Source organism: Pyrus communis, chromosome 1 (genome assembly GCF_963583255.1).
Source record: "Pyrus communis chromosome 1, drPyrComm1.1, whole genome shotgun sequence".
In the NCBI taxonomy this organism is placed as follows: Eukaryota; Viridiplantae; Streptophyta; class Magnoliopsida; order Rosales; family Rosaceae; genus Pyrus; species Pyrus communis.
This window is the reverse complement of record NC_084803.1, coordinates 27,626,178-27,698,266: the sequence shown is the minus strand read 5'-3', so window position 1 is coordinate 27,698,266 and position 72,089 is coordinate 27,626,178. Positions and strand designations below refer to the sequence as shown.

Sequence of the window (72,089 nt, the reverse complement as noted above, 5' to 3'; positions counted from 1 at the left end):
ATTCTAGCATCAAATTCAAGCATGCAAATTAAGTGTGCACCCTTAATCAACAAACAAGAATAAGTTCTCAATCAAACGGTTCAGTAAACTGCATTCACAATTTATGAAATCACAACTGGAATTAATCAATTCATATCACAAATATAATCATGGTTTCAAAGCCTCCCCTAGCTAAAACAAGTTTAGCCTTTCATGTTCACAGCAAAATAAAGAAAATATAAATTAAACATTAAAACTAAGATAGATTACACCCAGAAACGCTCCAATAATCCAAGCTTGAATGGCCAAAACGTCCAAGGCTTCTCCTCTCTTCTTTATTCTTCTTCGTTGCGGCACAAGGGTGTTTGAATATGAATTATGGTGATGGATGGATAGGTTGGATGGTGGTAGGGGGTGGATAATGGCTGAATGAATGGAGAGAATGAATATGGATGTCTAGGATCCCTAATATGTGCGGCAGAATATGTATTATATTGGAAGAAAGGGTAAAGTATTAATTAAATGTTTTGAGGAAAGAATTGGGCTCCAAATCCTCAAGGAAAAAGGGTAACAAATCAGAATCCCAATAGAAAAGGGAAGGAAAAGGTGCGGCATTGACTAGGAGAAAAGGGAAAAGAAGATATGTGACAGATTTTGGAAGAAAAGGGTAAGAAGGGTGCGACTCCATCTTGGACTAGGATTAGGGCTTTTAGAACATATATTTAAGTGTCCCAAATCAATTAGGAACCCTCCTTGCAGTTAGGAATTAAGTAGGAAAATATTAGGATTGACTAAGTCAAAATAAGGAAGTTTGACTCAATTTTCCTTCTTTGTGATTGATTCCTTTTCTTCCAAGTCTTGAATTAATTTCTTCCATCTCCTTAGCAGATTCCTAGCCTCATTTGGACTTCAATTTCGTCCATCCATCTTGCTCCAAGCACATGCTATCCAATCTAAGCCCAAAACTGCTCCAAAATGCACTTTCTTGCCACTTTAGTCAATTGGACCTACAAATACACGAAAATAGCTTAAAATACTAAAATAACTAAGAACTAACTAAGTAAATGCAAGGAATTAAACTAACAAAGTCGCATAAATATGCTCATATCATACTATAAAGTAACCTCAATCCTAGAGCCTCCTGAAATGCCACCCATAACTTAAAAGTAAACCTGGGATCATGATCCAAGACAATACTAACAGGAACTCCATGGTACTTCACAATCTTCGATATGAATAATTCAGCTAATCAGCTTAAAGAATACTTCTCCCCCACTAGAATAAAATGCGCTGACTTGGTAAGCCGATCAATGATGCGAAAATTATACGCACACAAATTAAACCCTCTTTTTGTCAATTGTAGTATAAGTATAAGTAGGGATCGTTCTAGACCGGGGATTAGGAGGGCTTGCTAAAACCTCTAAATTGACTCAAAAACATAAAAACAAAGTTAAAAACGTTCACAAACACTCAAAGGACTCAAAACAAGTTCAAAAGACTCAAAACTGCCTAAAAACACTAATTAGGCAGTTTCTGACCTTAAACCCAATTTTTGACGAATTTAAGATTATGGCTTGATTCAAAACACTTTAAAACATAAATTAAACAGATTCTAAGCACCAAAGAACAAGAAAGTAAAGGGGGGTTTTGATTTGACGAAAATTGAATTAACAAAACAAGTTAATAAACTAGGCAGATTGTATAAACGGATTTGAGAAACAAGATGATGGATGGATTAGTTAGAGGTCTATTCTCCACACATGACACATTTATATATGAATCGATTCTCCAATTGCTTTTCATTAACTATGATGCTCAACACCCCAAGTTAACCGTGATGCACTAATTAACTCTCAAATTTTCCTTATGTTATTGAATTGGATGATGCATGCGACAATTCAAATCATTCTCCAATGGTTCTCAACATGAATGCATAGAAGAGATACAATGAGAGATCATGATGCTCTATGAAAATTATAAGTGTTGACGAGGCAATTGTAACTATGAATGCATGATACTCTTGCCAAGAATTCAATTAACTCGGTTGTGACTAGCAACCTTCACTACTCATGTTTATAAACTTGTGACGATTAGGTGAAACTCGTTTATAAACTAGCATCGAGTTTATGCATGAAGACTAAGTATGCATCCCTAATCAACATACAAAAACAAGTTTTTAATAAACATGATAATTGAATTACAATCACAACTTAACAAATCACAATTGGAAGAAATCAATTCATATTTCAAACATGTTCATGGCTTCAAACTTTCCCCTAACTAATTAGGGGTTTAGCCACTCATGATTACAACAAACTTAGAGAGTAATAACAAAGTAAACATTGAAATCAAGGAAAGGAAGTACACCTAAAAATTCCAACAACTCAAACTTGAATTGTATGAACGTTTAGGCCTCTTCTCCTCCTCTTTGTTGTTGCGGCACAAGGGGTTTTGGTGAGTTTTGGGGGTTATGGATGATGTAGGATGATGTGTTTAGGGTAGGGATGGATGTAGGGGAAGGCAATGAGTGTTTTTGGGCAGAAAATATGAAGAATGGTGAAGTATGGCAGTGTTAGAGAGAGGGAATGAATTCCTAGCGTGAATGAATGTGTATATGAGATGGTTTTCTGAATATATGGAAGAGTTTGTGACTGAAATGTGTATGAATGAGTGTGAATGAATTGTGGCTGAAATGCATGCTTATTTATAGGTAAATAAGAGGGAACATGACAGCTAGGAGGTGGGTGGAAATCTGAAATGGTGATGGGAGATGCATGTGGCTGATTTATGCATGTGATTAAAGGGTGGAATGAATGGAATGCAATCTGAAATGGGAGAGCATGTGGGTGAAATAATGAAGGAATAAGTGCATGTGGCTGAATTGGTGGTGCAAAGTGAATGAATAATGAAATGGGAAAGCATGTGCAAGGTTTTGGTGTGAATGATTGAATGTGCATGTGGCTGATTTATGAAGAGTGAATGCATGTGGCTGCAAGGTGTGAATGATTATGGGCACATGTGGCTGCAATGGATTAGGAATCCTTCAATTTCGTCCATTCCTTTTGCTCCAAACATAAGCTATCCATTCCAAGTCCAATTTTGCTCCAAAATGCTCCAAAATGCATCTTTTTGCTTCCTTAGCCATATGAACCTAAAAACACACGAAAATGGCTTAAACTACTAAAACAACTATGAATTAACAATATAAATGCACGAAAACAAGCTAAGTAAGTTGCCTAAATATGCTCCTATCAATCAACTATCACCCAAATGCTGTCATAACCATTATGTGTACGAGGAAGCTTGTACACAAAATCCATAGTAATGTTTTCCCATTTCCACTGTGGAACGGGAAGTGGCTGCATCAATCCAAAAGGCTTTTTCCTTTCAGCTTTAACTTGCTGACAAATGGCATACCTACTTAGATACTCAGTAATTTCTCTTTTCATACCCAGCCAATAAGAAAATGGTCGAATGGTATGATACATTTTAGTACCTCCAGGATGCATTGTATAAGCCGAACAGTGCGCTTCATCCAAAATTTCTTTCTTTAATTCCACATTATTCGGCACGTACATTCTATTCCCTTGCATAAGCATGCCATCAGTCTCTCGAACTCTAAGATCCTTCTTTTTCCCCTGACTTCTTGCTTCATCTAACTGATGTGAAATATTCTAACACTCAAAATAAAACCCTATGATTATAGTATATGAAAGTAGGGATCGTTTTAGGCCGGGGATTAGAAGGGATGCTAATCTACTCTAAACTGACTTAAAAACACAAAACTAAACTTAAAAACACTTAACTAGACTTATATGACTCAAAACAAATTAAAAAGACTCAAAACAACACAAAACAATCAAATAGACTCAAACTAGACTCTAAAGGGTGATTTGGACGAATTGTAACTTAACTTTGACTCAAAACACTTAAAAACATAAATTTGGACAAATTCTAACTAAAAGACACAACCAAGTAAAGGGGGATTGGATTTTGGACGAAAATAAGGTAAAAACAAGCAGATTGTAAAGACTCTAAACAACTTGGACGAAATTGGGGAAAAATATGGGTGATAAGCTAGCTAGAGGGTCATTCTCCACACATGACACACTTGCATAAAAATTGATTTCCAGTTGCTTTTCCCATAAACCATGAACCTCAACACCCTTGATTAACCGTGAACAGCACTAATTAACCCTCAAATTTTCCTTAAGTCATTGAATTGGATGGAATACGCATCGGCAACCAAATTATTCTTCAATAGTTCCCTACATGAACATCATAATAGAGATACAATCAAAGATCATTAAGCTTTGTGAAAATCATAAGCATTGACAAGGCATTCGTAACTATGAAAAGCATGATACTCTTGCCAGGAATTTACTTAACATGATCATGACTAGCAACCTCCACTACTTATAAATATAAGTTCATAACGATTAGGTGAAACTCCCTTATATTTTAGCATCAAACTCATGCATGCAAACTAAGCGGGCCCTCTTAATCAACACACAAGAATAAGTTCTTAATCAAACAGTTAAGTAAATTGTATTCACGATTTATGAAATCATAACTGAAAGTAATCAATTCATATTACAAATATAATCATAGTTTCAAAGTCTCCTCTAGCTAAAACAAGTTTAGCTCCTCATGTTTGCAAAACAAAAATAATTAAACTTAAACATTAAAAACAAAGATAGAATACACCTAGAAACACTCCAGGTGGCTCCTCCTTCCTTCCTTGCTACGCACAATGGGGATTTGTGTGAATTTAAGCTCTTGAGGTGTGGTAGATGGTGTGGTGTGAAATTGTGGTAGAATGTGGTGGTTTATAAGTGTTGCGGCATCATGTATTTATAGGGTGAAGGCAAGGCACAAAATTGGGCTAAAAATGAGAGGAATTAGGACTCCAAATCACCAAAGAACAAGGACACTTTCAATCAGATTCCAAGGAGGACAAGGAATGGTCCTTGTGGCAGATTCTAGAACTTCTAGAAGGGTTACATGTGGCATAAACTTAGGGCACGAAAATAGGGCTTCTAGAACTTGATATTTAGGTGATTTAATGTGAAAATGAGTCCTCTTTGAAGCTGGAGTTAAGGTAGGAAAATATTAGGATAGGATAAGATAAGATAAGGTTGGATAAGGTTTGGATAAGATAAGAAAATTTGGATAATATTCCTTCTTTGTAGCTAATTCCTTATCTTCCAAGTCTTCAATTTAATTCTTCCAAATGTTAATCACATTTCTAGCCTCTCTTGATCTTCAAATTTGTCCATCCACCTTGCTCTTTGCATATGCAATCCATTCCAAGCCCAAAACTGCTCCAAATTGCACTTTCTTGCCAACTTTGTCATTTAAACCTACAAACACACGAAAAAGCTTAAAACACTATAATAAATAGAAACTAACTTACTAAATGCAAAGAAGCAAGCTAACAAAGTCGCATAAATATGCTCTTATCACTAACTCCTGGATTTCTTCATCATCCATCTGGGCTTCAAGTACACAATCAATTAAAATTGGCCTAACTTGAAAATTAGCAAGTAAGGCTTCCTCCCTATCTTCTACCCCTAACTTCACTCCAGTTGATCTCAAGTTTGCCAGAAGAGGAACATGACAAGCACACAAAGCGTTAAGTCTAACTGGAGTCTTCCTACTAAATGCATCAGCCACCATATTTGCACAACCAGGATGATACTCAATCGTGCAATCATAACCACTTAGCAACTCAATCCACCTCCGCTGCCAAAGATTAAGATCCCTTTGAGTAAAAAGGTATTGAAGACTTTTCTGATTCATATAAATCTCACAGCTCTCACCATAAAGATAATGTCTCCAAATCTTCAAAGCAAAGATAATGGCTGCTAATTCCAAATCATGAGTAGGGTAATTCATCTCATGAGGCTTTAATTTTCGTGAAGCATAAGCAATCATCCTACGATGTTGCATCAACACGCATCCCAAACCATTCAAAGAAGCGTCACTATAGACCTCGAAATTACCGCTATCATCTAGAAGTGCCAAAATAGGTGCATGAGTGAGACAATACTTTAACTGCTAGAAGCTCCACTCACAATTATCATCCCACTCAAATTTAACATCTTTTCTTGTCAATCTTGTCAGTGGTAAAGCAATAACTGAAAAATCTTTAACAAACCGTCAATAATAACCTGTTAGACCAAGGAAACTCTGTACCTCCATGACGGTTCATGGCTATTACCTTTTGAGGATCCACCTGAATACCTTGGGCGGATATAATATGTCCCAAAAATGCCACTTGATCCAACCAAAATTGGCATTTGCTAAACTTAGCATACAATTGGTGTTCCCTCAATCTTTTTAACACCAAAGTAAGATGTCGAACATGCTCTGATTTAGACTTAGAGTATACCAGAATATCATCAATAAAGACAATGACAAACCTGTCTAAATATGGCTGGAATACACGATTCATCAAATCCATAAAAGCTGCTGGTGCATTCGTTAATCCGAATGACATCACCAAAAACTCATAATGACCATAACGAGTCCTAAAAGTCGTCTTAGGAACGTCCTCACTTTTAATCTTCAACTAATAGTAACCAGACCTCAAATCAATCTTATCAAATACGCAAGCGCCTTGAAGCTAATCAAATAAATCATCTATACGCTGCAATGGATAACGGTTTTTAATTGTTACCCGATTCAATTGCCTATAATCGACTATAGGCAACGCATAGCCTCAAAGTCTTGTCTTTCTTCCTCACAAATAACACTAGAGCTCCCCAAGGTGAAGTACTAGGCCGAATAAAACCTTTATCAACTAATTCCTGCAACTGAATTTTGAATTCCCTCAATTCAGTAGGAGTCATTCGATAGGGAGTCAAAAATATAGGATCCGTACCTGGAAGCAAATCAATAGTAAACTCCACATCTCGGTCTGGCGGCAATCAAGGTAAATCATCAGGGAAAATATCAGGAAAATGCCTAACTACTTTCACATCCTCCATACTACTAGGAGCAACATCATTCAACATCACACGAGCTAAATATCCCTGGCAACCTTTCGATAATAACCTTTTTGCTCTCATAGTGGAATTAACGACATGCCTCACCCCACTCTGCTCACCCACAAAAGTAACCACAGGTAATCCAGGATGATGGAAAGTAACTGTTTCCCCATAGCAATCTATATTGGCACGATTATAATGCAACCAATCTGTGCCCAAAATCACATCAAAATCAACAATATCTAACGAGATAAGGTTAGCTGGCATAACTACATCCTCCACCATCACTGGACATCCTGGATAAACACAATCAACATAACATCTCTCTCCTAAAGGCATAGCAAACTCTAAATCATAGAGGTGTAGGATGAGGTTGCGTCACTTGAGCAAATGTATGAAAAATGACAGAATGTGTAGCTCCATAATCAATTAAAACTCTAGCAAAGTGACCAAGAATATTTAACGTACCCATGATCAAGTCAGGATTATTCTGAGCGTCCTGTATCTTGATGTTGTGGATACGCCCCCGGGTTTGCTGTCGTCCCCCACGACCATGACTACCTTGATTACTTTACCCCTGAACACCTCGCCCCTGACTTGGCTAACCAGACTGCCTTGAAGATCCTGCACTACTGGAAGCAATCTCTCCTTGCTGAGGTTATCCTCCCTGGTACCACTGAGATCCACTAGATGGAATGGGAGGATACGGCGTATAACCTCCAAAATATTGAGGATACACACTCTGATAATAAGGATCCTGGGAATAATGATACTGCCATGAAGCATAAGGAACGACGTCACCCTGATAAAGGTAAGCACCACCACGACCCATCTGACCATAACTATTATACCCTGGAACTTGCTGGATCAGCGCTGGTGGTGGCAAGGAAGGCTGCTAGGGCCTCTGCTGATTCTGAGGACAACTTACAGCTCTATGTCCCATCTGTCCACATGTAAAACATCCACTGCTACCCCGCCTACACTCTATAAAATGCCTATTGTTACATCTGCGGCACAACGGATCCCTTCCTCTACTAGCATCCCCCTGTTTCTGGAATCTAGGACCCCCAAAAAAATCTACCACCTCTTCCTTGACCAATGGCACTAAAACCCCCACCGGAAGAACTGGAACTAGCTCCACTTCGCTTAAAGCTCTGAGTCTTGCGAGGTCTTTGAGATGTTTGACCTTTACCCTTATCATCTTTCTTCTGATTGTCATCTTTTCTTCTTCCTCACTATCACTAGGCATATTCTCTGAATCCTCAATCCTCAACAAAATCTCATAGAACTCCTGGTAAGAAGCACAAGGGGTAGTGATCGCTATAGAACGCCTGTTCTTCTTAGTACCCAATCTGAAACGACGAAGCATCTCAACTGAATTATCAACAACATCCAGATGATAACGAGACAAGTCAGTGAATCTCCTGTAATACTCATTCGCCGTCATCTTCCCCTGTTTCAATTAAGTAAATTCTTGCTTCTTGTGATCAATATACTCAGGAGGAATAAACCTTTTTCTGAAACAACCGTTTAAACACTTCCCAATCAGCAATTTCCTCTGGGGTCAAATGATAAACCTCATGTTCCCACTAGGATGCTGGTTCTTGACCTAAGAACCATGTAGTCGTCTCGACCCACTTTTCATGAGGAAGATTCCCTTGACTTTGTACCACTCGGAAAGTTTTTTCAAGATGCTCGAGCCACCGCTCTGCCCCTTCATGTCCTTCATGACCCTTAAACTTATCCAACTTTAAGTTATACATAGTCTCCAAGGGAGTCCTCTGAGGAGGGCGAAGCGAAGACTGAATGGCATGAGCTATAGCTTCCCCCAACTGAGCTATATCGGGGAAACTAGGCTCAGCTGAACGGTGTGGCTCTCTACGAGGCAGCATAGTTTTGACAGAAGACACCAGAATAATTAGAATATTCACCAAATATGCAAGACTGCCAAACTTAGGCTCTGATACCAAACTAGCACACCCCGACCAAAATTAAGGCGTGCTGGCCATCACGTAAGGGTAACGTAGCCATGTGCACAATGTGGAAGCAATAATAACATAAGAAATGTGAATAAATAAAAACTAAACTAACTAGAGCACTAAAAGATAAGGGGCAAGACGAAATAAGTATGAATTCACAATCAGAAAATAAGTAGCCTAAGGGACGAAAACTAATTATACAACACACAAGGGTAACCATACAATGGTGATAATCTGTCAGAGCTACCGTGGATTCCTCGCAAGCCACCAAAAAGCACTCCTAACTAGAACCTGGAGGGGCGCAAAACAAAAAGTGTGAGTGGGCAAAAACAAAGCTTTTCAAAATCACTTCATTTCTCAAAAGTTCTAACCCCTGGGCGTAAAACCTGTATAATTTCCCAGAAAATAGAATACATACATATATCGAAACCATTCTCGAATTAGCAAAATCCACATATATGCCATGTTAAATATCTCAGCATTAAACATGTAAGCCAGGTGATATAAATCAATGTAAAATGATATGACAGCCGGAGTCACCTAACATGACCTATACGGCTCAAATCTACATCTCAACAAATATACTTGCACACGAGTCAGAATCACCTAAAGTGGTCTGTATGACAGGACTGGATGTAAATAAATACGCTCAAGTGCTACGATCACATGAAGACTGTGCGAATAATCGCGGGTCACCTATGAGTTAGAACCACCTATAGTGGTCTGTGCGACAGGAATGTGCACCTAACTTGGATCCAAGGTGAGCGTATGATGCGGAAAGTGAGCATCACGTGAAGGACTATGCCCTAACTCTAGGCGGGAGCACTAACACCAGGGTGCAGGTTTATGAGCTCTCAATACATCTCACATAATCATCAATTCACATAAACAGTCTACAACTCACCAAGTACTTACCTGAGCGTCCACCGAGTCAAATCACAATATGCACATATCATACAAATTTATAGTCTAAACATAAATCAATAGGCATGGCATTTCAACATAATTTCATTCAAATCGATTTTTTGGGAAAAATCTCAAGTACATAGGTATATATGGAAAGTCAAAAGTCCACTCACTGGTATATGGAAGGGTCATAGCCCCCAAGCCTCGATTGACTGCGCTCAACCTCAGGATAGGTCTCACCTATATGCCAAACAACTATATAAACGTTAATTTCAAGCACATACATAAAACTAGCTAATAACTTCTCATACATTGCTCAAATGGGGTGTTTGAATATACCAACGTGATATACTCAACACCACAAACATCCCCATATTTTTAGAAAAATTTTCCGACCACCCACATGCCGCCACGCACAGGTACGTGCCTGGCACACGTACGGAAACCCTAACGGCGTTAGGGAATATTCCGTCCAAAATGAAATATACCGTTAAATATACCTGACGCCGTTAGTATATTCTGTCAGAGTTGACGGAATATTCTTCATCTTCTCCAATGATCCTCGCCGGAGCCGTTGCCGTCCACCATCTGCGTCGCCGAAAACTGGAAAAATATTCAAAGCTTCATATCTCACTCGATTTTCAACCAAAATTCATGAAATTTTCACCAAAATGAAGCTCTCAATGAGTAGAACAAAACTTACCACTTTCAAGCCTTGAAATCCCCGGGATCTCACCGAAGAACCCTCGATAATCTGGCCAAAATTTCGAACTCGCCAAACTCAACTTCCTAACATCCAAAACATTTCGTTTTTCTTCTCCGACCTTCGTGAAGACGTTCTAAAGCTCCCTAGAAGCTTAAAAACTTCTAAAAACTTCACGATCATGATTGCATGAACAGTATCCAAATCGGAGCTCGCGAGAAACTAGGTTTTTTGAAGGTTTTAAGTCCAAACAAAGGTATAGATCAACTCCTAGGCTTGCAAACTAGAGTTTGAATGTTAACTTTAAAACCTCGATCTGTGCCTGAACTGGTTGGTTGAAGGTTTGTCCGTACAGGTTGTATGGAAATGCCAGAAAATCCGCGAGAAATAGGAGAGAGAGAGAGCAGTCTGAGCGTTTGTGTGTATGGTACGTGTGAGTGTGTATGTGTGTGGCCTAGCTTGGTCACCAACCAAAAACCACAAAAAGCTAAGTTCCTAATTTGTTCCAAAATATTAGGGACTTAACATATTGTCCACATCCAAAACTTAAACCACACAGCACCACAAACGTTCAAGGGTAAAATAGACATTTCACACCATCGATACAAATAATTCAGGACGGGCTGTCACAGTGTCGCCCACATGTCAGCCAAGAAAATAGAGCCCAACGACTCTTTTAGCTAATCAAAGGCTGAAATTCAAAAGGGTCGTTGATTAAATGTTTTTGTTTTATATTTATAAATTTATTGAATTCAATTACTGAAATTGAATATGATCAAATCTAATGGTAAAAAAGAAAATTAAAAAAAAAAACCTAATGGTCAAATTTAAATCAAACGGTCCACATTTAATTTAGTTAATGTTTTTGTTGCTTTAATTGCTTTTGTATGTGTTTCATGTGTAGTTTAGTGATTATTCAATATTTGTCAAAATCTAAATGTTTTTAGGTTAAAATGTTCATAAAATTAAATTATGATAGTTTAAATAATTTTTTTAAAGTTAATTAAAAAAAATTAGCCTAAATTTATTCTTCAATAATCTGCGGCTAAAATTTTAACCCATAAAGGTTGGAGCAAAAAAGTTGTTTCTGAGTTAAAACCTAAATTTTCACTAATATTTTTGGGCTAAAAATTTTATGTTTTAGTCTTCCCCTGACCACCATTGTGCGGTTCATCTATGCCAAAAATCGAATTCAGGACGTTTCATGTGGAATACAGGCTTGTAACTCATTCTCAACCACTAGGTCATCTCATGATGGTTTTGAGTGTTTTTTTTCTTTCTATTTAGCTAATAAAAAAGTTAGTGTGTAAATTAAAAGAGTGACTGCTCATTTATTATATTATAGATTTTTATATAATCTATTAAAGGTGTATTTTTTATTTTTAATTTAACTCTTTAAAATAAATGTTTTATTGTTTAGCTTAGTAGAAAAACGACAAAATAATTTACACACTTAAAACATCGAGTCAGGACATAATCCAATCCAACGCCGCGTGAGCAGATCCTAGTACTAATAAGACAGCTGCATGCGCCTGTCTTTAAATTTCTCTCTCTGGAATCTTTACGTCACTCTCACTCCTCCTCCCTGTCCTCCATATTCCTAAAACTTTCCATCAAACTTAAATTCTAATTGGTTCTCCCAAAAATAAATAAATAAATAAAATTCTAATTGTTAACCAATAAAAAACTTCAATTCTAATTTTTTTTGTTTTCTACCTTTTTTCAAATTCCAAATAGACCAAAAGGTCCAAAACTTTGGGTTATCGAGGGCGTGGACTTGTAAAGTCATAAAAAGCAATCCAATATAATAAAAAATAAAAATAAAAAGGAAAATAGAGCTTTAAATTCACAATCAGAAACAAAGAATTTAATCAAAACTCTGGAATTAGAAGAAACAAACAAATAAAAAGGACGCAAATTTTGTTTACTTTTTAATTAGAAAACAGAGTTTTTTTTTTTTTTTTTTTTTTTAACCAGCAAGTGATTCAGTAGTAAAGACATGAACTATGGTTTCTCAATAAACAAAAAATTGTCAGAGGTCTCGCGATTAATATACAAAATTGATGAATCAACTTGACTATGGTTATAAACAATGTGAAATTTTTCATAACCTTCCCGAGCCTAAAAAATGTTTCCCTTCTAGAAAAAGAAAAAAAAAAGTGTTTTTTTGTTGTCAAAATTTCAGTTTTTTTATGCAACGGGGCAAATGTGAAAAACATTTCGCGACAAAGGCAAGATCAATTGGTTGGAACATTCGAAGAGGCGGGAAAGGCAGCGTAAACGAAGCGTGAGGAGGACTGTTAGTGACGTGGCGAAATCTGGCGCTTTAAATCAACTTGGCAAGGAATGAACGGCTGAGAAAGATAGGAGGGGAGGGAAATGGTTGGGGAGACAATCTTTGTCCCTACGGTTTCTTCTCCCTCACCTTCCTTCCTACGCTTCCTGATTTCCCACCTACGTACTCTCTCTGTGTGCGTGTGCGAATAAGAAGAGATAAAGAGAGAAGGTAGGCAGGCGACAGCTGGAATGAATTGACAGACAGTGGACCGGCTGGCAATTCTTTTTTTAAATGCGGGGTTGGGTTTTGGGTTGGGGTGTGAATGGCAAAAGTGGGGGTGCTGTGGGGGGCGGCAGAGTGAGTGAAAGATCGGAGCTTTGAGTGATGGACACAAGAGGAAGACTTGTTGCTGGTTCTCATAACAGGAACGAGTTTGTGCTCATCAATGCAGATGAAAATTCACGGGTACCCCCAATTTCTATTTCTTGTTTTTTCCTTTTTTTTTTTTTTGTGTTAACAAAAGTGGGTTCTGATCAATTACGGTTTTTGTTGGTTGTCCTTCAATTGAAATACTGATTTTGGATTGGGGTTTTTTGGTGGGCAGTTTTATCTTCACTAGTCAGTCTGTCAGCATTCTGAAATCTCCATTTTTTTTATTAATTATTTGTTAGAACTTGTTTACCATTGAGAAAGTAATTTGATCAGGTTATGTATGACACTTGTTGCTCTAAGGAATTTCAATACTTTTTTGCTTCAAGATCTTAGCTTGTTTGAAATTATGAGATTGTAACACAGTCCAGGAGCATGGATATAGGAAAGAAAAAGTGAGCTAGAAAAAATAATCTTATTCTTTATTTCAGAACAAGTTTGCGAGAAACGGTAGCTGATCGAATTAGTGTGTTGGTTGGATGAGCCGGTGCAAATTTGAAATGAAATGTAGGAATGATAGTGTAGTTGAACTTTGTTGAATCATTTTGGAATAACTCATAACATTTGTACCAGTGGCACACTACCTTGTGATTTGTTATTAATTTACTTTGGTTTGACAAGTGGGAAGTTGATCATCCATTACAACGATAGATATACACTTTACGGGCGTATGAAGGGGGTTTGAAAGGTTCTGAAAGCTGTCACTAAAAAATTATAGTGATGATGATAAGATTTTTCTCAGCTGTGTATTCGGCTCATCATCTGTATTATATGTTTGATGCCGCCCTTTTTAACGTCCTTTTGGGTTCTTACAGATACAGCCTGTGCAAGAATTAAGTGGGCAAATATGTCAAATTTGTGGAGATGAGATTGAACTTACAGTTGATGGAGAGCCCTTTGTTGCCTGCAACGAATGTGCTTTCCCTGTGTGCAGACCTTGTTATGAGTATGAGAGAAGAGAAGGAAATCAGGCTTGTCCTCATTGTAAAACCAGATACAAACGCATCAAAGGTGAGTCTGTTCTGCATTTTTCTAAATTCAGTTCAAATTCCCACTAAAGTTTCAAACTTTGTCTTAAGTATCGAAACAACTTGCAGGTAGTCCTAGGGTTGAAGGTGACGAAGAAGAAGATGACATTGATGATTTGGACAATGAGTTCAATTGTGGGAATCTTGATGCCTTGGGCCCTCATCAAGTTGCAGAGTCTGCGCTGTCTGCACGCCTTAACGTTGGCCGCGGTTCCAACTACAATGCCAGAATTCCCACACATTCAGAACATGAATCCTCTCCTTTGGGTTCTGAAATCCCACTCTTGACCTATGGTGAAGAGGTAAATATTCCAGAAATTGCAATGTTGTCCCGTCAATTATGGGTGCATGCTTGTTTCTGTATGCCCCTGTCATTTGATTAGTGCCTTACTGTGATGCATTTCTTGTTTTAGGACACTGAAATTTCTTCCAATCGACATGCTCTTATTGTACCTCCGTATATGGGTCATGGAAACGGAGTCCATCCAATTCATGGAAACAGAGTCCATCCAGTGCCTTTTTCTGATCCCTCTTCTTGTAAGTTATTTTTGTTTTTAAATTGCTTCTTTGTGTTTCCATGCATTCTTGTAATGTTTTTATCCCTCCAGTGGTAATCTTAATACTTTGAATGTCTCAGTGGAACCTAGACCAATGGTCCCTAAGAAAGATATTGCAGCGTATGGGTATGGGAGTGTGGCGTGGAAAGACCAAATGGAGGAGTGGAAGAAAAAGCAGAATGAAAAACTTCAGGTTGTAAAGCATGAAGGAGTTAGCGATGGAGGAAACTGTGGTGGGAATGATGAACTGGATGATTCTGACTTACCCATGTAAGTTACTAATGGATATTAAAAATTAGAAGCAAATGAAATTAATCATAGTTAATTTTGAGAGAACTACACGACTATTAAGAAATATGAAGATTATACAACCACAAACACGCACACGCAAACAGAACATTGTGTTCTGTGGATCAAAGCCCTCGTTGTTCGTAATTGGTAGTTCACCAATGATGTTGGTGGATTGTTTATTCTTTTTCATGATTCTATTATGTAGCTGTCATCTGCTCATTACTTTTTTGTATATTTAGTTATTTACAAGCTTTACTTGATTTACTTTATCAGGATGGATGAAGGCAGGCAGCCACTTTCAAGAAAGTTACCCATCCCTTCAAGCAAGATAAATCCATACAGATTGATAATAATACTCCGCCTTGTAATACTTGGCTTATTCTTTCATTATAGAATCCTCCATCCAGTTAATAATGCATATGGCTTGTGGTTGACATCAGTCATATGTGAAATATGGTTTGCTATATCATGGATTCTGGATCAATTCCCCAAATGGCATCCAATAAAGCGAGAAACATACCTAGATCGACTATCGCTTAGGTAGGGCCAACTTATTTAGCGCTGTGTTGTCCTCATGTTTTGTCAGATTTTATTTTATTTTAACCATTTCCACTTGCTTTTGGGATTCCCACATAAGTTGGAATAAGTTGTCTCATGATTTGCTTCCCATATTCCCAGGTATGAAAAAGAAGGGAAGCCATCTGAATTAGCCAGTGTAGACATATTTGTTAGTACAGTTGACCCTCTGAAAGAACCTCCACTAATCACTGCAAACACAGTTCTGTCCATCCTTGCGGTTGACTATCCAGTTGAGAAAGTTGTGTGCTATGTCTCGGATGATGGTGCTGCCATGCTTACTTTTGAAGCTCTCTCTGAGACATCTGAGTTTGCCAGGAAATGGGTTCCTTTCTGTAAGAAGTTTAGTATTGAGCCCCGAGCCCCAGAATGGTATTTCTGTCAAAAGATTGACTATTTGAAAAATAAAGTTCATCCAGCATTTGTAAGGGAAAGACGTGCAATGAAGGTTTGTGACTATCTTCTTATTCATGCAGTTTCTTGTACAGAATTGAATGCATGGATTTTCAAATAGATTTTCGGTTTTTGCTTCTAGGAGTTTTGGTAAAATACTTAAGATTAAACATGATTTTTTTTTCCTTTCTAATTTATATTTTTTTTTGCAGAGAGAATATGAAGAATTTAAAGTTAGGATCAATGGTTTGGTAGCCTTGGCACAAAAGGTTCCTGAGGATGGCTGGACAATGCAGGATGGGACTCCCTGGCCCGGGAATAATGTACGAGACCATCCTGGCATGATTCAGGTGGGATTATACTTTAAATTTTTGGGAGCAATATTTTAATGATATGATTACAAAAGTACACTCAACAAGATGACGACTTTTTCTTTTACACATTTTCTTTTTGGTAGAATTGTCAGTTCTATAATAATTATTCTTGTGAATGCTATTTCATCACAATCGTTGAGTCATTGGTGCCTCTGGATTGCCGAAGATGCTTATGTATAACTTGTATACATACACACAAGATATCAAGTGCATACACAAATTTGAGCTACTGGCGCATTTTCAGTGTCATGTACATTAGATTAGTTTTTAGCTATTTGGCATTTTTGGTGACCAATTACCTACCTGGAGTTTTTTCTTAGTATTTCTATTCATTTACAGGTCTTTCTGGGTAACAATGGTGTTCGTGATGTTGAAGGATATGAGTTACCTGGTCTAATTTATGTTTCTCGTGAAAAGAGACCAGGGTTTGATCACCATAAAAAGGCCGGTGCAATGAATGCTCTAGTAAGCCTTAAAGTTCTTCCGTTTCATGTTTATGTTGCTTACAGTAGACTACTTTTCCTTATCTTTCCAGCCTCCTCGTTGTTTTTGTAATCCTTTGTCAGTAATATGTTTATGGATCAGTATTGACAAATTTTTTTTTTTTGTTAAATTTATCTAAAGATTCGGGTCTCAGCAATTATCTCAAATGCTCCTTATATTCTGAATGTTGACTGTGATCACTACATCAACAATAGCAAGGCAATCAGAGAAGCTATGTGTTTCATGATGGACCCTACATCAGGGAAGAAAGTTTGCTACGTGCAGTTCCCTCAAAGATTTGATGGGATTGATCTTCATGATAGATACTCAAATCGGAATGTTGTATTCTTTGATGTACGTATATGATTCTTTTTTAATTTGATATTTTTACTTTCTGTTGCTACCAAAAATGCTAATTTCTTATTGAAAACAGATCAACATGAAAGGGTTAGATGGTATACAAGGACCAATATATGTTGGAACTGGGTGTGTTTTCAGAAGGCAAGCGCTTTATGGATACGATGCTCCTGCCAAAAAGAAACCCCCTAGAAAAACCTGCAATTGCTGGCCAAAATGGTGCTGCCTGTGTTGTGGATCTAGAAAGAACAAGAATGCAAAGTCAAAGAAAGAGAAAAAGAAAAAATTGAAACAGAGGGAAGCATCAAAGCAGATACATGCACTTGAAAATATTGAAGAGGGAATTGAAGGTACTGGTTGCACCAAGAAAGTGACTATTTTTTATTGGTGTTTTTTCTTTCTTTTTTTATTTTTTATTTTAAATTTACTGTGAATAACTAAGTTGTGTTGGTATTGCAGAACTAAAAGCCAATAAAACATCCACCATGTCCCAACTGAAATTGGAGAAGAAATTTGGACAGTCTCCAGTTTTTGTAGCCTCTGCAGTTTTGGAAAATGGTGGAATACCTCAGGATGTCAGTCCTGCATCGCTCTTGAAAGAAGCCATCCAAGTGATAAGCTGTGGTTATGAAGACAAAACAGAATGGGGAAAGGAAGTACGTAACTGGGAGATGTTAAAAGTTTTTGAAACTTACAATCTTGGAATCCATATTTTATTCGCTCAATGAATCTAATTTTGATCTCAAATAGGTTGGCTGGATATATGGTTCTGTTACTGAGGATATTCTAACAGGATTTAAGATGCACTGCCATGGATGGCGATCTGTCTACTGCATACCCAAACGTCCAGCATTCAAAGGATCAGCTCCTATTAACCTTTCTGATCGTTTAAATCAAGTTCTTCGGTGGGCCCTTGGATCTGTTGAGATCTTCCTTAGTAGACATTGCCCAATCTGGTATGCATATGGGAGTGGATTGAAATGGTTGGAACGATTTTCGTATATAAACTCAGTTGTATATCCGTGGACCTCCATTCCCTTGATCGTTTATTGTAGTCTACCAGCCATCTGTCTTCTGACTGGGAAATTCATTGTCCCTGAGGTAACTCTAATCTCTTTTTTCTGTTTTATTTGTTGTGTGGGAAAGATGCTTAATTGGAACATAATAGGTCGTATGCTGATTTGAGTTGCATATTTTGGGTTCTCAAGCAACATATTTAGCCGGTTGAATGTGCTATACTTTCATATTATTAGAATCATCAATACTTGTCCTTTAAAATTTGGTGGCCTTATGCTAGAATGTCTTCCACACAGTAAATGACTGGGTAATACAGTACAAACTAGGTTAAACATGAGATTTTTTTTCTGGTCTTCCATCTTTTTAGTGTGATTTGTGTGCAAATGTTACTTGTTGTATGATAATGAAGGTTAGTCTATTAGGTATTAAACCTATTTTCAAACTTCCTCTCGAATATGAAGTGAGCGCAATTTTCTATATTAGGATTAACAGTAAAATCTTGTGAACCAAGTGCGTAGCTCGTACACTTTGGGCAAAGCCTAACATTGTAAAACTGCACATCTCTTTCATACTTTAGTTTTTAATCCAAAAGCTAAATCCTTGATTTGGCTTATATAGCTGGTACATTTGATCATGCCTGTTCTAACTATTGGTTTCTGAACTTGAATGTATAGATAAGCAACTATGCCAGCATTATTTTCATGGCTCTCTTCATATCCATAGCTGCAACTGGTATCCTTGAGATGCAATGGGGTGGCGTCGGGATTGATGACTGGTGGAGAAATGAGCAGTTCTGGGTAATTGGAGGCGCTTCGTCACATCTTTTTGCTCTGTTCCAGGGTCTACTCAAGGTTTTGGCTGGTGTTAACACAAGCTTCACAGTTACATCGAAGGCAGCAGATGATGGAGCATTTTCTGAACTTTACATCTTCAAGTGGACATCATTATTGATCCCTCCTACAACTTTATTAATAATAAACATAGTCGGGGTTGTCGTGGGCATTTCAGACGCCATCAATAACGGGTATGATTCGTGGGGTCCGTTGTTTGGTCGGCTATTTTTTGCCTTCTGGGTCATTGTGCATCTCTACCCCTTCCTCAAGGGATTGCTGGGGAAACAAGATAGGATGCCCACCATCGTTGTGGTTTGGTCCATTCTACTGGCGTCAATATTAACTCTTATGTGGGTTCGAATCAATCCGTTTGTGTCAAAAGATGGCCCCGTATTGGAGGTTTGCGGGTTAAATTGCGATTAGACACATGAATACAGTCGTAGGTTGTTCTCAGTTCCAGCTTATGGTCGTTCTGGAGTTGCAGAAGTATTCGTTCCTCAGGTTAGAAACATTTCATACCGATTTCCACATGAACAAGCGAAATTTTTTTGTGGGGATGAAGTCTAGTTTAGTGCGGTGTCTGCGTAGATAAAGAGGGCTGGGGGATGACACTGTTATTTGTTCTATTAATTCTTTTATTACATCCTGTGGGTTTTAGGGTTTCTTTGTTTCTGGGTGTCCTTCCCAGCACTAGGTCTTGTTTTTTAAAGAGAGCATTGCATTATTACTGTTTTTTTTTTAACGTTGGACGTGCATCTTCCCTGTTCTTTTTCTTTTTTCCAAGACAAAAATCGGACTTATAAATGTGATGCCATGGCGTCTTCAAAAGTTTGGTGTGCGCGCGCGCGCATGTTCACTTCATGGATACTTTCTCCATTGCAAGACCCATAAACGACAGGTTAAGAATTTCGTTGACCACAATTTGTATTCGAATTGGCATATACGCCCCATGAGTTTTCATTACTTGAATTGAATTCTTAGAGCATCTTCGAAGGAAATGTCAAAATGTCCATATCAGCACTAACAATAAAAAAGATAGCAACAATGTTTTCCAATAGAAAACTAAATCTGATATGGCATGATATGGATTGGTAGTCTTTGCCCTTGTTGCTAAAATTTGAACTCTTCATCAAATCTTTTCTTAATTGATTTTTAAATTGTTTTTTATTTAAAACATTTATCATAAGAGTTTAACGTAAGAAAATAATAGTTTAATTTAACATATCAAATGGCAAACAAAAGTTTAAAAATGTCAAAACACATATATTGTCAACTTTCAATTTTATATTTAAAGTTTTTATCTCTTTTAAATTTGCTCTACTCTAAAGTCAATTAGAGGTTTTAAAGCGGCAAAAATTCTTAACGAAAATTAATAGAGGCGGTCTGCTTGCTCCTTGTGGTCATGACAAAAGAAGGTTTGGTGAGTTGAATGGATGTTGATGGTGTGTATGATAATGAGATGATTAATGCATATTAAACATAACACTTTTAAAGGTTAATTTAAGATAACTTTTCTTCTCCAATTGAGGTCAATAAATCAATTTTTTTTTCAAACTATGATCAACACCACTTGAACTGTGGTAGGTAACAATATATTTGAACTAAAAGGTGACATAAATAATTGGTAATGAACTCGTCATTCATGATATTCAAACTTAAAATCTTTCGCTTACAAGTGAAGAAGAATACCAAGTCCTATAAGTGGCAACCGTAGTGTGTGACTTAAAAAAAAATTAGATAGGAAGTATATTGTATATATGATGTTCATTATGTAACATAAAACCGTACTAGTATTATACGTAATGATAGTTCTCTTTAATTGTAAGTAAAAGGTGTTACAAATCCGTTTATATGCCAAAAGACAAATAACCATGAGCAGCCAAAGGCCCCCAAGGGTGGGATGCGCAGATCAAACGATCTCCAACAATTAAGTTAGTAAGCAAGTATATGAGACTCAAGCAATAGGCAAGATAATAAGTGAGCGATAATTGCGTTAGCAGAGATGAACCCTAGAATGGTGTATTTATACCATTGTTCTAAAAATCTCCGCTTAGCACTACTCCGATTAATCCTTAGGCGTTTGAAAATAAACAAAATGGGCATAGACCTGCCTTTAAAATTTAGTGCAGCATAATCATACAAAGTGCGTTAAGATTGGTCGACATTTAATCAAATAGAAGTTGGATGTTGAGATTATTGATTTTCTTTTTTTGACATCTAATGATCAGTTGACAGATGTTTTTGACTAAACCCTTTTTCTAGTAGTATCTCTCAAGTTAGGCATACATGAGCATAATGTCTTTACTCCAAATTGTGACATATTTTGACATTAGAAGCCTTAAAACGGATAAGCGCCAACGGGCTAATAGTTACACGTAGAAGATAAACAAATCTATTAAATTACAAAAACATACCTCAACTATTGGTCGAAACAATGGCATACCTCATCTTTAAAACATTTCAATGTCATGCCCTATTGTACAGATTTATTGTAATGTCAGACCTCCGTTTGTTTGTTCGTCAATTGGTCCGTCAAAAAGCTGACGTGGCATATATTGGGTCCCACTTCATCTTAGATGCAACTCTACGTTATTTTTTGAAACATGTGGATCATCTCAGAGGATGACATGTGTATAATAATTAAAAAAAGTTTTAAAAAAAAAGAAAAAGAAAAAAGTTTCCGAAAATTGTACACTCGATTTGAAACCGGAATCCCCAACCGTGCAATTCATGTTGGTCTATTCCAGTTCCCAAATTGAACAAGAACCCTAACCTTAACTTCCCAAATTACATCACCCGACTCCAAACAACAATCAATTAGATAAGGAAAGTATCGAAAACCCTAATTTCATCTGACTAGCTTCCCTCTGTTCATTCGTGTTGGAAGACACAATTTCATCATGGGTTCCATTGGTTTTGAAGGACTGAAAAATAATTCGAAGGCTTCAAAATGGGGTGGAGTGTGCGTGAGGATCCTGAGGAAACGACACCAACCTACTGTAAGTACATTTTTCACTTCGTTTTGTGGTTTGTTGCTTCCTATCTTTGATTCCTGTTGTTCTGGATTTTGTTGATTCCAAAATATTTGTTGGCGATGGGTGAGATTTGTTCTTTGTTTATTCCAAATACTTACTGATATGTTAGATAATGTGGTCCTTTGAGTGGTTGTTTATTCTAGGATAATATGGTCCTATGTTGGATAATGTGGTCCAGTGGATTTTAGTGCTTTTATATTGTGCTTTGGTGCGAAGTTTAATAAAAAAAATTGGCTCTTTTTTTTTTTTAATGTGAAATTGTGGATAGTGGTGCTTTGTTAGTTTTTCATTCTAGGATTTTGTTGGGCATGCTTTGTTTATTCTAGGGTTTGTTTGGATAATGTGGTCATTTTGGCTCTTTATTAGTTGAATATTGTAATGTTTTGAATTTTGGTGCTTTGTTTGTTCTAGGGCTTGTTGATTGTTTATGGGGTGCTTTGTTTATTCTAGGGTTTGTTTGGATAATGTGGTCATTTTGGCTCTTTGTTAATTGTATGTTGTAATGTTTTGGATTTTGGTGATTTGTTCATTGTAGTTGTTATTAAACTGTTTATGTGGTGCCTTGTTTATTCTATGGTTTTAATTGGGTTGTTTTTTGTGAATTTCAGTTTTTTCAGAGTAATTTTCTATTCGATTGCGTCATGGTGGGGAGATGGCAAATAATTCTACGTTGGGGGGAAAATATCATACATAGATGGTTGTGACAAAGACCTAATGTCACTGCCAGTGGTTGATGATACGGTGGAAGCATTAGGATATAAAGAAATGTTTATAAGCTACTACTATGTGATTCCCAACATGGAGATTTTTAATGGTTTGAGGAAGATTAAGAGTGATGCTGATGTACAAACGATGTGCACCTTTGTTCCTAATGTTCGAGTTATCGAAATGTACATTGAAGAATTGTCCCCAGAATAAGCTATCACTCAACAGCAACAATTTGTTTAGTCTATGGAGCGCATTGGTTTAAGTTCAGTGGTGATAGAGGGATTAAGTGATGAAGAAGATTTTGTTAGGGCAATGACTATGAAACTGGGAGAAAGGAAGAGCTTGCTAGCAATTGAAGGACCAAATGAGGATGTCAGGAAGGAAGTGCTCCAAATGTTGAGGTAGGAAGTGTTGAAGAATGTGCTCAAGAAGATGTACAATTGCTGAAGATGATGGTTTGAATTCTTAACCAATGGAAGCATGTGTGACTCAAGAAGATGTACATGATGAAAATGTGCATGAACATGTTGAAAAAGGCAATCAAGGTGTTGAGGATGATGATGATGCATTCTTTGATGTGCCTATCAATTTTGAAGAAGACAATGAAGATGTTGGATAAGAGTTATTTAGTAGAGAATGAGTATGAGATTGATGGAGATAATTCAAGGTTTGTCAAGTTTAATGGGCATGAGCAAGTAAATGAGGTGCAAGATGAGCAAAAAAAGATAAGGCAATCTAAGAAAAGAAAAAGAAGGCAAACTAAGGAGAGCACTTTAAGAGAAGAAGATAAATGATGGAGAATATCAAATACAAGAAAAGAAAAGGCAAAAAGAGGTTGAATAAGCTGGATATGGGAAAGTGAGTTTGATTCATTGTCCATATTATAATTTAGATGATCTAGAAAGTGTATACTCAGAGAATGAGGAAGGAGGCCAAAAAAAAAAAGCACTATTTAGAGTTTAATGAAAAAAAACATGAAGAATCCACAGCTTCCACTAGGCCTTATTTTCAAGGATAGTCTGCAATTCAAGAGGGCAATGATCATGTACTCTTTGCTAAAAGGATATGAGGAGATTCATTTTTCTAGGAATGAAATGTTGAAGATTATTGCCAAGTGTACAATAGATTGCCCTTGAATGTATGCTGCTGGAAAAATATAGGGATCAAACAACATACAACTCAAGATAATACTTGATCACCACACATGTGGGAGCATTTTGTTGAAACTTGAGGTTTCCTTTACTCACAGATTTGTACTTTGATCGAATAAATCTTGTCGATGAAAATTTCCGCCTTCTTCTTCTTGGACAAAATTGCACATACAAAACAATTAACACCTTAGGTCATGTCTAAGAGCCTCACGTGCCCACGATGAATGGGGGGCGCTTTGGCCGAAGAACCTCCGATGCCAAAGTTAGAATTTAGAGAGAAAAATGTTTGGAGAGTTTTTGGGAGTTTTGCAAGAGTGTGGAACTAGGTTTTTAGAGAAAATGGGTAGTATTTATAGGGCATGGCCAGTACCCTTTGGAGAAAAGGTGGCCGGCCTTTGGGATGCTTTTTGTGTGCATTTTGTGGTTTAATGTGTAAGTTATTTGGCAATTAATGGATTAATTAGCCAATTAACGCATTTTTGGAATGAATATTTTGGAGGTTATGTAATTTATGTGGAATATTTTGTAAGTTATGGAATGATAGCTAATTGATTAGCTAAAAGAGGGAAAAAATGGTAAAAATATATGGAATGAAATAGGTTTTGGGAGTTACCTTGTAGAAGGGATTTGATGAGATGGATTTTGAATTGTTACCTATTTTGGGCACTTTTGACTTGGTTGAATGATGATTGTCCGTTGCTCACGCGTAGGAATCCCGGTATGCCTCAAGGGTATTTTTTGTCCTCTTCTATCCAAAAATCCATGTGTCACCTTGTAATTATTTTTGGCTCTACAAATCTTAATCCTATATGGCATGTGGAATTCTTTTTAGCTACTGTTGAATCAGAGTGGAATCATGGGTGTACAAGGATGAAGGCTTAGGAAGATTAAAATTTTAAATTAAATTTTGTAAACCATATGACATGGTTGCTAATGACTTAAGTATTGATTAACGTACTTATTTCTGATTAATGACACATCATATAGTTTGCAAATTTGATTTAAAATTTTTGTATCATTACTCACATTTGATTTGATACATGCAATTAATGTGATTTGTATAATAAAATATGGTTTTCGTGTAAAAGCCAACTGAGAAAGTGTAACATCCCCCTTCGCCCAAGGGAGTGGATCATGTAAGCCTTATATGTATATTCTCATCTCTACCTAGCACGAGGCCTTTTGGAGATTAACTTCGGGTTCCATCAGAACTCTGAAGTTAAGCGAGTTCAAATGAGAGCATTCCTAGGATGGGTGACCCACTGGGAAGTTCTCATGTGAGTTCCCAGAAACAAAACAGTGAGGGCATGGTCGGGGCCTAAAGTGGACAATATCGTGCTACGGTGGAGTCGACCCCAGGATCTGGTAGGGGCCCGTGTCGGGATGTGACAATTTGGTATCAGAGCCATTCTCTGACCAGAAGTGTGCTGACAAGGACGTCGGGCCCTTAAGGGGGGTGGATTGTAACATCCCACATTGCCTAGGGGAGTGGATCATGTAATCTTTATATGTATATTCTCATCTCTACCTAGTATAAGGCCTTTTGGGGACTCACTGGCTTCGGGTTCCATCAGAACTCTGAAGTTAAGCGAGTTCGGACGAGAGCTTTCCTAGGATGGGTGACCCATTGGGAAGTTCTTGTGTGAGTTCTCAGAAACAAAACCGTAAGGGTGTGGTCGGGGCCCAAAGCGAACAATATCGTGCTACAATGGAGTCGAGCCCGGGATGTCGTGGGGGCCTAGGCCGGGATGTGACAGAAAGAGAAAATGTTGGACCAGAATAATGTCCAGCTAACCAAAACTAATTAACAACAATTCTAATCAGACTAGCAACTCTATTTAACTCAATTGGGATGATGACTAAACTGATAACTTAGACAATGCAACTTGGATACTTGATTGATTTTATTAAGGCTAACCGAGCACTTCGTTAGTGAAACCACTACATCATTAATATTTTAAGGCACCCACAAACACACCCACCTATCTCCTCACCAGCTACCAGCAACGACAACACTACTTATCATAACACCATCCATCAACTCAGCCACTCAACTATCTGTCCCCCTTGAAAACCAAGAATCTAACCCCAAAAGCTTTAGCAGCCTCCTTTACCACCCTTCTTGCTCTTTAAAGGCTTTTGTTTGCCATTGATACTTGTTCTCCAAGTACTATTATGAGTAACGATGCCCACAAAAAGATGGTTTGAGTTGTCAGTTTCTCCTTGGTTTTTATTTTCTATGGCTTGGTGTTTCTATCTGCAAGGTTGAAGTACCCCCTCTACATATGGGATGATTTATCCCTCACCTGGGTCACCTTTTTGGTTTGGAATCCATCAGGACGTTCATCCTATGAAAGATTTCGTTTAGATAGTGGCAGTCATCAACTCCGTTTTAGCAGTCATCCTCTTTGCAAAATCGCTTTTCCACATAGGTGTTTTTCAAGCATGACTGTTTTTGAAGAAAAATGTGTCTTTCTGGGGGTCCAACAAGAGGCTTTCTCAGGTTCCTAGAGAAAGCCAATTTGTGGCTTGCCCAATGCCTTGGTAAGGATTCTTATAATTATTTCTGGAAAATGTTTAGTAAATTTCTTTTTATATTAATGGATTTATTTATTTATTTAAGGTTTTGGGATTTTGCTGAGGAAGTAAGGAGGACTAGCTTTGGAAGCACTATCAAGTTGAAGTTGGATGGGCAAAGGTTCCAAGAATATATGTTTGCTTAGGGGCATGCAATGAAGGCTTTAAGAATGGGTGTAGACCATTGATAGGTTTAGATGGGTGCCACTTGAAGGTTCTACATGGATTACAATTGCTATGTGCAGTTATGATCGATCCAAATGATGAAACATGGGTCATTGCTTATGCAATGGTGGAGATGGAGAATAAGGCTTCTTCTTGTTGGCTCTTAGAGTTGTTGGCTTATGATGTTGGTATTGTAAACCAACATGGGTGGACCTTCATTAGTGACAAGCAAAATGGCCTAATTTCAGCATTTCAAAAGGTTCTCCCCAATTGCCACCACAGATTCTATGAGGCATTTATATACAAATTATAGGAATTTGTTCAAGGAAAAAACATTGAAGGATGCTTTATGGTCAGTTGTCTAAACAACAATGGTTCCACGATTCAAGAAGGTAATGGAAGATGTGAAGAAGCTTGATGAAAATGCCTACAATTGGCTAGTGAAGAAGCCTAGAACTCAGTGGAGCAAGTCACATTTTCAAACTCATCCAAAGTGTGACATGCTGCTCAATAATCTTTGTGAATTCTTCAATGTAATCATACTAGTGCCAAGGCAAAAGCCCATTTGACGAAGAGAATTCAAGTGAGGCAAGATATAATCGATGAAGCTGTAGTTGGAGGAAGCCAAACTCTTAAGTGGCAGGAACATTGCAAATGGTCAGAGGGGCTAAATTCCAAGTGGATGTTGGATGAGGGGGGATCAATATTTGGTTGACTTGGTTTAGAGGAGTTGCTCTTGTAGGAAATATGGCTTGACGGGAATTCCTTGCAGCCATGCAATAGTTGCCATCAATTTCAAGAGGGGAAAACCTGAGGATTATGTGGATTCAAGGGCAAGGTATTTGGAGCTTTATTCCCATTTGATAATGCTAATGAATGGAATGTTTGTGGGAGAAAACTGATAACACACCAATATTGCCTCCATTGTATACAAGGCAATCTAGAAAACCGAGGAAGAAGAGAAACAAAGAAGCTGCTAAATTGGACAAAGATGGTCAACAGACTCCTACAAACCCACTAACTAATCCTGAAGGTTCTCCTCAGCCACTTAAGCTAGGAAGGAAAGGGCAACGTTGTTTGTAGTGCACTATATGCAAGAAAGAAGGTCATAATGCAAGGACCCATCATAGACATCTTCCTCTAATGGACAAACAAGTAAAATTTTGATCCTTTCTAAATCCTTTAATCTTTTAATCTTTTAATCCTTTATTGATTTTGTACTTTCTTCTAGGCATCCACATCTGCACAAGGAAGAGGACAAAGATGTTGGATTTAGTTAGGTTTTTTGAACTAATTTGGGTGGTTGGAAATGTACTGCGGGTGGTTGGAAATGTACTGATTTGCACTAATTTTATTTTGGGTTATGGATGGTAGATGGATTATGTGGGGTTTTTGGGTTATCTTTGAACTAGTGCACTACGAATTTTTGGATACCTAACAATGCTTAATGCAGATTTGGGTGACTATAATCATTTTGGACTTTGCAAATGTTTTTAGTTGTTATTTTCGATGTGAAAATTGTGTTAAAATTTTGTGATCATCATGTGTTTATGTGGAACTTTACATGTTTGAGTTGTATTACCTTTCAATATTGAAGGTTTCAACTTTTTGGCTAGAATATGTAGGATTCACAAATGGAAAATGTCACAATTTTTTTTTAAAATTTTAAAATATTTTTATATGACGTGGACTAATTTAGGCAGGAAAACTTTAAGATTCAAAATTTGAAACCTTTTAAACAAAATTTCAAATTTAAATTTTATAATATTTTTAAAATGACATGGCCAAATTATGACATTATAGTTCGACCAATAGTTGAGGTATGTTTTTGCAATTTACCCAGGACAAAATTAATAACTTGTTAAAACTTTGCAAGTATTTGAATGAAAGGAGGGGAGACTGAATGATGTTCTGTTACAGTTAGCATGGAAAATTCATGTAAAGAATAAAAGAATGTAGTGCTCTATTATTTCTATGAAAGAAAAAAAAAATCATTTTACAACTTTTGTAAGGTGGTGTATAAATACACTTGATTAGTAGCAATAACTACTGAAGTACTCCTACCTCACGACCTACAAAACAAAATTTCAAGCATCACGACAATTGAGAAAACTCGAAAGAAAGCCGGTGCCCATAGATATAAGCAAGCTTCACCAAGACATAAGCAAGCAGAGTAGGCATCCCATATGTCAACTTTTTCAAGTCCACACACATTTGCACTTAACCAAACATCTGCTCAAGCAGCAGGTGCTTGTCCATCCAATCTGGTATTATGACCACGCCCACGGGCCCTTCCTCTACCTCGACCACGCCCTGCCAGACCTTCAAATGGCATCTTTATCAGATTACTTATCGAACTTAACAAACATTCCAACATTCCAACATTCCAATGATGTGAAGCACACAATACTTAGGAAATAATTGATTGTTTGGCAACGCAAAAGTTTTCACTTTCTAAAAGCCTGTTTGATAACCATTTGGTTTTTAGTTCAGTTTTTTTTCATTAGATATAGAGAGAAAGTAGATGGAAGAGTAGATGATGAAGAATGCAGGGAGTATGGTAGGAGGAAGGGGGAAGAAATGCACATGAAGCGACATACAAAATAAAAATCAATTAATAAGAAATTGGTTTTCAGTTTTTGGTTTCATGTTTTGTACCATTCCATGTGCATTTCCCCATTTCCTTCCCACCACCTTCCTCTAGCCTTATTCATCCCCTCCTTTCTTCCTCTTATTTCCTACTTATTTCTGACCAAAAAGCGAAAATTGAAAACTAAAATCTAAATGGTTGACCGTGCTATACTAAATGCATTATGCCAAAACCATCAATATTAGCTTATAATAAAAGCACACTGGTCAAGGATATTAGACCCAAAACATAAAAATTAAAACAAAATAAAAAAACTAAGAAATGAATTTAACAGATCGTACATAATGTCCTTACAACCAGGTTCAAAGAAAAATCTAGTTTTAAAACCATATGAATCTTGTGCTGATAAACTACATTATTAGTGACATGCAGACAAAACGTAAAGCTGCTAATATATATACGTTCAAAGAACTAGACAAACATAAAGCGGCTAACATATATACGTTCAAAGAACTAAGTATAATTGGAGTACGATTAATGGCTTTTTAGCCAAAATGGTCCCTGAGATTGGCATTACCCTCACTTTGGTAGCTGAGATCTGAAATCGATAAAAGTGATCTCTGAGTTTGTCCACCATCAATGATTTTGGTCCTTACATGAAAAATTTACAATAAATAAGGATAAAATGACAAAAATGCCATCAATTGTTTATTAAATAGAAGGTATTTTTGTCATTTTGGTCCTTATTTAACGGAATGACCAAAATGACTGCTGGTAGACATATCAGGAACCACTTTTATTGATATCAAATCTCAGGAAACAAAATGAGAAGTTATGCAATTTCAGGGACTATTTTGGCTAAAAAGCCTTAAAGGAAATAAATTGAATATAATGGTATAGATAATAGAAAAACATACCATGGCCTTGGGCAGGTGCACCTTCAACATAATCATAGTATCCACCTAACTGACCAAAACCTCGTCCACGACCCCTAAAAGAACCACCTCTTGCACGGCCTCTACCTCTGCCACCATAACCACGCCCAGCATCCCAACTATCTCCATTATAATCCCCAAATCCATTGTAGTTTCCTGCACACATAGTAACATGAACCAGAGAAAAACCTGATAAGCAATTTAAATCACTTGTAACGAAAATCTCAGTCAATTATCATGGGTACTGGTATAATGGTGTTTGATATTTTATGAAAAGAAAAATTTTAACTCCATTTCAAGAACTTATAATGACACCGTAAACAAAATGCAGACATAATTTTAGAGCAGAAAGCAATACCTCTACCCCTACCTCTTCTTCGGCCACCACGACCCCTGGCTCGGAATCTAGGCAAACCGTCTGGTTTGCACATAATTAAATCAATATAAATTGACGTGGTTATAGTACAGAAGTAACTTCATACACATGAACAAAGACATATCATATCACCTCCATCATCCTCAAAATTATTCAATTGTTTCACTTGGTCAATCGGAAGAGGGGATTGATATCTGTATCAATTCGAATAAAAGAAAATTAGGGTTTAGGGTTTTATATATATGCATTCAGAAAAATGAAAGATAAGGATAGAATTCCAAATTATCAAACCACATACTTATATAATCACCATGAGTTTTATCACACATTTGTGCACTTTTAGGCTCTAATAAGCATGATAACATAATGGGAAACTGGCTGTTTTAAAACAAATTCAAACAGTCGGTGCTAAAATAAAAGGATAGAAGATCGTTGCTATTATAGAAAGTTTTTGGATATGAAATGACTGGATACCCCTCAACATATCACACTAACCTCCACAATCAACATCTTTCTCTCTCTCACTCACAGCAATGAACATCAGACCAAATATCAAGTACCTATCCAAAAACTCAGATCTAATATTTGTTTTAAAGGTAGTGAAGAAGATGTGGACCAAATCTTTTGCATACCATTTCATATCTAATGATGTCCCCTTGCTCTGAAGCCTTATCAAGTTGTCCCCGAAAATGGAAGCTAGGCATGTATGTTTATTATTTGGGAACCAAACTGAAGTATCAAGCCTTGAGTCAATATGAGTATAGTTTTTATTTTGGTTTGTTGGAGCATGGAGCCAAAACTGAAGCATCTCGGCAATTATTTTCATTATTTGTGTTTTCTGGAATCATGAGCCTTTGTTTATGTAGTTGCTGAAACTAACAAATATCCAATTAAGGTGTCGAAGAGCCTTGATGTAGAAAAAGGAGAGCTTAATATGAACAATATTGTGAACATATTGACAGTATGTCCAATGTATATAGACGACCATAGTAATCCCATAATGACAATTACCTACTGCTATCATCATCAATATCCACAATATCATGAACATATAGATAATATATCTAGTGCATACCAGTAATTTATATATTCATAGGTCACACAAAACAATACGGATATCTTATCCACACTATCTAATTTATGTATCCCATTACATACTGATTGTACCAATAATACCTACACTATCTCAATGTTATATCATCAGTATCTACACTATTTAAATACCATATCTTCACAATGGTGCTTTAGACAATTCACTCTTTCAGCTCCTATCACTCATGTCTATATCATTATCAATCTTTCTAATTAAGCATAACATATTTGTAATATTTCTAGAATAGCTAATTTCCCTAATATAATGGGCATTCTAGGAACCAGCAACTATGTACGGTTTAAATGCCATAAAAGTACCAAATTTATACTGCTTTTCACAACTTATAGAATCCTGACCGAGGCAGCATAGTTCATATATTCATTTTGTATACCAGTTCAGAAAACCATAGTAATAAAAAATAAAACGATCATGATACACCAAAGATAGAATGTCACTACAGCATCCAAACAAAAACCAAGTTCTAAATGATTTACCCTATAGAGGATGTATCAAGCTCCTTCTTCGACAAGCTAATAGTGATCATTGAAACATGCCGAGTACTCTCTACACTGCAACAGAAACAAAGCAAATTATGCCACTATGAAGTGAAACAAGAAAAAAATCACATGTGCATATTCATAGTGTAGCATAGAAGAATATGGTTTCATACGGAAGCAGGCCTTCTTCCAGGGGCTCGTACACGTCTGTAATATTAGTTGATCCAATAGAAGTATTCTGATGAAGACCAACAATCCTTCTCTGGAAGCAGAAAAGCTTTATCAGAAAATAAGTTTATACGCAAACACTCATAGACACACAAAGCACATGCAGTAGAGGTCACAAGTCGTTCACCTTTATTAGCTCAGCAATCATAACAGTTTTATTGATAGCTCTGCCCATTGCCTTAAGAACAATTTCATTAAATCCTTTCTCCTACATAGGATACAATCATTTCAAGGCAAAGCCTCAGAGAAATTAATGCACAATTAGAAAAAATGAAATGGAAAAAAAAAGGAGAAGGAGGAAGGACCTGGAAGAGAGTGGTGGCATAAGTAATATAATTCCTCATTCTACCTTGAGCTGTTATACGAATCTCATTCTCGTTTATCGGCGCAGCCTCCGCCTTGGGCTTCTCCACCCTCTGAAACCTATCCATCTACTGTGCACCCAAATAGCAACACAAACAAACCACCAAACCATGAACAAACCCAACAAAGACATGCATGTATACACATATATAGACAGAAGAAGAGAGGAGACTTTAATTACGGTTTCATTGTACCTTTTAGGAAAGCGAGTTAGAAGGAGGGAATCTGACACAAATTTAGAGCTTCTTCTTTCTAATTTGAAATTACGCCCCAAAAGCCACCCTTAGTAGTAGTACCCCGTCTGTTTTTGCACTTCCCATAATAATATTTAATTTAATAAATAAGAAATTATAATTAAGAAAAACGGAGAGTGAGAGAGAGAGAGAGATTAGGGCTTTTTGGTGACAGTCTTATCGCCTCCTAGACCGCTGACCCCTATTGTCTCGCATTTTATTTTGGGTCTTTTTTCCTACTTTAGGACATGTGCAACCCATGGGTCGTTAAAGCTTTAAACCCATTCAACTATGTTGGGGCTAGAATCAACGTTTCTAAAACTTAGTAAACATCAAGCAATATTTCAACAAACTACAACATTCCGAATGCAATGTCAACGATTCAAACCTTTCTCCTTTTGGATTCCACTAAAAGATGATACTTTGAAAATAGAATTACCGAAAAACCCTTACGGCGATGCCCAATCAAAGCGTAAATGATAATTCGATGGTTAGTATTAGCCACTACAGATTCTGCATTATGGGTATAAGGTTTGGACTTCTGTCCTTTACGAAAGTTGTAGCCCTTGTCCATGCGAGCGTTTTTTTTTTTCACATTTATCCCATTTATGAAATAATTATTTCATTTTTTACAAATTTATTCTTAATCCTAGTGAAAACACTATTTATGACCGTTTCGATCGTTCCAAAAATCCATATTGTCATATGACCATGATCATGACGTAGAGAATGTGATCCCAAGCGTCTCAATATTTTTTTTCAAATTTTTAACAATTTTATTTTTTTATTCACAAAAATTCAATATTCTTAACATACTCCATGTGGTATTATTTGAGCATGCCACATGGATAATTGAGGCGGGAAATGAAAATTTTGGGGGAACCTTTTCCTTCCAAATCCTTCGGTCTCTGCAGAAGACAGTAAAATGAGGATTTTAATCCCAAGTTTTCACCTAAGACCCCCTAATTGCTGTCAACACATTTCATTAACTCTTATCTCCCATCTATCTTTAATTCCCAACTCTCCTTAGATCTTTAATTCACAACTCTCTTTATATCTTTATTTCCCAACTCTCCTTACATATGTGATGAATTAGTAACTCCACTCAATTATGGCAACACCACCCAAATCTCCTCCTCCAACCCTATTAAATACACCAACACCCAAAACTCCTTGCGAAATCCTCTTTAGTAGTACAACAACCATAACTCCTCCTTTAATCATCGTTAATACCCCATCACCCAAAACCAATGTAGTCATATTTGATACTCTCACTCTCACATATGTTTGTCTTACATCCAATTCCAAATCTCAGCAACCAATTACCCCTAGCTAAGAACCAAAGTCTAGCAACAAGCGGCCACACTCAGGGCACAGTGGTGGTAGGCTCATTACAACCGTATGTTTTCAGGTATACATTGCTCAAACCACTATTTTTCTTTTGCAAGAGAAAACATGTTTAGTTGGTTGGGAAATTGAACGTAATTGTCATGAGTTGAGAATTGTTGAAAAAGCAAACCAAGAATTAAAAACGGAGGCAACAGAGATTCTTGCCTCCCTCCACCACATGAAATACGTGAACAAATTCAATCAATAAAGAAATTTTAGGGTTGCACCTATGCTAAGGAGGATGTGAAATTGAGGAAGAAACTTGTTGTGCATGAAGGGGTTAATTCTTTTAAGTTTTATACCCAATTTGTGTTGCCCAATGATTAAGCCATTCATAATGTAATCATACGCAAGGTCCTTGAATTTGGTAATGATTCACCAAGTTAAGTTTCTGTGTGTGGGATTAGTACATGTTTTTTGGTGCTCAATTCTTTGTAGAATGTCTATAAGATTACATGTGGAGTGGGATAAGTACATGTTTCTGGAACACAAATGTACATAGAATGTCTTTAACATTTGATGTAGGGGTTAGATGACAACATTTTTTTTTTGGTTCTCAAATGTTGAAAATTTATTTTGTACTACTAGAAAGACCTAACTGACAAGGCTATAACAGAGTGAACACAAATATTCATAACTACTCATAAACCCACACACAACCAAAACCGTCAAATGTCATACCCCATTAAATGTGACTATATATGAACTGAATAATTCCTAGCAACCACAACACATCCTTAATGTAGTTATAGAAAAAGGTTAAGGATTTGGACGAAATTTTAAACCAACTGGTTGTAAACTGTATACGAACTGAATATACCTACAACAGATTTGGCATGTCCATCCAGATTTTTGTTGGTCTAGATAACTTAATGACATCTAAATTGATCTTCTATAAATACAAGCCAAAGACAATACAAGTCCCAACACTTACTTCGTCCATAACCATGGCAATCACAGATGTCATGTGTGATTCAAGGAGTGATGATGATCCCAATGATCCGACCGATCTAATTGCACAAACGAATATCAAATTCGGAAATTACTCACGGTGTCATTACGTGGCATCATAAGTGCGACGAACAAGAGTTCACATTGGTTGCATTACAACAAAAGTTGAACGAGGCGTCGTACAAATCGGCCAAGTACAAATGCCAAATACATAACTGAAAACGTAAGTATAATGAACTAGTTCTAAAAGAGTAAGAAGATGTACATCATAGGTCAATAACTTTATGGGCGACAAAGCAGCTCCAACAAGAGTTTGACTCCACTTTCTTTAATGGGTTTGAGAAATTTTGTTCGTATCTCCATCGTAACCGCAAGGGATATGTTTAGGACTGCATTTTGCCCTCGCACGTGGAGGACATCATAAGAGATGGTGGTGATTATGAGGAGCACGACTACCAACAAGCGGCTTACAAGCCACGCAATGATACTTAGGGTGAAATTTATCTTTTTATATATTTATGACTCGTTCTTGTGTACATTTTGCGCACTTTTTTAAGTATATCGTAATGTCAAGCTTCTGTAAGTGACTCAAGTGTTATTGTCATAAATGTTCATAATCTGTCACAAATATTTATATACATTCATCATATATCACAGTTTGTGTAGCACAATTTCTAATAGTGGTGTGACACTGAAACTTTCAAAAACAACCATGGCCATAGAAAAATAATAGTTCATCGCCCACCCAATTACACTTCAATGTCTGCCTGCTACAGAACTTCACAACTACAACACAATGTATCACAACCCAGCACAAGTTTAACACCTATATTTCTAAATTCCAAATTCACGATTTCAACCAAGTCCAGTCTAAACCACCCGTCATTATCGATTCAAATCCCTGATTTATAAACCCAATGAAATCAAGCCCTTCACCAGCTTACAAGCTCCTTCTCTCTAGCTCTCTTTTGCCCCAACTACAACCCTCACATATCCCTCTTTCCAATAAAAACACACCCAATGAACAAATAAAAAATTAATTAATTAATTAATTAAAGGTATAGGATTTACCAAGTCCCAATCAATCGACCTGGAATCGAACGATCTCAACCTTCTCCAACTCCCTCTCATTGCCTCTCTTTCCCACCAAAGACAACCCTAATCTCCCCCTCTCTCACCAACAAAACAACCTAATGAACGAAAGCAGTTAAAAGCATAAGATTACTTTCCCCCTTTCTCGCTGACAAAAACACCCCTAGTGAACGAAAAAAAATTTGAAGGTATCAGATTACTGGGTCGCAGTCGCAGTGCAGCTTCAGCCCAACTAAAATCGATCCTCACCCCCGCTCCATGTCTCCGCCTCTCTTTCTTCCCCTCTTCAACGTGCAAACTTTCTCTCTAACAAATGCATATGCATTGAATAAAAAATAAATAAATGTTTTAATTACATTGGGTCACAACAACTTGGTTTTACCCATAAGCTCAGCAAATCAACATCGTTTGATTGCAGTATGCACGCAAGTTGTATTTCTAACGTCCGCACCTTAGAAATGCCCTATACACTAGTGCTAGAAGTTGTTGTCCTTATGGGTCAGTTATTAGGATCCAGATTAAAAACTAAATTGCGAAAGTGTATGAGCACAACAAAGGGTTTATGAATTTATTAACTATTTTTGTTCACTTTTTAAAGCGATGTGAAAATTAACTTGACACACAAATTAAACCCTATTGTTGACAATTGTAGTATATATGCAAGTAGGGATCATTCTAGACCGGGGATTAACTAGGGATGCTAATCAACACAAATAAGACTCAAAAACACTAAACTAGACTCTATAGACTCAAAACTATCTTAAAACACTCAAAACAACAACAAAACAATCAAAAAGACTCAATTCTAGACCTAACAAGTGATTTTGACGAAAATAAAACTTAACTTGACTCAAAAGACTAAAAGAAAACAGAATTTAACTCAAATAACAAGACTTAATGAAAGGGGGAATGTTTTTGATGAATTTAAAACTTAAAACAGAAACTTTGCATAAAACACTTTATAAAAACGAATTTGGTGAATTGATAAGGGTGAAAGGCTAGTTAGAGGGTCCTTCTCCACACACGACATATGCATATAAACCAATTTCCAGTTATTATTCCTTTAGACTATGAACGACAACGCTCCAAGTTAATTGCATCGCACAACCAACCATCATATTTCCCTTATTTCATTGAATTGAATGAATACGCATTACAATCAAATTATCTTTCTCAAGTTCTCTATATGAAATGCATAATAGAGATACATATCAAACATTAAGTTTTATGAAAATCATAAGCATTGACAAGGCATTCATCACTATGAAACGCATGAGACTCCTGCCAAGGATTCTCTTAACACAATCATGACTAGTGACTTCCACTACTTGTGAATATAAGTTCATAACTATTACGTGAAACTCCCTTATACTCTAGCATCAAATTCATGCATGCAAATTAAGTGTTGACCCTCAACCAACATACATAAACAAGTATTGATAACTCAGATAAGCAAATCACATTCAAGACTCAAGAAACAATAACTGGATGTAATCAATTCATATAAAACATATAATCATGGCTTCGAATTCACCTCCAACTATAAAGAAATTAATTCCTCATGTTCATCATAATTGAAAACCAAATTAAAACAAACATTGAACTAAAACTAAGGATAGAAAGAACCCAGAAACGCTCCACACTCCAATGGCATGCACGGCACTCCCTTGGATGGCATATTGCACAAGTCTTCTTCTCCTTCCTTCTTTGCTGCGGCACTAAGGTGAATTAGGGTGTTTTATGGCTGAATGTATGAATGATTGAATGAATGAATGGATGGATCAATATATGCGGCAAAGACATGTATTTATAGGCTAGGGTTTGCACAATTTCTGAAGGGAAAATGATTGCACAATCCTAGGTGAAAAGGACTAGGGTTACACGGCAAAGACCAAGGAGGAATGGGAAAAGGATTGTAGGTTCTAGAGCTTCTAGAAGAGGGAGAGGCGCCACCTTTCTAGGGATTTTAGAAACAATGTGTTTTGTGGCAGAAATTGGGACTTCTAGAAGGGGAAGGGTGCGGCATACATCTAGGAGCAGATAAGGTGTTCTAGAACCATATATCAAGGTGTTCTAATGTTAAATTAAGTCCTCTTTGTAGCTGGAATTAAGGTAGCAAAAGATTAGGATAGGATAAGATAAGGTTGTTTGGATAATGTTCCATATTTCTTACTCTTTCCTTATCTTCTTTGTCTTGAACTTGATTTTCAGATTTGTAGCATATTCCTAGCCTCTTTTGACTTAATTCCGTCCATCCATCTTGCTCCATATGCAAGCTATCCATTCTATGCCTAAAATTGCTCCAAATTGCTCCAAAATGCACTTTCTTGCTCCTTTTGCCATTAGGACCTACAAACACACAAAAATAGCTTAAAACACTATAATAAGTAGTAATTAGCTAACTAAATGCAAGGAAACAACATAACTAAGTAGCATAAATATGCTCCTATCACGTTTTTATTGTACATTAATTGAAATGCAATTTGACTTGATTACTTTGTAAAATGTTTTCATATTTATGATCAGAATCATTCAGATCATGAATCATTATATAAAGATCATCCCTGTAAAAAATTGAATTAAAACCAAGGTTGTTTAATCGATCTAGTGTAGCAAATACATAGACAACTCGTAGTGCTGTTACCAACTCCGTTCATCTATTTTTATACAATTCGATGATCTAACGACCTTAATTTTAATTGATTTTTTGTAGAGGCGGTCTTAATAGGCTGATTTATAATATGAACGGTTCTGATCATAAACACAAAGTTCTATGAATCGGCAACAAACAAAGCCGTGAAGCATTTTTCAAGACCTATAAGGTCAAGAGACACTAAGAAAATATCCAAACACTTGTGTTGTTCATCAAGCTCATGGAGAATCAACAAGCACAACTACACGTGTTGATTCAACCCCAACAAAGCTGAAGACCAACTGCCACATGAAACTCCTCGTGGTCCAGTTCCCTTCAAGATCAAGTCTCGACGACCCTTGAAGAAATTTCCAACCTAATTTAAGACCAAACCTCTACGGCCCTTGAATCGACATCTACGCTAAAGGACTTCAAAATGCACATTCTACACGTGACAAGCACATGCATACGTCATGCATTGGAGTGGGGGCATTTGTAGGCATGCAAATTTCGGCAAAAATAAAGGTTCACCAATGCATTAAATTTTGACATGTGAGGGCTTATGTGGCATGTACCATGTGTCTCACAAATCGTACACATGGCATGTGACTCATCAAAACTGGACGAGTTATCAAGAGGACATGTGCCAACAATTGGTGGAAAGGAAATTATTTTATTTTATTTTAAATTAAACAAATTAATTAATTTAAATTGAAATCAAATGAAGATGCCAAATTGGGAAGATTGATTTATTTTATTTTTTATTTAATTAAATCAAATACTAATTGATGGAGTAAAATCACAAATCAAGTCATGGTTCTTTCATGGCAAAGCTTGGAGAGTCTATAAATACAAGGCTCCAAGACAAAGAAAAGGAGCCAGAAAATCATTCTCACACCTAGACACTGAAGCTCTAATGCACCCAAACCCCCAATTTTTGAAACATTTAGAAGATTAAAAAAACTCTCAGCATTCTTCGCCACACTCAAGAATAATCACCAGGCATCACTGCACGTGCCAATCCTTCCATCACCACAAGCCAAAACCTTGAGGCATTCGTTCATTCGAGATCAAGTCATCACAACCCTCAGATCAACAACACATACACTCTACATTATCAGATATCAAATAAGAGAATTCAAAGTTGTAAAGAGATTATAACCCTACTCATTAATACAAATATTATTTTGTACACGTACTTGTGGATGCAAATTTCCGCCTTCTTGATCTTGGATAAAATTGCACCTACAAAACAATTAATACCTTAGGTTAAGGCCAACAGCCTCACGCGCCCACGATGAATGGGGGGGTGCTTTGGCCGAAGAACCTCCGATGCCAAAGTTAGAATTTATAGAGAAAAAGTGTTTGGCGAGTTTTTGGAGTTTTACAAGAGTGTGGACTTAGCTTTTTAGAGAAAATAGGGTCATATATATAGGGAATGGAGGTGGCCGGCCCTTAGAGGTTTTTTGTGTGAAAATGGGTGATTTAATTGGTGATTAATGGATTAATTAGGAATTAATCCATTAATTAGCCAATTAATCTCCATTTATATGGAATAATTTGTAGGTTATGAAGTAATTACCTAAGATGAGGATGGAAAAGATAAATTTGAACTTCTTACCTATTTTGGGCACTCTTGACTCAGTTGATGGATGATTCTCCACTGCTCACGTATAGGAAACCCGATGTGTCTCGAGGGTAATTTTATCCTCTTAACCTAAAAATTCACGTGTCGCTTCTTGATTATTTTTTACTCCACAGTACTCATTTAATTTGTCACAAGAAATTCGTGTTTAAAATAGCATCATTCATTCTTCTCCTTATCAATAGTGAGTCAGGTATCTAGGAAATCAATTTTGGGTTTGGAATTGGTTACTTTTGCTGGCACAGAGATAGGAAGTTAGGTGTCCATAAATTAGGGCTTTAGGTGTGCGAATTCATCTAGCCTACTAGCTAGAGCTGGAGGTCTAATTCTAGGTAATAATCATTATAATTCGTTCGATAAATGGTGGGTGTTGGAACCCTAGTTTAGTTGTTCCTAATCTGAGTGTTTTGGGGGTTTTGTATCTGCATAAAAAAGGGGAAATTTCTGCCTGTTTTCTCTAAGTTCTAATCTCTAATTTTATTACTTTTTATTCTTCTATTTTGTATTTTTATTTTAGAGAGAAATTTTAATTCAGTTTTAAAATTTTCTTTTGCAAAAGAAGTTTATTAGTGTTTATAACTTGTGACTCAGTTTTTTAGCATTTAATTTGTATTCTAATATTTGATTTTAAATTTTGTTCTATGCATCTATTGGTACGGGATTAGAGCGGACACTGTAGGGTTTGAAAAGCTTACGGAGAAGCTCAATCTCTGCAAATAAGGTAGGGGGTTTTGGGAAGCCTTTTATGACATTTTCTGCATTAGTATAATTATGTACATATATGAAATTCTTGTGATGAAATGACTGTGTTCCAATATATGTAAATATAATGTGATCTACTACCGATGTATTTATGTCTACATGATTATGTGTATATGGATATGTAAATGTACTGGAGATTAAAGTGCTTGTGTTCAGATATATATATATACACACACACGCATATTTTATATATATATTATAAAATGTGATTTGGAATATGGTCTTGTTTCAGTTGTTTCTTAAAGTGCTTGTGTTCAAAATATATATATATATATATATATATATATATATATATATATATATATTATAAAATGTGTTTCAGTTATTTCTTCGATTTCTTTATGTTAGAGTTGTCTGTCACCTTAGTGAACTTATAAAATGGTGCAAAATTGTCTTCTTTGCCATGATAAATTATGCCAGGATTTGTGACTTTGAAGATTTCTATCATATGGAATACTTGTGAATTATCAAATTTTCTGTAAGGGTTATGATTTTCACACATCCTTAACTACTTTTTTCACACCTCTTCCTATTTTTTAATACTTAATTGGTACCCTACTATTTAATCTTCCATATATACCGTTCCTACTTGTTGATGGTAATTAATGAAAGATTAAATAGAGAGGGGTGTATATGGAAGATTAAATAGTAGGATACCAATTAAGTATTAAAAAATATGGAGAAGTGTGGGAAAAGTAGTTAAGAGTGTGTGAAAATCACAACCCCTTCTTGCTTTTCATTCTTGTCCAATAATATGAATTCCTTTTTTCTGTTAACATGTCAAGAATTAACCTTTATACGTTATTTATGGATTTCTAACCTTGAATTTAATTGTTTAGGATGAATCCTCGGTTCGGTTCGGATTCATGTGGGGTTTTAAATTGGGTTCTGATAGTTTAGAACTCTATAATGTTGATTATTACCATGCTTGCCTTTGTCAATGAAGCATACAGTGAAAGAGTTAATGACATGATGCATACAAATACTTTGAAGAACGTTCATTGTTCGGAGATGCAAAGGGCATTAGTAAGTGTCATTATAGAATGAAACTAGAGGAGAGCGCTCTCGGAGGAAATGTGTGGCCACCTCTTGGAACCCATTTGAGCCCAATGTCGATACCAAAAATAAATCCCATCCTTATACCGCAGCCACCAATACCAGAACTACCAACTCCGCAATTACCAATAACAACACCAAATCATCCTTCCTCACCTTCAAGTTCCGATGTGGTAGAAATTCGAACACAATCAGTTAGTCCACCTCTTGTGATCTATATTAGTTCCGACTCAGAAGTGGACGAAGAGTCTGAGGAGGAAGAAGATTTAGAGGAAGCGGATCCTGAGAAAGAGGAGAGTTCACTTGGACCTTCACAGAGATCAGGACCATCTGGACACGTTAAGTGTGATAAAGACGAGTGATGTTTTGTGAAGTGACTATATGTTATGTAGGTAGTACGGCTGGTATTTTTGGAGTAAATAACTGCAAGCCTAAATAAGGTTTGGAGTTTAGAAATCCACGTTGAACAACTCGGTTTTATTTTGTGAAACATATGTTGTATTTTGCAGGAGAGTTGTAAAGGTAAACTAGTTGTTGTACTGTGGTTTCATAATGCGAATTCGTTCGATTTGAGGGTTTTGTATCTGTAGAACAAAGGGGAAATTTCAAGTCCGTTTCTGCAAGTTGTAATCTTTAATTTTGTTAGTTTTTATTTTTCAATTTTGTATTTTTATTTTAGAGAAAGAAATTTGATTCAGTTTTATAAATTTCTTTTGGAAAAGAAGTTTATATAACTTGTGACTTAGTTTTTCAGAATTTAATTTGTATCCTAATTTTTTATTTTAAATTTTGTTCTATGCATCCATGTGTTCATTAGAGCGAACGTTGTAGGGTTTGAAGAGCTTATGGAGCACCTCAAGTTCTGTAAATAAGGTAGGCAGTTCAGGGAAGCCTTTTATGACATTTTCTGCATTAGTATAATTATAAATATATATACACACACATATATATACATATACATATACATATACATATACATATACATATACATATATATATATATGAAATTCTTGTGATGAAATGATTATGTTCTGATATATGTATATATAATATAATCTACTACTGATGTATATATGTGTATATGAATATGTAAATGTTTCGGAGATTAAAGTGCTTGTGTTCTGATGTACATAAATATACATACATATACATATATATATATATGTTTTATAAAATGTGATTTGGAATATGGTCTTGTTTCAGTTGTTTCTTAAATATGTACATACTATCGATCACATTGTGAATAATACTTTGCTATTATCGCTGAGCTTGTTAAATTAATTTGTCATCTGCTTGAATGCAAAGTGGAATTTGTTCGCTTTCTGTTGTCGAACAGAAAGATGAAATAAAAATATCATTGTTACGTTGTGAGATTGAATAGTTTTATTGCAAAGAAAAGGTTGGAATTTCGGCTAGAGGTAGCCGATTCTTGGTAGGTACCAGTTTCCAGGTAAGCCTAAGTGCACAAGGTTCTGTTAGGCAGGACTGGCGACAAAGAAATTTGCAAGACGACTAGCAAAAATGGGTAATTTAGGAATTATTTTGTTTGGTGATTTGGAATTGTTTTTTTTTTACTTGGAATAGTACGGTATGGGACGTAAAACTTTTCAATGAATAATTATTCGAATAGGGGATTAAGTGATGAGTTTTGTATTATATTTTGTTTCTGCATTATTGATTAAACTCCATCATTTTCTATATTGAAGGTATAGGTTCCTATTGAGCTTTTAGCTCACCCTAATTAAATTTGTGTAGGTCATGGACCGGGGAACTAGTAGTGTATTTTGTGTGAAGTGTGAAGCAGTGTATGTACATACATAAGTGAAAAAGCTTGGATGTTTTCTTCTTTTTGTTATTTTGTTTTCTTTCTTCATTTTCAGATTTCCTTCATCGTTTTTTTGTTTGTTGGAATAAGGGACTACTTGTGTGATCTTTTGAGTAGTCCCGAAAGTAATTTCGAATGTAAAGGTACTTTAATAAAGTTCATGTCTCCACAATTTCTCCATGTATAATTATAATTTTTTATTTCGATCTTCATATTTTAATTACTTTAGTTAAAGTTTGTCATATCTTATGAACTCATAAAGTAATGCAAAATTGTCTTCTTTGTCTTGTTATATCATGCATCTTTTTGTAATGCTCTGAATTGGAATTTTGAATCTCTTGCAGCACACAATCCCTGTTAACATGTTAAGAATTAGGGGTGAATCGTGGCTCAAACTCGCTGGAGTTTGAGGGTGCATGCAGGGGTTAGAACTTCAACACATAGCTCAAAAACCTCATCCAAACATCCCAGAAACAAGAGAGATGGAGAGTGGATGCATTACCAACACCAGCCGACTTCAAACTCGACTGATGTTTTAACAAGTGATTGTATGTCATGTAGGTAATACGGCTGGCTTGGTGTAAATAGCTGCAAGCCTAAGTGATGAGTAGCGAGAAGAAGGACTAAGAGTTGAGATTAAGGAAAAAGTAGAGACCCTGGTGCTAGAAGATCATTTATTCTGCATCCACTTTGGGATTAGAGTCTGAATTTATGAAATTTCCATTATTGGTGGATTGTGTGCAAGTCATGCACAAGAGATATATTGCAGCATCATAAGCTTGAATGTAATATTTGGAATGGATTTGCTCAAACGATTTGAAGGTATTACTGATTGTGTTAAGAAATTTGTGACCATGACTATCTCTGCTGGAGAAAGAGTGTTCCAAAACCTGATTCAGTTTTGGATAAGACAAAAGTTGATTATGTGAGACCAATCGCTCAAATGATGTTGGAGGGTATAACCTTCATATTATGGCACCAGTGGAATTGAAAGAACTGAAAAAGCAACTTCAAGAACTTGAAGAGAAGGGTTTTATTCGGCCTAGTACATCACCTTGGGGTGCTCCTACACCGTTTGTAAAGAAAAGTGATCAAAACCTTAGGCTGTGTATTGATTGCCGTTTGCTGAATAGAATCACCATAAAGAACAAGTATCCATTGACTAGAATGATGATTTATTTGATCAACTGAAAGTTGCTCGATATTTCTCAAAGATTGATCTTCGTTTTCGTTTTGGTTATGATCAACTTCGAATTAAACCAGAAGATATACCAAAGACAGCTTTCCAAACTCGATAGGCATTACGAATTTTGGTTATGCCTTTTGGTTTAACGAACGCACCAGCAACATTCATGGATTTAATGAATCAAATTTTTCAACCTTACCTTGATTAGTTTGTTATTGAATTTATCGATAACATTCTCATCTATGCTAAGGACCGAGAAAGAACATGAGGAACGTTTATCTATCTTACAGACTTTGAAGGAGAATAAGTTACATGCTAAGTTAAGCAAATGCGAATTTTGGTTGACTGAAGTGAAATTCTCAAGACATGTCATCTCAAACAAAGGCGTTGTAGTGGATCCTTCAAAAGTAGAAGCAGTGTTGAATTGGATTGAGCAGAAAAATGTACATGGCATACAAAGCTTCCTATGTTTGGCCGGCTATTATAGAAGATTTGTTAAGGATTCCCATGACCAGGTTAACACACAAGGGAGTTAAATTTATTTGGATTGGTGAATGTGAAGAATCATTCCAAGAATTAAAAATTCAATTAACGACTGCGCTAGTGTTAAATCATTTCTGAAAGAGATGCCGGTTATATAGCTTACACTGATGCATCATTACATGGACTAGGATGTGTTTTAATGCATTCTGGCAGAGGAGTTGTTTATGCTTCCCGTCAACTAAAGCCACATGAAGGAAATTATCCAACACATGAAGCAAGGGTGAGCAAGCCACCAACACCACGAGCGGAGCGCTCCCATAATCCTACCCAATAGTGCTAAAGCATGTCCTCAAATAAGATCCGTAGAGGAAACACTAGATGAGCAGAATAGCAATGGCCGCTCAACGGTGACTTGCGGCTAGAAACAACAATTAGAGAGGAAGAAAGCTTAAATCCCAAATCAGAGACGAGAAATTTGAGTTAAAAAGAGGGTGACACTCGACTCAAAGAACAAAATCACCAGAAAACAAAGGGTTAAAAGGAAAGCCCAATGCATCTGAGTTTGTATGATCGCATCTAGAGTCCAGGAATGAAAAACACTTAAGCGGGATAACTAATTGACCACTAGACATTAATTAATATAAAAAGAAGGGTTGGGGAACAAATTACACATTTTTCCACGGTTGTCATGCATTCGATGCAATAATATTACATGTGTAGGATAAAACTAGAAATTTTGGTATCCTAGAACACAAACAGACCATCCTTGAACTAAAAACACCCGATGCATGTCCGCAAAGATTCTTCCGTTCCTGCATCTGAGCAGTGGTTTAAGCTCCAAACTTTGCCTGGTAAACTTGTGGTTGCTGCAGCAGACACCAAAAGCCGATGAGAAACAAGATTGTTCATGAAACGAAACCAAAAGAAAAGGGTGCGGCAACGAGAAATCAACTTCACAGTTAACAGGGAGCGCCAGCTAACTAAGATCTACACTACATCCTCAGTTTTGACGAAATTTTTAATTAAGAACAAAGTCAACTCAAACTTATTGTCAGAAAAGTTTCCGAGTGCTATAACAAAGAAGTCCAAGAAGAATACTTGATATCTTAAATTATAGGTGCGCACACACTCGTAAGATTGGATTGGAGTATTAAGGCCTCGTTTGGTGCATATATTGGCTCGGAATAGATAATTCTCCGATTTCAAGGAAAATTAAGGTAGATTATTCATTTAAAGTGGATTAGAAGATTGGAATGGACGAGTTATCTTCCTAAGTAATACATCTTCTACCCTCTAGTGGGTCATAATTGCTTCATTTCTCCCGTAACATGCCTTGACATTAGAGAGATCCATTTCAATCCAATCCTTTGCACCAAACGAGCCCTTACATTTATTTTTTCAGATCCACACAGGAATTACAAGAAGCATACTTGACATCAGAAATGGAAAGTTACCAAAAACATACTTGACGTCAGAAAGGGAGAGGCATGTTACCATAAACAGGGCTGAAATCAGCCTTCCCGCAAACCATCTCAAATGCATTGCACGTTGAGCTGCAGCAGCTGCTTCCACAGCTTCAAACCGCAAGTACACGAAACCAGCACTGTTTCTGTATCCAAACAGAGCAAATTAGGAGAAGAAAGACTAATTCAGTTTTGAATTTACCTCCTGACATATCAAACACAACACATGTATGTAGAATCTAGTAGGAAAGAACTGCCTTTGTACTCTTAAGTAGCTTTTCATATTATCAAACAAAATAAATATTGTTAATACAGAAGATTCTTTGTTTCTTAGCCAGGATTTTATAAAAATATTTCATCATTCAATGTGACAAATTATTTATTTTCTTGAAAAATATTCAACGTAACAAAAATTATATTAGTTCTCATTGTTACAAGGGTTTTGAGAATAGAGGCCTCTACTAAAAATTATTTATTCTCTTGAAATAGAGGCACCTACTAAAAATTATTTATATTTCCATGTATTTCAGATGGTTTTGCAGTGGGCTCCTTTCCGTTTCAATGCCTCTATTCTCAAACGGAACACCCGACCCTTGTTGAATTGGGTTGGGGTGAGAGTTGAACCTCCCTTGTCAGTTCTACTTTCCAATTTTCTCCACCCTGTAAGGTGAGACTGGTTGGAACTTGGGCCTCAACCTAACAACCCCCAACACAAACGGTGCCCATCCCCAAGTTTGCAAAGTATTTCATAACTTTTAACAGCATCTTGCAATAATATTACACAAACAAGACATTCATATAATAATTGCATGCTTAGTATTCACATTTAAGCACTTACTTGTCCACATAAATATGCTTCACCCGGCCATATTTTGAACATTCTTCTTCGACATCCTCTTTAATGTCTACATCAAAATCTGGCTCCCTCTGCAACATGATACTGAATTTTAGACTACAAACTTATTTAGGGAGGAGAGTGAACAATTATTGCAAAGAACACCGACCTCAGCGGCTGGATCAAACATATTCTTCAGTAGTAGACATTCGCTGGGGTTTCCAACGGGTTCGTTGACTGCAACTGCTGCTGGAAGAATAGGAGCAGAGACTGCAGCTTGACCATTGATAGGCAACGTAACAGCTCGTTGATTAGGAGCTGCCCCATTCAGCCCAGGAACTCCAATAGACCCCGCAATACTGCCAAAAGGGAGACAATCAGAAATAGGAAAACAAAATAATTAGCAGAAACCAGTGAGGAAATATGGATGCGAACCTTGTGGCAATACCAGTGCGATCCAGCTTCTGCATTAGCAGTGCTCTAGATTGGGCATTTAAAGACTGCAAAGAAAAGCACTTAACATTAGAGAGGACGTTTCTTTTGTAAAAATTGGATTATTCAGTAATATGCATACATGCAAGTATATAATACTACATGCACAGTATTAGATATCTATGCAGTTAATAAAGACTCCAAGGGCTGACCTAAACCCTAGTGTGTGTGTGTGTGTGTGTGTGTGTGTGTGTGTGTGTGTGTGTGTGTGTGTGTGTGTGTGTGTAGAGTATTAGATATCAATAATAACCTATTTTTTCTAGGTGTGTCTTTAAGATTGGATACAATATTTTATAAGGGAATTGTTATTTGCACTCCAAAAATCTAATTGTACACTCCAAACTTTCTATATTTAGAAAGAATACTCTTACGAGGAGTCAAAATTAAATTTTTGGAGTGGCAATACTAATTCCCTTTTGTAAATACTCTTTATCAATATATTTCACTCAAAATTTAGTCAACGCACTAATATTTTATTAATATTCACATTCATTTGACATTCAAATTTTTTTTTCCTTTGAATATACGTGAACGGAACATAATGAAAATTTTGAAACTCACCAAACCACCACCATCATCATCATCAAAGTCTGCAGATTTTGCTCCAGCCTCTTGAGATCCAACATGATCTGTAACAGATGAAACCTACACACAAAGTGTCAAATAAGTGTTCGCCATGATTCCTCACAAAAAATAGCTACCAAAGTTCTAGCTGCTGACAAGCAGCCACCATAGTAAACCAGGAACTTTAAATATTCAACTTCCCATCGTAACTTTTACAAAAAATACAAGCCTACCTTGATAGTTCGACCAGCAATCTCCAACTTTCCATTCAAACTTTGAGCTGCCTTTGCATGTTCTAGATGAGCAAACTATCAACATAACGAACAAATATATAAGCACCAACCAAACATAAAAATCGTCTAAACATACAATGAGAAGTAAACACTGACTTGAACAAAGCCAAAACCCTTGCACTGCCCTGTCTCCAGATCAAGGGGAAGTTGCACAAGTTCCACTGGTCCAAATGGTTCAAAAATCTGAGCATTCAACATAGAAATATATGGTTGTGAGAAAAAGAACTCAAAATATATAACAAAATATATAACAGAAATCAAAATCGGGAATACTATTTCCAACTGCTGTCTACTCCTAGTTTATAGCACGGTCTCCCTGACCCTGAGTACAGCATAAAATGTGATACTTCAATAATCTTATCTATGATTCTACTCATGGTGTCTATAATAAATCCTACAGAATGACAGTTCATCATAGCCTAGCACTTCCTTGCTTACTTTCTTTTGTGTTTACTGTTGTGAAAGTATACATTTCTCATGTACACATATGTAGCCATCCAGTAGTTTACAAATATATACGTCAGCTTACATTTAAATACATAATTATATATAGGGTTTAGCACAACTAAGGCATGGCATTTTTTCCATGGGCCTGCCGAGAAAACCACCCAGGCTAGCCTACTAAGTTTTTAAAACATCAGTGTGTGTATGTGTGTGGGCGCATATTTAATCTATATATGTATATATGCACATAAGGGAGAAGTGAAAAGGTGAAACTTTCATAAACCCATGTAAAGACCCTTGGTTACTAAATTGCTAATAGACCACATATTTTAAGAGGGTAAATTCGTAAAAAATATTTTTAGATTAAAAAAGTAAAAGGTATTTAAGTAAATAAATATATACTGGGGAGTTACACCTCCCTCCTTTTCATTTGTTTTTTATTTGGTCTACTTCATCTCCTTATCCTTTACATATAAATATTTACTCTATAAAAACCTCATTCACACACACACATATAAATATATATTAGAACATTAAACCTAGAAGAACTGAGCATAAATACCTCTCTAAGGTGAGTCTCAGTCATGTTAAAATGCAAGTTCCCCACATACAGTTTCCTATCAACCGCACCATATGGCCCAACAACGCCTGCAGCCCCACTCGTGGCGTTGGACTGAACAAGATTCTTTTCAGCTTCCGAAGGTTTCACCATTACAGGTTGCCCCAGAAGTAGTTGACCAGAGAGAGCTATAGCCATTGGCACAGACATTGCATCATAGAACTCAATATACCTGCAAATATCAACGGGCCTTTACAGTAAGTTTGATGGAATATACAATACCATAAGTATTCTAATCAAAACTTACAAAGCATATATCCAAGATATGTAGGGAAACAAAAACTCTAGGGCATAGAGCTCAAGCTGAATTTCTTTTGATGAATCTGATGACTCATAAAAGAAAATGTTAGCTCATCACAATAAAATAAAGAAAACAACAAATATTTCATTAAAAATTGATCTATTAATGAATACAAAAGAATAGGGCAGAATGGGGGGAAATTTGAAGCAAGTCTCTTCTAGTTCACTAGAAGCTACAAGTTTGATAATGAAGATCCGAATCACAAACAGTAAACTTACATGTACAAACATACATTATACATATATAATGTAGCCTTAACTAGGACTGGAAGATCACAGAGATGTCAACCAGACTGGGAGTTTATGAAACACTGGAACCAAGGGAAATGGAGATAAAACTCTCCACTGACCCTACCATGATAAATTTTACCAATTAAAAAAAAAACTATCAAAAATAAATATCACCAAATGGAAGGACCATTAGATGAGAACTTTGAAAAGGTGCACTGGGATTCAGAATGGAGCCCTTATAGCACAAAACACGAAGACGAAGAAAGCAGGAAAGGATATAAAATAGGTTTCTGTCATCTACCTTGAGTACGCAGCATGAATTGATTAAACATGAGTGCAAAGTATTCCCACCATCCCTCATCATTATCGCATTGCTAGTTTATTAAAGAATACAGTTAAACTTGATTCTAAAAGGATGATATACTAACATCTATCTTACAAAGAACACACACATGTCTATGATACAGTTTCATTTAAATGCACATACCCAACTCCTTTTGACCGTCTAGAATTCCTGTCCATGATCAGGCGTACATCCCTCACCTGAAAGTGAAAGAAAAAGAATTAGACAGTGTCAGCTTACTTAGAAATTTATGTACTTGAAAGAAAATTGGCTTATACATAGGCTTCAGATATTGACACTGCATGATAGGACACCTAGTTTGGGGTGTCCATAAGATGCCCACACAGCTCATTCGTACATTTTCACTCACCCCACATACACAGAATGTTGAGAGAATAGAAACTCATTATATTAGTCGTAACTGAAGGCAGAGGAGCATGTACTGCAACAGGAAGCAAATGAATCTCAATAACATGCAATTTGAAGAGCGTCTATTGCAACAAGATTGAAGTTATTCTTAGATATGTAGAAGTAACCAGAATCATAATTCATGCAGGTGTCATAAAATGAGGAAAAAAGGTACAAAATCCTGGTTACATCAAGTTTTCCTTATTTTAATAAGGAGTCTTAATAATTACTTTTAAAATGAAGAGCATTGTAGTAATTTTATTTTAAACTGACTTATGAATACTAACTTTTCTCTTTTTTTCTAACCAAAAAAAAGTTCTGTAATAGTTAAAACTTACACATGCATAGCATGTGTATGCTGCTACTATTATATAACATATTCCTTAGGAGAAGTAAGAAGAAAAAACATCCAATAATGTAAAAAAAAGAAAGAATGAATGGAGTTAAGCCAACCTTGCCCGCTTTTGAGAAGAATTCATAAACATCTCGTTCAGCTGCCTTCAGTGGCATCTGTCATCACCAGATTATTAACCAAACAAAAAATAGTCAAATATATTGCAAAATGAAAATCTTAAGGTTCCACAACTTCGGAAATTAGGTTCAATTAAAATTTTAAAATTGAACAAAAACTAACTTGATTTTAAAATTCTAACAGTTGAAACGAACTCTCATGTGTCACATATTGTCGTGTTTTTTTAACCAGCTCATTTCTGACTATTTTCCTGTGGATGTGAACCATTAACAACATGTACTAAATATAATTTTCCAATCTGTAATCATATTACCAACGCCATAAGTTCTAAGAAACCTTACAGAAGGAATTTGGCCTAAGAATTTATTGCAGATATAATAAACTTTCTGAAGAACAAACCAGATACCTGGTAAGCAAAAACAGTTCTCTGATCCCTTTCCGGATCAGCTTCTGGCTCCACCGCTTCCTTTTTGTCTTTAAACCTCCTGCTATTTAAATGCCATTTGTCATGGTTCAATAATTTTAAACTTTATTATAATTAACCACTTTCAAATGAAATGTTTAAGTATTACTTTACATAAGCCAGACAAATCCATTAACAAAAGTATTTTGAGACATTTGGTATCAACGTTCAGTGACATTGTTGGACATAAAATAACAATGAAAGAAGAAATTATCCTATTCATCATTGTATTTCCAATTGTAATCTCTATTAGCAAGAATCTTGATAATTAAGTGAAACTACTGAGATACACAATATCCGGTGTACTAAATGAAATTGAATACATTCTTCATTACAAAAATCCAACATTTTCTCCAAAACAAAACAGTTAAGTCCGCAGCAAGTAATAATCAACAGTGAAAAAAGAAAAGGGTACAATGTCGATCTATAGGAAACAGTACCAATACCGAGCACAGAAAGACATGGAAAAAAAAATAACAATGAATAATCAGCCAAAAACTAAATTCCCTGAGACTATAACCAAACATTGTAGGAACAATGCATGATATGTTGTTCCCACAAAACAATTTACATTACCATGTAATATACAGATCCAAACATTAGCAACGACACCGATGAGCAACAAGTAGAATTACCAGAAACCAATAAAGGTATGAAACTACGAAACCAAACAAACATAAATTAATAAACTGAAGCATAAGCGCATCGTTCATCTGAGATTACCTGCTCTCCCTCAGCTCAAGCTCTCGTTCCCTTTCTCTAATTTCCCTCTCCCTATCACGCTCGGAGCGGCTCCTACTTCTGCGAGACCGCTCTTTATCTTCTCGGTCACTACTTCGGCGAGGCCTCTCTTTCTCTTCGCGGTCGGAGCGGCTTACGCTCCTCCTAGACCTCTCTTTCTCCTCTTTCTCTCTTCTGTGTCTGTCCTCCCTCTCTCTCCTATCTCTCCTCTCTCTTTCCTTTTCCTTCTCTCTTTCTCTCTCCTTATCCCTCTCCCTCCGCTCTCTTTCTCTCTCCTTGTCCTTATCTGTATCCTTCTCCTTGTCCTTGTCCTTGTCTCTGCTACTCCTCTCTCTGTCTCTCTCTCGCTCGCCGCGATCACGATCCCGTTCCTTATCCCTTTCGCTCTCTCGGTCCCTCTCCCTCCCAGTCCGATGGTGCCGATCCTTCTCGCGCCCGTTCTCGTGCTCAGCCTTTGACCTCTTACTGCTCTTCATATCGTCCTCCTCGCCGCCCACCGAAACGACGTCGTCAACCTCTCTCTTCCTGTAGCTCTTCTCGGTGCCTTCCTTCTTCGTTTTCTTCTTCGGATCCCGCTCGTCGTTCTCCTGCACAGTCTTCTCCAGGTATTCGTACTCGTCGAAGTCCATCCTTAGCTCCAGAATTGCTCGCCAATCTTCTCCGAGCTAGGGTTTGTCGAAACCCTAGGTTTAGCACAAGGGGAAGAAATCAAACGGTGTAACTGTTTCGTAAAGTTTTGTAATTCCAAGGTTTTGGAAAGGATTTGGTTGGTCGCTGCTGCTGTTCTATAAATCTAATCTGGATTCTAAAAGGCCCAAGGGAGTCCGTACCATTTTTCTTTGGCAATGGGTCAAAGCCCAGAGTAGCCAATTTGGGCATTCATGTCGTAGTTGCTACAATTTTCGACTATTCAAATAGTGTCATGTGTCATTATTCATTAGTAAAATTCGATCAGTTTTTTTGTAAGATTCTTGAACATTTATGTAGTGTCACATGTCATTATCCAATCTTATAATTTTCTCATTTTTCTCCATAAAAAACCTTCAAACCACTAGATATACTCACACCAAGCCTCCTTCATCTCCCTACTCATCATAATTCGTAGATTTTTACAAAACAAAGTACTTTCAACAATGGATAACCTGAGAAGGTTGCATGAGAAAGAAGAACAAGAAGACAAGGGAGAAGATAAACAACGAATAAGGAGACGTGCCCAACACCAAAGGCGTAGAGAAGCATCAACGCTTCAAGTGGTGCAAGTGACTGCAGCAGTCAGTCACCACAACCAAGAAGCAAGTGGCTTAAGCATTGGTCGTGCACCCAACTTCAACTGAGGCAGGGAAACCTAAGGTGAGAATCTGATGCAAGGTTACTTTATTCCAAATTGTTTTTACCCGGCAAGTTATTTTCGTAGAGGATTTAGGATACGGCCATAGTTGTTTAACAAAATCATGGTTGCTATTTCCAACCTTGATAATTAATTTGTACAAAAGAAGAATGCTGCGAATAATTTAGGTCTTCTTCTTGTGCAAAAGATCACGGCTGCCTTGCAAATGCTTACGTATGGGGCATCTGTAGATGCGATTGATGAGATACTGAGGATTGGAGAATCCACTATTCTTATGTCCCGTAATAGGTTCCGCATCACAATCGAATATTCATATACCACATAGTACCTTCATCGATCCACACCAACAGACCTCAAAAACTGAGGGTCAAGGTTTTCCTGGCATGATTGGAAGTATTGACTGCATGTATTGGCAATGGAAAAATTGCCGAAGTTCATGGAAGTATTGACTAAATACATGCATTGTAGGGTCAACGATTTTAGAGCGATTGCATCATTTGATACATGGTTTTGGTATGCATTCTTAGGTGTTCCAGGAACTCAAAATGAATGAAATGTTCTTGATCAATTACCTATTTTCAACGACGTGTTGAGGGGAGAGTCGCCTCAAATTACGTATGAAATCTACGGTACTGTGTACTCGGGGGCGTACTATCTAGCTGACGGAATTTATCCCTGGTGGTCCACTTTTATCAAGACATCAGCAAATCCATATATAGCAAAGGAAAAAACCTTTGCAACAAAGCAAGAGGGGTACAAGAAAGATGTGGAGAGGTGTTTTGGTATACTTTAAGCTCGTTCGCCAATCATTAGAGGGTCTACTCTACTGTGGAATGATGGGGCACTTCGAAGCACCATGATGATGTGCATCGTCCTCCATAACATGATTGTGGAAGATAAGTATAATTACAATGAAGAAGATTTGGACAAAGATACGGTGAATAATTCAAAAGCTAGAATTTATCAAGCCCATGATAGCACTGAAGAACATGCCTAGCACGATCTTATAGAACGAGATCAACATTACCACAACATGATCATTTAGTGTTACCACACCATACATTCGAATTACATCAACAAATAATGTTATCATGACTTGATTAAGCACATGTGGGCTTTGAAACTTGCTCAAAACATGTTACAACTCGTACCTAAAAATATTGTATTTTATTCTCGAGTAATTTGATGACCAAAATGCCACTAGTTAGGTGTTTTGATTAAATTATCGAGCCTTGTCAAATTTTAAGTTCTTATACCTTCTTAGTTCTTTAATTAGTTTCATATACACGAAGGTGTAGGCGAAGACGAAATTGAATTCGGAGTTATGAGAGTTGAGTTTTAATTCGCATTTTAAAGGGTCAAAATGTAAAAAAAAACATAACCACAAAATGAACATTGCATTGTAGTGTCTGAATCAAAATGTTACAAAAAAATAAAAATAAAAAAAAATAAAGGAAAAGAAGAAATGAACATTGCATTACAGTGTCTGAATCCAAATATAAAAATAACGTAAAAACAAAACCAGAAAACAGACACTACAGTGTCTAAATCAAAATGTTAGGAGAGAGAAAAGCAAGAAATGGACACTATATTGCAGTGTTTGAATCCAAATGTAAAAATAAAACCAAGAAACGGACACTACATCGTAGTGTCTGAATCCAAATGTAAAAATCAAGAGTCGCACGATGAGTCATGAAAAAAAGGGAATAAGGAAACGAACACTACAATGCAACGTCTAAATCAAAATATAAAAACAGAACCAGGAAACAGACATGGTAACGCAGTGTCTAAATTCGTATTGACTTATTCCAAAATATGGAAATATGAGAAAGCGTATGTCAGACTTGTCAATTGAAGTGGGTGACAGCTAAGAGTTTGTCAGACTTGTCAGTTGAAATGAGTGACAACTGTAATGAGATATTTTGTAATTTTTGTTTTATTTTAAATGCATTTAAGTATCATAATGCATGATTGTCACATCCCGGGCTGGACCCCCCATAACTCGGGTTCGACTTCACCGTAGCACGATATTGTCTGCTTTGGGCCCCTACCACACCCTCACGGTTTTGTTTCTGGAAACTCACACGAGAACTTCCCAGTGGATCACCCATCCTAGGATTGCTCTCACGCGAACACACTTAACTTCGGAGTTCCTATAGAACCAGAAGCAAGCGAGCTTCCAAAAGGCCTCGTGTTAGGTAGAGATGAGAATATACATATAAGGCTTATAGGATCCACTCCTATGGGCGATGTGAGATGTAACAATCCACCCCCCTTAGGAGCCCAACGTCCTCGTCGACATACTTCCCGCCAAAGATTGGCTCTAGATACCAAATTGTTACATCCCGGCCCGGGCCCCCCATATTCCGGGCTCGACTCCACCGTAGCACGATATTGTTCGCTTTGGGCCCTTACCACACTCTCACGGTTTTGTTTCTGAGAACTCACACGAGAACTTCCTAGTGGATCACCCATCCTGGGATTGCCCTCACTCGAACTCGCTTAACTTCGGAGTTCCTGCGGAACTAGAAGTCAGTGAGCTCTCAAAAGACCTCGTGCTAGGTAGAGATGAGAATATACATATAAAGCTTACAGGATCCACTCTCCTGGACGATGTGGGATGTAATAATGATTGACCTATTTATAATTAACATAAATATTATTGATATATTGTAACTTTTTATTGATTTTATACAAAAACACCCTTATTTTAATATAGAATATTGATTGTAATAAAAAAAATTGAAAAAAAAAAACCAACTCTTTTTTCTTTTTTTAGGTTTTTTTAGGGTGAACTACCAATTTAGTTTTTAAATTATTATTTAAGTGAATTTAGGTCCCTAACTATATTTTCAGAAAAATCATTCATTGAATTATAAAAATCTATCAATTACATCCCTAATATTATATTCAAAACTATTATATTCAAATTTTCGTCAATTTAAGTCACATTACTTGCATGTGATACACATTGGAGAGTAGATTGATAATTTTCATAAAAAAAATAGTATATGAAGTTAACTTTGGAAGGTAAATTAGTCATTAGATTCACAACTTATATGAAATGTTAAGGGCTTATAGGCAAGAATATGACGGTATTACACTTTAAAGCGTGTCAAGTAACTTAAGTTGATGAAAAACTGGATAAAATAACTTTGATATGATAATACAAATGAAATTAGCAATTTTTAATGAATTTAGAAACTTATTTTACTGAAAAATAAATTCAGGAACCTAATTTCCTCATGTGATAATTCAAGAACTAAATCGACACTTCACCTTTTTTTATATAATTATTTTACAGTTTCTTAATAGAGGTGTGCTATCCATACACCCTTTATTACTTTTCACACAAAAAATGTGTAGCTATCCCACCCCTTCTTTTTTTTTTTTTTAGTACATCGATATTTTTACCTAGTCCTAGTTAGGCTAAACTACACAATGGACAACCTAATTTGATATCAAATTCATCATCTACGAGATTCGAACCTAAGACCTCTCACTTCTAAGCGAAGAGAAATACCACCAAACCGTAGTAGTTAGTGGCATCACACCCCTCTTAATAAACACACTTTAACCCATAAACTTTTCAACCTATAATCATTTGACTTCGTCCTCCTTCCCACCCCTCCCACCAACGGCCGGATTTTTCATCCGCCTATGAAAAAGGTCGCATGCGTTAAGAGTGGTGATCACAAATGAACTCATATTCCACAAGTGCAAACATAGAAGGTCACATGAAAGTTCCAATTTTACCAAACTACAAATAAAAACCAATAGCTACCATCATCATGAACAAAACGCAGCAATCGCTGCCAACTGGAAATGGAGGAAATCTTCGAAGATCAAGGATGCTTCGTGATGAGAAAATTATATACAACAGGAATCATGTTGTTCAGTCTCCAGCATTTTTCGTAAACATCAAACATACATCATTGATACAAATGCACCTCCAAATGTGAGTATAACTATAGAACTGGCAAGAGCATAATATTTCTTCATAAAGCCTGCCGCTATGAACAACCTAATCTCAAACATTCCTGCAGACAGAGAAGACTAAGACGTATAATAGAAGTCGTACAATTACCAGAACGCCTGTGTTTGATGCAATCACTTTATTCTGTTCAAAGGGATCTTCTCGTTCTGCTGGGCAATCCTTTGTTGAGGAGAAATGATTTGGGGCATTGTCATACCCCCAGACACAATGATCTCTGGATGATTGGCAGAAGGAAAAATGTAAGAGCAATCTAATGATAGTTCAAAACTTAAATGTTTGGTACCAAAAGTTTTTGCATCGATTCATTCTTTTAATCCACTACACATTAGGAAGGCAAATTTTAAGTCAAAAGCGAACATGCAACTGCGCACGCTTACATCTGTTAATTATAGGTTGACCACCTACTTAAGTACTACTGCAACAACAATCTGAAGAGGATCCAAAAGTTCAATGTTTGGTAGTTTTAACGCTGATCCATTCAGTTACACCAGTACACACTACTGACACTAGGAAGGGAAACCTTCAGTCAACAGCAGACATACAACTTCCCACATGCATCTGTTAATTATAGGCCGACTACCTACTTAAGTACTGCTGAACACAAACTACGTATGAATTGGTAGACGGTCTATCCAAAAATTAAAATGGGGATAATGCATGTTTGATATCCATTGGCATGCAGATTAGATTTTCTATAAGGGGATAAATTGGGAACATAATGCAACTTTTTTTGAACATCATCAAAATTTCCAGTAAATTATAATGAAACATGATTAAAGTTTCATTTTCTAGAGGGTGTGTTAGAAGATCTTGGACCTCTCCACCCACCGCCAATTGGTTTTGGGTTAGACGCTCGCATTCTAACTAATATGATTAATCAAATACGTCAGACTAACATGATTAATCAAATAGGTCAGGTTGGGGTAACTAATGTATGGTGTGAGCTCTAAATGACACAACAAGGGACCCAAGAACAAGAATTGCCATCCCTGACTCTATGGAAGGCCCTTCTTTGGACTGACGTAGGGAACAAAAGAAAAAAAAACATACCTATGCCTTCTCGGATAGACAAATTCGGTCTTATGATCTCTGTGGAGTTAACAAGAAATATATCGCCTATGTATAGATGATTTGTTGGGACAAACACACTACACAACTCTTCATCTTCATTATCTCTCTGCAGTAAAAACCAACAGGTGAACAAAAGATTAGTGTTAGTTTGACGAATCAAACTCAAAGATACTGCACTAAGTGGCTGGTGTCACAAAGGCCACCTAAAGCTGACTTTTTATGTTGGGAACAAGGCAAGAGGATTCTTCTAGGATGATGCTGGGCACCATTTTCTTTGATGTCAATTTGATATAAAAAAAAAAGGAGAAGACTAAATTGGAGCAATGGTCCCTGAACTGTGATTGAATTGTAGCTTTTGTCCCTGAATTAATAATCCATTACAATTGGCATCGAGGCTCAGTGCTCCACAATATTTCAAATTCAGATGCCAATTGTATTTTAAGGATCAAAGCTGCAATTCGGTCATAATTCATGGACTAATGCTCCAATTTTCTCTGAGAAAGAAAACAGAAGAGATGTGAAAAAGTACAACTAGATCCATATATCTTTATCCTCAATCTGTATGTAAATTGTCTGAAATTCTAACCATAGGCTATAGAGGCAATCCCATAATACTTAAATAATCAAATAATAATAGTCATAAGTACTGAACTAAAAGAGTCAAACCCTAAGAATTAAAACCCCATGTTCATATAAATAAAACAAACAAATGACCCGCAATTTCCAACCACAAATTCCTAATATCTGAAAACTAAATCAAACAAATCGAACTTCTATCCATGCGTCTACACAAAATATGAATTTTCTTTCTGCATTGCCATTATCTAAGGACGAAATCCAGCAATCTTTCAAGGATCCAAGGAAAATCAAAGAAACAGGAATCAAGGCATACAGGACAATGGATACTAGAGGTTGTAAACAATAAATTTCAACTGCCGCTGAATCACAAATGCCATGTCCAACCCATGCTCTCTCACTGCTCAATTAATTGGTTGGTATCAAAGAGAGATACAATTTATCCTGGTCTTCATCACAATTGAATTAAACAATTATAAATGTTCAAGCTTTGTGTCTTATTCTTATATGCCAAAAACCTAATCCAACAACACATTAAAGTAATGGATGTGGCCTTTTCTACAAAAGTTCAGGGGGGAAAGGGAAAACACAACACTTCGCTTAGATGGACTCAAGAATGAGTAATAAAGAAATTTGCAAGAAAGAGAACCTGAAGGGTGACTGTTGATGTAATAAATCCAAAAGCATATTCACCAACACGTGGGTGACGGATAATTGCCACCTCTTTAAAAGCTGTAGTATTTTGGTCTGCAAGAAAAAAGGAGCTCTAACCCTGAAATACCAATTTAAAGTATATTTACACAATTACATTGTTTGAATAGTAGAAATTTTTTTCATCCCTTGACAGCCGTCAAGAGCTAGCACTGATTTTAAAGAAATTTACAATGTATTTAAACGAATACATGTGTATTTTACTTTATTTTATCTTTTCAGGACGACTAAAAGAGTATCTAATATCCATAAGATGGCAAAAAAAAAGTTGGCTAAATATGGACAATCCGAAAATGTTATTATGTTTACATTGATATTTAATATATCCTTGTTTTTTTGGGAGCTTTAACGAAAAGGGCTTCGGCCAACAAATATTTAACCAAAAACCATCCTAAAATGTTATTTAACCAAAAGGGCTCAAAGTTTAATACAAAACCATCGAAAACTATTGTCCACAGGTCAAACTTACAAGCCCAACCCGCTACAAATCTACACTTCCATAAATATCCCTAAATGATTCAATATTGTCCTGACTCTTCACCAACCTCAACCCAACACGATTCCCCCATTTCAAAAACAACTAAATCAAAGTTGAAAAAGGAAGCATTCATCGGAACAAAGTCGCCGAAACAAGTTCAAAGAAATTTAATGGCAGAAACCGGTGAAAAAGTGTCTAGGAAAAAAAAAAAAAAAAAACCAAAACATAAAACTGTTTCTGGAGTACTCAAAACTAACACTGTTTCTGGAAAAAAAAAAATCAGATATAATGTTTGTTTTGTCTGTGCACAAACAAACACTGTATCTAGAAAGAAAAGAATCAAAATCCAGAAACAGTTACTTAAATTCCAGAAGCAGTCTATGCTTTAACCTTTGACTGTTTCTTTTCTTTCATGCATCAGTTGATTATATTTTAGAAACAGGGTGCTTATTTTGCTTTGAATCCAAATACAGTGAATTTCACTATTTATTTTCTAGTTTACATTTAAGAAACAGTGTGTCTATTTCATTTGGATCCAGAAAGAGTGACTTAGATTGTAGAAACAATTTATTTTTACAGTCCAGAAACAGTGACCCGTCGTTATTATTGAATAGCATGCAGATCTCAAATTTATTTTCTGGATAAACAAACGATGAACTCCATTGATGAAGAAAAATTAAAAAACAATACCTCGAATACACTATAAATAATAACGACGATCACATTTCAACGAAATAATACAAAATATAAATTAAATAGCATGAGGATCTATATTTTTGTTTCAAAGAAAAAGAAGAAGGTATGCAAAACAACGATGAACTCCATTAATGACGAAAATCTGGAACTCAACCTAAAAAAGTTAGGGGTAAAATCAACAAATCATAATTTATTATAGTTGGGCCATTTTTAGTTGGACTACTTTAATATGAGCCTTTTACTAATTATTAAACAAAACTTATAATATGGTTTTTTATTAAAACTAAAACATTTCAAGTCTTTTTCATTAGTTTTCCATTTTTTTTTTTGTTTAAACTTTTCTGCTAGTTCTTTCAGTAGCTAGGTTGAATATGTTAACATATACGAGAACAAGAGATCAACCTAGCATAACCCCCAATCGCCAAGCTCGGTTCATATGAATACCAAATAAATGCTACCAAAGTAGATGCTCATCGGTGAGAGAATTACCAGAATTTGGCAGGCCAAAAATCATTCAAAGGAAGACAATGTCATTGATATAGTCAGGAAATTTCATACTTAATGTGAAAAGAAAAAAAAAAAAAAAAAAAAAAAAACAGAAAACCCAAACAGTTAAGAGTCCTTGAAGCCTTGGAGAAGAAATAAGTAATAATATGTAACCCAAATTTTTGTGTATTTGATTAATGGAAGTCAATAACAGCTTGTTACAAATCTAAATAAAGGAAAACATTTCAGCGGAGGATGCAAATATTCCAGATTTCCAATATCTCGTAAACACTGGTACATGATTTCTAAGGCCTTGCTTTATAAAGTTTAGACACTCCTCGATTCACTTCAGAATCTTCTGCAGGAAACGTTATCACCATCTAACATATGGCAAGGAGACATTGCATTTTCTATTGAAGTTGAGGGGTGCAATAAAACCGGTCTATTTCTGGATTCATATTCATAGTTAGAGCATTTAATGTTTTTTATTTATTTATTTATTATTATTTTTTTTTGAAAGGAGTTTTTTATTTAAAATTGAACATGAAAATGTTGTATTCGTTTGTCTCCTTCGTGAAAGATGGAAAAATTCCCATATTACAACAAGCTGGGATTGATTCTTTTTAAATTTTAATATATAATCCTCTTTTCAATTTTCTTGGTAAGCTGGTACTGGGTACATGATTTCAGTGTAATTACAGCCCTGCTAAATATAACTTCATACAACAATATATAAGCTAGGATGTTGTTTGTACAAGTTCTTGTTCATATATCCCTTCACATAACAGTATATAATATATGCAGTCCCCAAGCTTTTACAGATAATAACTGTTACCTGGAGAAACTGCAGCACTAATTTGTTTGGAGGCGGAGTAGATATGCTTAACAAAAGGCATTCTCTTTATGATCCATTCTCCGACTGAGAAAACAGTGGCACCCATCCATGATGAAACAAAGACGCCAACAAAGAATACAAACAATAAGGATGTGACAAATCCAAGTCCTGCAAAAAAAAAAAAAAAAAAAAGCACTTTGAGCGACGCATTAAAGCAGAATATGAGCTGAAGTCAAAATTTAGAGACTACACATTTAGTGAATATATTTAATAAAAAAAAACTTTGAGATTCAAGCTTATTTCAATAAAAGATGCAGCAGGCTTCTGCATTGAAAAAACCAACCATTTTCAAAAGTTCAGTTGTAAGATTATAATGCAACACATAAAAAGAACCCCCATAACAAGTCATATATCCCAGTCAATGTCAAGTGACAAGCCCAAGAAACCCCTATCCTTCCCCACTAGATGAAAAGTCAGGGCGAACTACCAAGGTGAGTTAGAACAAGTAATCCGAATTTAGAAATCAGAAAGAGATCTTAGAAAACAAGAGGTACCAGGTCTGATTATAAGAAAATATAGGAACCCAGAATAAGAAGTCAGAGAACAAATAGATAGACCGAAGAAAAATCTAGTACAGAAGGGGAGATCAGGGTTTAGAATATAGAGATAATTTCATTCATCAATCAAGTGTGGCTATATTAAATTACAAAGAACATGTTCTTATTTTTAATACCTAATCTTTCTAAGAACAGGAAAGCAATCCTTACTAGGAACAGGGAAAAATAATAAAAAGGAAACGAATAAACTATGAAATCTGTATTAAAACTAATTTGGCTTTACAAATTAAAACCTTCAGTTTTATACAACCGCAATTGTTCCTACAACACTGAAGCTCCACAATTAACTGAATGCTGTTTGCCATGCATGAGATTTGAACAATGGGCTTGATCAAATATTAAAAGTTCCTATGGCAGTAGACAAGCAAATATTGGGTCTAAGTAATCACCTTTGCACTTTCTAAAACCTGCTGTATTATCTTCTGCCAACTTTGCCACCTTAAAAAGGAACATCCAAGTTCTCAGTTAAAGCAAATGCACCAATTTTGCATTGCTTTGAGGGTTTTTTTTTTTTTTTTTTTTTTTTTTTCTTTTTCTTTTTCTTATGGAGGAGTCAAGTTAAAATTCAATATATTAGTCTTTCTACCTTTTTATGTAGTGAATGAAATTTAGCCTGCAAATTCTTTGTGTTTGACTCTCTCTATGTTACAATATTAATTAAGGTGATGCTAGGGAGACCACATTTCGTAAACCATCTCCCTAATAGAGGCAGGGTCCACAATACACATAGGTCCCAACCATTATCCTCACGTTTTCCTCATTTTATTAGAGGAGGCTTTCAACAAAAGGAAACTAGTAATTCATTAAGAACATACCGAAGATGTCGATGCCAAGCTGAGCATAGAGTGGACTAAAGAAACCATCAACAAACTGAATAAACCACCATGTAACAAAGAATGTAACAGCAACAGGAAAAAGCACCACACTGCAAGCAATTCAAGACACGGCTAGGCTTAAGAAATCATGAGAAAATGATTGAGAATTGCACCTAAGAGCAGGTAAAATTCTCACCATCCAGTCATAAACTTCTTTGAGACCCAACTTTGGAGAACAAAGCAGCAAGCCTGAAAATGATTGGACACAAACATTACATGTTGAACAAGATATCACTTTGATTCTTACATTTAAATTACAAAAATCTCAAATTGCGAAAACGATTGTCTAGGTGGACAATGGAACTAGAGCAGGTTCCTCAAGGCGGGTGCATTTGGTTTGTTTATGAACTAAGCATCCTAATTATAACGACATTAACGGTCCAAATGGAGGGAAGGATTTGAAATGAGGGAATTAAATTTGAACCCTGGTGCAAACAGCTTAATTGGACTTTAAGCCGCCATTTGATTCTGGACAAGGACTGGATTGGGCTATTTAGCACCCATTTCAGCCTACCAACATGGCAACATTTGTAGTTAATGAATTTAACTACAAATCCAACATCGTAAAACTATCTGGAAATTAGAGTAACTTGGAATACAATGTCAAGCATTTGATCCGTAGATTTGGATGAGAAAAGAATGGAGGGCGGAGATCGAATCAGACCTTACGAGTAGAGGAATTGGGGGAGGGAGGGGGAGACTTGGCTGGATCTTCGGGATCCGGACCACCATTCTCCGCTTGACTCAGAGGAATCGACGTCGATTCTTGATCTTCGGCCATTTCGCCGAGAAGGAGAGAGAGAGCTCGAAACTTGGCTGAGAATTCGGGAGGGAGGGAAGCGTTGATGATTCCGAGGGAGATGATGATGTGTTGCGTCGGTTGGAAGTTGTAATTGTGCAGACTTGGATGTTAAGCATAATTTACAATTGCAAATGGAGCACTGCCATCTGCGCTATGTGACGTGTGTCATTTGACCCGTTTTCTTCTTTTTCATTTCTATTAATTTTTGGGCCAAAATTTTACATACCCATCCAAGGGCGAAAGGAAATCGAGTTCTTGTGCGAGCAGCATGTAGGCCACTGGCTGGCAAGCTCATTTTTGTCACAAAAATCAATAAAATATGAAAATGAATCAAATATAAACCTGCATGGTTGGAGATGAAAAAATTCATCCCTAAATCGCCTTTAAAATATTAATTTTTAGAAGGCTAATTCCATGATTGAAGACGGCATAACTAAGAGTATCTTCAATCCTAACTTCAAACTCTAAGATGTGATTTTAAAATGACATAACTTCATACTATTCAAACTCTAAAAGTTTCACAGTCCAACCTTACTCTATAATTGAAACTCCAAAACAGATTATTTTGTTTATATTTTATACTTTTCCAAAATAAAAATTATATACTTGTTATGATATACATTGTGTAATTGTATAAATCCTAAACAGAGACAAATTAGGAATCCTTGGGATCTAGAAGAGCTTTTCTATTAAACTTTATATTACTTGCAGAGCAAGTTTCTCTCCTCCTTATTACTATAAAATTCCTCAAGCCCTTTTCTCCATCCCCTTCTCTATGTCGTGCACCCCCTTCCTTTCCCTTAGTTAAATATAGGATACAACGAGTTATCAGTACACTCTTGACGCTACTAAAGATAATTCATCCATCTTTAATCAGGGAGGTATTATGTTTCAATTATTCTTAGTTGATTAAATTTTGATTTTATTGAATTCATATACTATTATTGATTCAATTTACTTTTATTGTGTTGAACATGATACAAGCCTTAAAGAAGAAAAGCTGAAATCCTGAGAATGAACCCTTACAAATCAGTTGATAAATATCATCACGCAATCCAAGTTCTTCCAAAATCTTGATATTTTTTTTCAGCCTTGATTGCATGAACTTTCACCATAATGCATAACCCAACTTTACGTTTTATGAATTTTAGATTTTAAATAAATTGCTTATGTATTATTCATAATTTTGCAATTATGTGAATTGATGTTGTGAATTGAATTGAAAACAAAAAAAAAAACAAAAACTAACGAAAACTAACGAAAAGTCTAAAAAAACTTTCCTTTTAATGAAAAGCTTTTTTTTAAAAGGTATAATGAATAGTACCAAGGAAAGGTATAAATGTGGTTTTTTGTTAAAATTGAACAGTACCGTGAGTGTTTTGTCAAACCTTCCAAAGGTTTTAAATCTAGCAAGCTGCGGCTTAAAGCCGCCAGCCACCAGCAGCTTGAGCCACTGGAGCCGCGAGCTGCGAATCAAGCCGGAGCACAGTAGCTCCCTTGGAACCCAGAAACCCACGACGCCGTTTTGGTGTTGTCACCCCCAACCCTCGCATGCAGCGAGGACACCCTATTGGTCCAACCTGACACCCTATTGGGCCTCACTTCATCTCGGGCAGCAGCAAATTTAAAAAAAAATTGTTTTTTTCTCTTTGGGCCCACGTGCAACTGCTTGTTGTTGTCTTTCATTTCGCCCTGTGATACCAGCCTGCAAAGGCTTTGGGTTTGTGCACTTCGAAGCATAGGATCGCCCTCCACGTGGGTTTCAGTATCCTGCCCACTTCGTTGGGCCTGCTCCTGCAGCCCAGCTCGACCTGTACCTAATCCCAGCCTAATCTTTGGGCCTCAGCTTCACGGTTTTTTGTTTTTCCAGCCCACATGGGCTTTTGGTTCAATTTTTGGGACAACTAAAATTCCAAGGCCTGATTTTGAGGCAAAAGTATGTTTTATTACTTTTAACCCATCACTTCTTGTTGGTCCGAAGCTTAATAACGAAATATTATGAATTCATGGAATTATTGTTGTAGGGCGACCTACATGCATTTATTTGTTGCATATTTTTCAGTTGTTTGCAGGTATGATGAACCTACAGTTCATAATTCCGAATTCGAAGTTTTTCGGAAAAGTGTCATAGAACCTAAAGTTTCTTAACACGCACTACTCATGTAGAGACCTGAAGTTATCCAGAATTAATTCGTTTAAACCAAACCATGTCTTAAGAACTCGAATGTTCTAACTTGGATGCTTATGGAGACACCAAAGCACCAATCACAATCTTGTCCCCTCTATTCAACAAAATGTCGAACCGTAAAAAGTTCGATTTCCCTTATTTGGACATTTCAAACAAAAACTACTTTATGTCAATACAAAATGTGACACTCCGCTTGACTAGAAGACCTGTGAAATCATTGTAGCCAACTCTGGTGTAAAAGAGCTGAATAAGCATCCGTCATGATCTTCATTCGAAGACTTATGCCTGAAGTATTACAAATAGATGTACCTTACTGACAAGGATTCCATGGCTCTTTGACTCACTTATGCAGACCATTCCAATCATAAAAGATGATCACATGCCCGAAGCAAGACATAATTGAGACCTTTGCGTCCATGCATAGGTACAATTTTGAAGTTTATGGAATTTGATTGAACTTCAACTAGAGAAATTTTTTTTTTCTTGTCCTTACATGTCTCTAAATTGCTCATAAAGTAGTAGTGTATAAAGGGAAAGTTTCCAAATTCTCGGTTCTGATTACTACCACACCTGTGAGAGAAAAGTATCTTAGTGATTCGACTGGGAGGTAATAAACGATGTAAACCCAGTTTCAACTGGAATCTACCAAATGGTGGTACCTTGCTTCGGCAAAGGATGTACCCGACATTAATGCTTTGCCTCCGCAGAGGTGCACTAAAAGGTATGCTTTGCTTTGGCAAAGGTGTACCGAACAAACCCTCTTCACCTTCAGCTGAAACCTCCCAAAACCATGTCTAAGTCTGGTCTGACTAAGAATCCTGACTAGTTCAATAGTCCGAAAGTCATGAGCTATTGGTATTCTGGTCTTTTTTGCCACCCTTAGTGCCATGTGTTTAGGCCTAGAAAGTTATGGTCCAACATCTACTATCCAATGTGATTCTCATGTTTATATGTTACCTTGAATGTGATTTTGAGCATACTTTCATAATTATGTGCTCTGGCCAAATATTCTTTATCAATATCATAGAGTATTCTCTCTCAATGTTTTGAAGGTTAGAGATCCCTTATTGTACATTCAAATGCATCCATGACTAGGTAGCTTAACCCAAAGATGTCGTTGACACCCTCGCACATTGATTAAGAACCTAACCTTAAGTCAACTATGATATCTCAGGTCAAAGGACTACTTTGTATTATATTAACTAGTGAGTTCTCATATGACATGAGTATGAGAAGTCCTAGTTGATCGCGTTCAGTATACTCATTCTCTTTTGGGCTCCTATATACTTATCTTATTGTCATTCACACCACTGACTCAAGATCAGTCATTCTCGGGAGATAAGACATAGTATGTATCGATTATCCAGATTGTCAAAGCCCAATTAGCAATCCTATGATCATGGGCATTTAGGATATGTCCATGAATGAGAAAGGTATCGTGAATCTAACGTCTTTAGATTACATTCTCTTAGTAACATATATTCATTAGACTTATTGTTAACACGTATAAGGTTTAATGAGACAACTTTAAACAACAATCTTTGCCTTTAGATTGAACTGAAATAGTTAATATGTGAAATGTTTGTAAAGTATTATTTCATGATTAGCTTTAAAGCATATTTCCAACATTATTCTCACTAAGGACATGTATCCCAAGACACCAAGTGAGAAAGATAAGATGGCGCATATTCCGTATGTGTCAGTCGTAAAGAGTCTCATGTATGTTATGCTATGTACAAGGTCAGACGTATGCTTTGTCGTTGGAATTGTAAGCAAGTTCTAATCGAACCCAGGGCGTCAGCATAGGAAAGTCGTAAAGGCAATCCTTAAGTACGTGGGAAAAACTAAGGATATGATGCTAATGTATGGAGGAAATGTTGAAGGAAATTGCTAGACAAATGTTACATTGATTTTGACCACTTAGGATCTTCAAAGCATAAGTCCACATTGGGATGTGTCTTCACTTTGAATGGAGGAGTTGTCAAGCTGCGGGAGCCATAAGTAGATATGCATTGCACTTTCAAACATAGAAGCAAAATACTATGATGCTCTAGATGCTAGTCATGGGGCTATTTGGATTAAGAAGTTTGCCACTGAACTTGGAGTAGTTCCTACCATTGAGTCATTAGTACCTTTAGGTCGCGTTTGGTACGCGGGACGGGACGGAACAGAGTGGGACGAGGCGTTCCGTCCCACGTTTGGTGCGCCTAAAATGAGTGGAACGCGCTGTTCCACGGAACAATTTTTGGATGATTTTTTGTTCCACACCCCCACCCTGGAACGGGTTGTTCCATGTCTGTGGGACAGAAATTTCCAAAATTTTAAGACAAAAATGCCCCTTGTCTTTTTCAAAATTTACATCAAAAATCATATAACAAACCCTAAAAACTATCCCTCTTCTTCTCAGCCGTCGTGTTCCTCCCTCTGCATCTTCCCTTTCCTCCTCATCTTCTTCCCTGTAGCCTCTTCACCTCTGCATCTTCTGTGTAGCAGCTCTGCGAACCTTCCTCCTCATCCTCTTCCGTAGCATCTTCAGCTCTGCATCTCCGTTCCAGGTTCGATCTATTTTCGTGTAGCTCTCGGTCTCTCTTTCTTCGATTGTTCAAATGTTTTTTATTTGTTCTCTGTTTGTGTTTGATATTTTGTATCAACTAGAGTGCAGCAAAATACTAGTTTTTTTTTGCGATTTCTCATCTGGGTCTGGTACATTTTTTTCTTTGGTTTCTGTTTCCGCTTTCAATCTGTCTTTCTGGACGGTCGGTTTGGTCAATTTGGTGTTTCTTGGATGCCTTTGTGTTCTTGATTGTTGAGTTGTATGGTTCTGATTTTGTTTCTTAAGTAAATACATATCAATCTGTAATTTGTATTTTGTGAAGTGGGAAAAAAAAAGGGATTTTTGGGCATCAGGGTTTTGGTACTTTGATCTGATTTAGGTTTTCTCCTTTGAGGTGCTTTTCTTGCTTTCTGGGCAACAGGGTTATTGTTCCTGTGGGTGTTTGCTTGAAAGATAAATCTTTCTCCTTTCTATCTCATAGGAAAGGTAAGCAATTTGGGTTTTGTTGACTTTATCATATTTGTATGGATATTGATTTGAAGTGAGTGAGCTGGTTTTGTTAATGCCTTTAGGTCTTAGTGGATTCAGGATTTAGCTGTTCAAGTTGATGTCGGTTATAAGCATTAAAAGGTTGATGTCGGTTATGCAAGACTTATTTTCAAGCATGATGTTTATAGTAGTGTTTGAACATATAATTACCAAAAGTGAGATGGCAGAGTGCAGCCTGTTTAAGATAAATGCTGTTATATAAACATTTTCAATTAGGCTTCCATATACCGACAGAGGCTGCTTTGTGCTCCTGGGATTCTAAGTCGACCAAATACTCTAGTTTTGGTATAATCATTGGATATCAAGTCCTAAATGTGTTTGCTAGGTTATAACTCTGATTTTTTCTTGTTAACAATGAAAGAATAGGGCTCCATTATGTATGTGCAAATGCCTTTTATCTTATTGTCGTGGGCTTTTGGTTTAGGATTTAATTAACAAGTCATGTCATTTAAAGGCGTATAAGTTATGGAAAATTAGAAGGGTCTCGCTTG

General features: G+C 36.5%; 4 protein-coding genes across 5 annotated transcripts; 1 reads left to right on the top strand and 3 right to left on the bottom strand.

The window, feature by feature from the left end:
• Positions 1 to 13,143: 13,143 nt before the first annotated feature.
• Positions 13,144 to 20,177, top strand: LOC137741388 (cellulose synthase A catalytic subunit 2 [UDP-forming]-like). Its single transcript, XM_068481111.1, has 14 exons — positions 13,144 to 13,302; positions 14,082 to 14,277; positions 14,364 to 14,596; positions 14,708 to 14,831; positions 14,932 to 15,121; positions 15,416 to 15,682; positions 15,821 to 16,166; positions 16,324 to 16,461; positions 16,825 to 16,950; positions 17,110 to 17,322; positions 17,402 to 17,675; positions 17,785 to 17,981; positions 18,076 to 18,426; positions 19,017 to 20,177. The coding sequence occupies exons 1-14, from the start codon at positions 13,222 to 13,224 to the stop codon at positions 19,596 to 19,598; spliced, it is 3,318 nt and encodes a 1,105-aa protein (XP_068337212.1). The 5' UTR covers positions 13,144 to 13,221; the 3' UTR covers positions 19,599 to 20,177.
• An 8,870-nt stretch (positions 20,178 to 29,047) lies between these two features.
• Positions 29,048 to 32,961, bottom strand: LOC137725598 (uncharacterized). Its single transcript, XM_068464341.1, has 8 exons — positions 32,836 to 32,961; positions 32,658 to 32,738; positions 32,476 to 32,564; positions 32,300 to 32,374; positions 30,845 to 30,906; positions 30,695 to 30,754; positions 30,319 to 30,492; positions 29,048 to 29,133 (listed from the first exon to the last, which is right to left on the bottom strand). The coding sequence occupies exons 1-8, from the start codon at positions 32,959 to 32,961 to the stop codon at positions 29,048 to 29,050; spliced, it is 753 nt and encodes a 250-aa protein (XP_068320442.1).
• Positions 32,962 to 46,757: 13,796 nt separating this feature from the next.
• Positions 46,758 to 54,565, bottom strand: LOC137738438 (uncharacterized). Of its 2 annotated transcripts, none has more exons than XM_068478075.1 (13): positions 53,798 to 54,565; positions 53,018 to 53,099; positions 52,593 to 52,649; positions 51,876 to 51,931; positions 50,801 to 51,029; positions 49,891 to 49,977; positions 49,735 to 49,809; positions 49,499 to 49,582; positions 48,881 to 48,945; positions 48,615 to 48,804; positions 48,449 to 48,537; positions 47,642 to 47,756; positions 46,758 to 47,013 (listed from the first exon to the last, which is right to left on the bottom strand). In XM_068478075.1, exons 1-13 carry the CDS (start codon positions 54,442 to 54,444, stop codon positions 46,978 to 46,980), a joined length of 1,812 nt encoding a protein of 603 aa, XP_068334176.1. In that variant the 5' UTR covers positions 54,445 to 54,565; the 3' UTR covers positions 46,758 to 46,977. The 2 variants fall into 2 exon arrangements, with proteins under 2 accessions (XP_068334176.1, XP_068334182.1); XM_068478081.1 differs by having other exon boundaries at positions 53,018 to 53,096.
• A 4,424-nt stretch (positions 54,566 to 58,989) lies between these two features.
• Positions 58,990 to 66,417, bottom strand: LOC137747091 (protein LIKE COV 2-like). The gene is made up of 7 exons (XM_068487105.1): positions 66,170 to 66,417; positions 65,642 to 65,694; positions 65,446 to 65,555; positions 64,014 to 64,181; positions 61,457 to 61,554; positions 60,211 to 60,337; positions 58,990 to 59,374 (listed from the first exon to the last, which is right to left on the bottom strand). The coding sequence occupies exons 1-7, from the start codon at positions 66,284 to 66,286 to the stop codon at positions 59,274 to 59,276; spliced, it is 774 nt and encodes a 257-aa protein (XP_068343206.1). The 5' UTR covers positions 66,287 to 66,417; the 3' UTR covers positions 58,990 to 59,273.
• Positions 66,418 to 72,089: the final 5,672 nt, after the last annotated feature.

Excerpts from the sequence above, each read along its gene's own strand:
- LOC137741388 (XM_068481111.1), top strand. The coding sequence starts at position 13,222 with ATGGACACAAGAGGAAGACTTGTTGCTGGTTCTCATAACAGGAACGAG. Across the intron at positions 16,951-17,109 it reads CCGGTGCAATGAATGCTCTA|ATTCGGGTCTCAGCAATTAT; the intron begins GTAAGCCTTAAA and ends ATTTATCTAAAG. Across the intron at positions 17,323-17,401 it reads GGAATGTTGTATTCTTTGAT|ATCAACATGAAAGGGTTAGA; the intron begins GTACGTATATGA and ends TATTGAAAACAG.
- LOC137725598 (XM_068464341.1), bottom strand. The coding sequence starts at position 32,961 with ATGGATAGGTTTCAGAGGGTGGAGAAGCCCAAGGCGGAGGCTGCGCCG. Across the intron at positions 32,565-32,657 it reads TGATTGCTGAGCTAATAAAG|AGAAGGATTGTTGGTCTTCA; the intron begins GTGAACGACTTG and ends TTCTGCTTCCAG. Across the intron at positions 30,493-30,694 it reads AAGAAGAGGTAGGGGTAGAG|GAAACTACAATGGATTTGGG; the intron begins GTATTGCTTTCT and ends CTATGTGTGCAG.
- LOC137738438 (XM_068478075.1), bottom strand. The coding sequence starts at position 54,444 with ATGGACTTCGACGAGTACGAATACCTGGAGAAGACTGTGCAGGAGAAC. Across the intron at positions 52,650-53,017 it reads GAACTGTTTTTGCTTACCAG|ATGCCACTGAAGGCAGCTGA; the intron begins GTATCTGGTTTG and ends TGGTGATGACAG. Across the intron at positions 49,978-50,800 it reads CTGAGACTCACCTTAGAGAG|ATTTTTGAACCATTTGGACC; the intron begins GTATTTATGCTC and ends TTGAATGCTCAG.
- LOC137747091 (XM_068487105.1), bottom strand. The coding sequence starts at position 66,286 with ATGGCCGAAGATCAAGAATCGACGTCGATTCCTCTGAGTCAAGCGGAG. Across the intron at positions 65,695-66,169 it reads CCAATTCCTCTACTCGTAAG|GCTTGCTGCTTTGTTCTCCA; the intron begins GTCTGATTCGAT and ends AATCATTTTCAG. Across the intron at positions 59,375-60,210 it reads GTCTATCCGAGAAGGCATAG|AGATCATTGTGTCTGGGGGT; the intron begins GTATGTTTTTTT and ends CCAATCATCCAG.